At 42.9% G+C, this 72,089-nt stretch overlaps 1 protein-coding gene and 1 pseudogene across 1 annotated transcript; one reads left to right on the top strand and one right to left on the bottom strand.

Annotated features, from left to right (window-relative positions):
* Window positions 1-26,149: 26,149 nt before the first annotated feature.
* On the top strand, window positions 26,150-43,624 carry LOC123043780 (DNA polymerase zeta catalytic subunit-like; annotated as a pseudogene).
* Window positions 43,625-44,796: 1,172 nt separating this feature from the next.
* On the bottom strand, window positions 44,797-49,465 carry LOC123043781 (xylose isomerase). Its single transcript, XM_044466356.1, has 21 exons — window positions 49,260-49,465; window positions 48,742-48,822; window positions 48,525-48,635; window positions 48,356-48,430; window positions 48,126-48,255; window positions 47,937-48,028; window positions 47,340-47,390; window positions 47,162-47,241; window positions 47,030-47,084; window positions 46,854-46,955; window positions 46,678-46,729; window positions 46,508-46,553; window positions 46,377-46,432; window positions 46,134-46,185; window positions 45,968-46,047; window positions 45,807-45,877; window positions 45,640-45,680; window positions 45,451-45,550; window positions 45,305-45,376; window positions 45,146-45,223; window positions 44,797-45,031 (listed from the first exon to the last, which is right to left on the bottom strand). Exons 2-21 carry the CDS (start codon window positions 48,802-48,804, stop codon window positions 44,996-44,998), a joined length of 1,443 nt encoding a protein of 480 aa, XP_044322291.1. The 5' UTR covers window positions 48,805-48,822; window positions 49,260-49,465; the 3' UTR covers window positions 44,797-44,995.
* Between the last annotated feature and the right edge of the window lie 22,624 nt (window positions 49,466-72,089).

Below are 72,089 nucleotides of genomic sequence, written 5' to 3'. Positions count from 1 at the left end.
ATATCTTGGGGTGCCATGGGCATCCCCAAGCTTAGGCTCTTGCCACTCCTTATTCCATAGTCCATAAAAGCTTTAGCCAAAACTTGAAAACTTCACAACACAAAACTCAACATGAAATCTTATAAGCTCCGTTAGTGAAAGAAAACAAAACCACCACATAAGGTACTGTAATGAACTCATTCTTTATTTATTTTGGTGTTAAACCTACTGTATTCCAACTTATCTATGGTTTATAAACTATTTTACTAGCCATAGATGCATCAAAATAATCAAACAACACACGAAAAACAGAATCTGTCAAAAACAGAACAGTCTGTAGCAATCTGTAACTAACGCAAACTTATGGAACTCTAAAAATCCTACCAAAATAAGAAGTCCTGGAAAATTTGTCTATTGATCAGCAGCAAAAAGAATCAACACAAAAGCCTGTTTATGTGATTTTAACAAAACTAAATTCGTGCGCGCAAAGTTTCTATTTTTCAGCAGAATCAAATCAACTATCATCATAGGTTATCCTATAGGTTCTACTTGGCACAAACAGTAATTAAAAGATAAAAACACATCTAAACATAAGGTAGATGCAAGATTTATTACTAAACAGAAACAAAAACAAAAAACACAAAGAAATTTGGTTGCCTCCCAACTAGTGCTATCGTTTAACGCCCTAGCTAGGCATAAAAAGCGAAGACAGATCTAAGTAGTGACATTTTTGACACTAAATTCATAAGTAGCTCGCATGATAGATTCATAAGGTAATTTGACTTTATTTCTTGGAAAGTGCTCCATGCCTTTCTTTAATGGAAATTGGAATCTAATATTCCCTTCCTTCATATCAATAATCACGCCAATCGTTAGGGCAAGAAAGATTGCAATCTATATCAAGAACGATATAATCTACGGGCACCAAATTTCTATTTGCAACAATGAGAACATCATTGATCCTTACCATTGGCTTTTTAATGGTGGAATCCGCAAGGTGCAAATTTAAAGAGCAATCATCAAGATCATGGAAACCTACAATATCACATAAAGTTTTAGGAATCGTGGAAACACTAGCACCTAAATCACACAAAGCAAAACACTCATGATCTTTAATTCTAATCTTTATAGTAGGTTCCCACTCATCATTAAGTTTTCTAGGTATAGAAACTTCCAAATTAAGTTTTTCATCATAAGATTGCATCAAGGCATCAACGATATGTTTGGTAAAAGCTTTATTTTGACTATAAGCATGAGGAGAATTAACAATGGATTGCAACAAGGAAATACAACCTTCTAAAGAATAATTATCATAATCAAATTCCTTGAAATCCAAGATAGTGGGTTCAATATTATTTAAAGTCATGACCTCTCCAATCCCACTTTTACCAAATTTAGCATCAAGATCTAAAAACTCCGAATTCTTGGGACGCCTTCTAGGCAAAGTTGACTTATCATCAGTCCCATAATTATCAAGATTCATATTTAAAAACAAAGATCTAATAGGCGACGCATCAATAACTTTAAGATCTTCATCATTATTTTCATGGAAACTAGAAGAACACGCCTTTATAAAGCTATCTTTCTTAGCACGCAATCTAGCGGTTCTTTCCTTGCACTCATCAATGGAAATTCTCATTGATTTGAGAGACTCATTGATATCATGCTTAGGGGAATAAGATCTAAGTTTAAGAGAATCAACATCAAGTGAAAGTCTATCAACGTTCCTAGCCAAATCATCAACTTTGAGCAATTTTTCTTCAAGCAAAGCATTAAAATTCTTTTGAGAGATCATAAATTCTTTCACACTATTCTCAAAATCAGAGGGCATCTTATTAAAATTACCATAAGAATTATTGTAGGAATTTCCATAATTATTAGAGGAATTACTAGGGAACAGTCTAGCATTAAAGTTTCCTCTATAAGCATTGTTTCCAAAACTATTCCTACCAACAAAATTCACATCCATAGATTCATTATTATTCTCAATCAAGGTAGACAAAGGCATATCATTGGGATCAAGAGGAGTATTCTTAGTAGCAAACAATTTCATAAGTTCATCCATCTTTCCACTCAAAACATTGATTTCTTCTATAGCATGCACTTTTTTACTAGAAGATCTTTCAGTGTGCCATTGAGAATAATTAGCCATAATATTATCAAGAAGTTTTGTAGCATCTCCTAACGTGATTTCCATAAACGTGCCTCCCGCGGCCAAATCTAAGAGATTTCTATAAGCAAAGTTCAAACCGGCATAAAAATTTTGTATGGTCATCCATAAATTCAAACCATGAGTAGGGCAATTGCGAATCATCAATTTCATTATTTCCCAAGATTGGGAAACATGCTCATGATCAAGTTGTTTAAAATTCATAATATCGTTCCTAAGAGTGATAATCTTAGCGGGAGGAAAATACTTAGAGATAAAAGCATCTTTGCACTTGTTCCAAGAATCAATACTATTTTTAGGCAAAGACGAAAACCAAACTTTAGCACGATCTCTAAGTGAAAACGGAAATAACTTCAATTTAACAATATCGTTATCTGTATCTTTCTTCTTTTGCATATCACACAAATCAACAAAGTTGTTTAGATGAGTAGCGACATCTTCACTAGGAAGGCCGGCGAATTGATCTTTCATAACAAGATTCAGCAAAGCGGTATTGATTTCACAAGACTCAACATCATTAAGAGGAGCAATTAGAGTACTAAGGAAATCATTATTATTGGTATTTGAGAAATCACACAATTTGGTATTATCTTGCGCCATGGCAACACGTAATCCAACACACAAGCAAACAGGAAAAGTCAAGCGAAAGAGAGAGGAGGAGATTGGGAAAGAGAGGGCGAATAAAGCGGCAAGGGTGAAGTGGGGGAGAGGAAAATGATGTCTACTACACAACCTTCTTCTTGTAGACGTTGTTGGGCCTGCAAGTGCACAGGTTTGTAGGACAGTAGCAAATTTCCCTCAAGTGGATGACCTAAGGTTTATCAATCCGTGGGAGGCGTAGGATGAAGATAGTCTCTCTCAAGCAACCCTGCAACCAAATAACAAAGAGTCTCTTGTGTCCCCAACACACCCAATACAATGGTAAATTGTATAGGTGCACTAGTTCAGCGAAGAGATGGTGATACAAGTGCAAAATAGATAGTAGATATAGGGTTTTGTAATCTGAAATAATAAAAACAGCAAGGTAACTAATGATAAAAGTGAGTGTAAACGGTATTGCAATGATAGGAAACAAGGCCTAGGGTTCATATTTTCACTAGTGTAAGTTCTCTCACCAATAATAACATAGATAGATCATATAACAAGCCCTCAACATGCAACAAAGAGTCACTCCAAAGCCACTAATAGCGAAGAACAAACATAGAGATTATGGTAGGGTACGAAACCACCTCAAAGTTATTCTTTCGGATCGATCTATTAAAGAGTTCGTACTAGAATAACACCTTAAGACACAAATCAACCAAAACCCTAATGTCACCTAGATACTCCATTGTCACCTCAAGTATCCGTGGGCATGATTATACGATATGCATCACACAATCTTAGATTCATCCAACCAACACAAAGTACTTCAAAGAGTGCCCCAAAGTTTCTACCGAAGAGTCAAGAACGTGTGCCAACCCCTATGCATAGGTTCATGGGCGGAACCCGCAAGTTGGTCACCAAAACATACATCAAGAGGCACGTGATATCCCAATGTCACCACAGATAAACACGGCAAGACATACATCAAGTGTTCTCATCATAAAGACTCAATCTAATAAGATAACTTCAAGAGGGAAACTCAATTCATCACAAGAGAGTAGAGGGGGAGAAACGTCATAAGATCCAACTATAATAGCAAAGCTCGCGATACATCAAGATCGTGCCATAGAGAGAACACGAGAGAGAGAGAGATCAAACACATAGCTACTGGTACATACCCTCAGCCCCGAGGGTGAACTACTCCCTCCTCGTCATGGAGAGCGCCGGGATGATGAAGATGGCCACTGGTGATGGGTTCCCCCTCCGGCAGGGTGCCGGAACGGGCTCCTGAGAGGTTTTTGGTGGCTACAGAGGCTTGCGGCGGTGGAACTCCTGATCTATCTTGATTTCTGATGGTTTTAGGGTACGTAGGTATATATAGGCGAAAGAAGTCGGTCGGGAGGTGCTCGAGGGGTCCACGAGACAGGGGGGCACGCCTTGTAGGGGGGCGCCCCTATCTCTTGGGCTCCTCGAGGGTCTTATGACTTGATCTCCAAGCCTCCAGGATGATATTCTTCCAAAAAATCACGATGCCGAAGGTTTCATTCCGTTTGGACTCCGTTTGATATTCCTTTTCTTTGAAATACTGAAACAGGCAATAAAACAACAATATGGGCTGGGCCTCCGGTTAATAGGTTAGTCCCAAAAATGATATAAATATGTAAAATAAAGCCCATAAAAATCCAAAAAGGGGTAATATAATAGCATGGAACAATCAAAAATTATAGATACGTTGGAGACATATCAAGCATCCCCAAGCTTAATTCCTGCTCGTCCTCGAGTAGGTAAATGATAAAAACAGAATTTTTGATGTGGAATGCTACCTAGCATAATTCTCAATGTAATTTTCTTTATTGTGGCATGAATGTTCAGATCCAAATGATTCAAAATAAAAGTTCATATTGACATAAGAAATTGTAATATTTCAAGCATACTAATCAAAGTAATCATGTCTTCTCAAAATAACATGGCAAAAGAAAGTTCATCCCTACAAAATCATATAGTTAGGCTATGCTTCATTTTCGTCACACAAAGATGTTCCCAACTTCTATACCCCCGATGACAAGCCAAGTAATTGTTTCATACTTAAATAATCTCAAACTTTTTCAATCTTCACGCAATACATGATCGTGAGCCATGGATATAGCACTATGGGTGGAATAGAATATGATGATGAGGATTGTGTGGAGAAGACAAAAAAGGAGAAAGTCTCACATTGACGAGGATAATCAACGGGCTATGGAGATGCCCATCAATTGATGTCAACATGAGGAGTAGGGATTGCCATGCAACGGATGCACTAGAGCTATAAATGAATGCTCAACAAAAGAAAACTAGTGGGTGTGCATCCAACTTGCTTGCTCACGAAGACCTAGGGCATTTGAGGAAGCCCATTGTAGGAATATACAAGCCAAGTTCTATAATGAAAAATTCCCACTAGTATGAAAAAGACAACTTATGAGACTCACTATATGAAAAACATGGTGCTACTTTGAAGCACAATATATGAGACTCACTACATGAAGAACAAGGTGCTACTTTGAAGCACAAGTGTGGAAAAGAGATAGTAGCATTGCCCTTTTCATTTTTTTCATTTTTTTCTTTTTTTTGGCCTTTCTTCTTTTTTTTTCTTTTTTTTTCTTTGGGCAATGCTCTAATAATGATGATCATCACACTTTCATTGATTACTACATATGAATTACAACTCGAAACTAGAACAAGATATGACTCTATATGAATGCCTTCGGCGGTGTACCGGGATGGTGCAATGAATCAAGAGTGACATGTATGAAAAATAATGCATGGTGGCTTTACCACAAATACGATGTCAACTACATGATCATGCAATGGCAATATGACAAAAGTAAAGTATGTCATGATGATGATGAATGGAACGGTGGAAAGTTGCATGGCAATATATCTCGGAATGGCTATGGAAATGCCATAATAGGTAGGTATGGTGGCTGTTTTGAGGAAGATATAAGGAGGTTTATGTGTGATAGAGCGTATCGTATCACGGGGTTTGGATGCACCGGCGAAGTTTGCACCAACTCTCAAGGTGAGAAAGGGCAATGCACGGTACCGAAGAGGCTAGCAATGATGGAAAGGTAAAAGTGCGTATAATCCATGGACTCAACATTAGTCAAAAAAACTCATATACTTATTGCAAAAATTTAGAAGTCATCAAAAATCAAGTACTATGCGCATGCTTCTAGGGGGATAGATTGGTAGGAAAAGACCATCGCTCGTCCCCGACCGCCACTCATAAGGATGCACAAGCCAGGTACACTTCATGTTTCAAATTTGTTACACAACTTTAACAATACGTGCATGCTACGGGACTTGCTAACTTCAACACAAGCATTCTTTAAATTCATAATCACCCAACTAGCATGACTTTAGTATCACTACCTTCATATCTCAAAACGATTATCAAGTATCAAATTGATCATAGCATCCAATTCACTTCCTATGATAGTTTTTATTATACCCAACTTGGATGCCTACCATTCTAGGAACAATTTTATAACCATAGCAAATACCATGCTGTTCTAAAAGACTCTCAAAAAGAAATAAGTGAAGCATGAGAGACTAGCAATTTCTACAAAATATAACCACCGCTGTGCTCTAAAAAGATATAAGTGAAGCACTAGAGCAAATGACAAACTACTCCGAAAGATATAAGTGAAGAACAATGAGTAGCTAAATAATTATGCAACTATGTGAAGACTCTCTAACATTAAATAATTTCAGATCTTGGTATTGTATTCAAACAGCAAGCAAAACAAAATAAAATGACAATGCAAGGATAGCACAACTCATGTGAAGAAGCAAAAACTTAGGCTCAACCGATACTAACCGATAGTTGTTGGAGAAGAAAGGTGGGATGCCTACCGGGGCATCCCCAAGCTTAGATGCTTGAGACTTCTTGAAATATTATCTTGGGGTGCCTTGGGCATCCCCAAGCTTGAACTTTTGTGTCTCCTTAATTCCTCTCATATCATGGTTTCTCTTTTTATCAAAAGCTTCATCCACACCAAACTCAATAAGAACTCGTGAGATAGGTTAGTATAAACCAATGCAAAACCTTATCATTTTCTACTGTAACAAACAACTAAAATTATTATTCAACATTGAATACTAAATGCCTCTGCATATTTAATACTCATATCCTCAAATAGAATCATTAAACAAGCAAACATATGCAAACAATGCAAACATAACAACAATCTGTCAAAACAGTACAGTCTGTAAAGAATGCAAGAGTATCAATACTTCCCTAACTCAAAAAAATTATGAAATAAAATTTACACTGTAGTAAATTTATCAGAGATCATTATGCAAAAGGTTTCAACATTATATCATTCTCTAACTTTTCTAGGGAATTTTTGCAACAACGGTAAACTTTCTGTTTTCAAACAGCAACATGTATACTAGCAAAATAAGCATGGCAAAGGTTATCCTTGACTTTTTTTATTGAAACTAAAGATGCAAAACATTATTCTAAATAACAGCAAGCAAATACTAACAAAAGAAAATGACGCTCCACGCAAAACACATATCATGTGGTGAATAAAAATATAGCCCCAAGTAAAGTTACCAATGAACGAAGACGAAAGGGGGGATGCCTTCCGGGGCATCCCCAAGCTTAGGCTCTTGGTTGTCCTTGAATATTACCTTGGGGTGCCTTGGGCATCCTCAAGCCTAGGCTCTTGCCACTCCTTATTCCATAGTCCATCGAATCTTTACCCAAAACTTGAAAACTCCACAACACAAAACTCAACAGAAAACTCGTAAGCTCCGTTAGTATAAGAAAATAAAACCACCACTTAGGTACTGTAATGAACTCATTCTAAATTCATATTGGTGTAATATCTACTGTATTCCAACTTCTCTATGGTTCATACTGTTGGAAATATGCCCTAGAGGCAATAATAAAAGTATTATTATTATATTTCCTTGTTCATGATAATTGTCTTTTATTCATGCTATAACTGTATTATCCGGAAATCGTAATACACGTGTGAATACATAGACCACAATATGTCCCTAGTGAGCCTCTAGTTGACTAGCTCGTTGTGATCAACAGATAGTCATGGTTTCCTGGCTATGGACATTGGATGTCGTTGATAACGGGATCACATCATTAGGAGAATGATGTGATGGACAAGACCCAATCCTAAGACTAGCACAAAAGATCGTGTAGTTCATTTGCTAGAGCTTTGTCAATGTCAAGCATCTCTTCCTTCGACCATGAGAGCGTGTAACTCCTGGATACCGTAGAAGTGCTTTGGGTGTATCAAACGTCACAAGTAACTGGGTGACTATAAAGGTGCACTACAGGTATCTCCAAAAGTATCTATTGTTTTATGCGGATCGAGACTGGGATTTGTCACTCCGTGTAAACGGAGAGGTATCTCTGGGCCCACTCGGTAGGACATCATCATATGCGCAATGTGACCAAGGAGTTGATCACGGGATGATGTGTTACGGAACGAGTAAAGTGACTTGCCGGTAACGAGATTGAACAAGGTATTGGATACCGACGATCGAATCTCGGGCAAGTAACATACCGATAGACAAAGGGAATTGAATACGGGATTGATTAAGTCCTTGACATCGTGGTTCATCCGATGAGATCATCGTGGAACATGTGGGAGCCATCATGGGTATCCAGATCCCGCTGTTTGTTATTGACCGGAGAACATCTCGGTCATGTCTACATGTCTCCCGAACCCGTAGGGTCTACACACTTAAGGTTCGATGACGCTAGGGTTATAAAGGAAGTTTGTATGTGGTTACCGAATGTTGTTCGGAGTCCCGGATGAGATCCCGGACGTCACGAGGAGTTCCGGAATGGTCCGGAGGTAAAGATTTATATATGGGAAGTCCTATTTTGGCCACCGGAAAATGTTCGGGATTTTTCAGTATTGTACCGGGAAGGTTCTAGAAGGTTCCGGAGTGGGGCCCACCTGCATGGGGGGACCCACATGGACGTGGGTAGTGGGGGCAAGGCCCCACACCCCTGGTCAAGGCGCACCAAGATCCCCCCTTAGAAGGAATAAGATCATATCCCGAAGGGATAAGATCAAGATCCCTAAAAAGGGGGGATAACAATCGGTGGGGAAGGAAATAATGAGATTTCTTTCCTCCCACCTTGGCCAACGCCCCAATGGACTTGGAGGGCAAGAAACCAGCCCCTCCACCCCTATATATAGTGGGGAGGCGCATGGGAGCGATAGACGAAGTTCTGATGTAGCCCTCCCCCTCTCACAAGTACTCCTCCTCTCCCGCGGTGCTTGGCGAAGCCCTGCAGGATTGCCACGCTCCTCCACCACCACCACGCCGTTGTGCTGCTGCTGGATGGAGTCTTCCTCAACCTCTCCCTCTCTCCTTGCTGGATCAAGGCTTGGGAGACGTCACCGGGCTGTATGTGTGTTGAACGCGGAGGTGTCGTGCGTTCGGCACTTGATCATCGGTGATTTGAATCACGACGAGTACGACTCCATCAACCCCGTTCACTTGAACGCTTCCGCTTAGCGATCTACAAGGGTATGTAGATGCACTCTCCTTCCCCTCGTTGCTAGTCTCTCCATAGATAGATCTTGGTGACACGTAGGAAAATTTTGAATTTCTGCTACGTTCCCCAACAGTGGCATCATGAGCTAGGTCTATTGCGTAGATTCTTTGCACGAGTAGAACACAAAATAGTTGTGGGCGTTGATTTTGTTCAATATGCTTACCGTTACTAGTCCAATCTTGTTTCGACGGTATTGTGGGATGAAGCGGCCCGGACCGACCTTACACGTACTCTTACGTGAGACAGGTTTCACCGATTGACATGCACTTGGTGCATAAGGTGGCTAGCGGGTGCCAGTCTCTCCCACTTTAGTCGGAACGGATTCGATGAAAAGGGTCCTTATGAAGGGTAAATAGCAATTGGCATATCACGTTGTGGTTTTGCATAGGTAAGAAACGTTCTTGATAGAAACCCATAGCAGCCACGTAAAACATGCAACAACAATTAGAGGACGTCTAACTTGTTTTTGCAGGGTATGCTATGTGATGTGATATGGCCAAGAAGAATGTGATGAATGATATGTGATGTATGAGATTGATCATGTTCTTGTAATAGGATTCACGACTTGCATGTCGATGAGTATGACAACCGGCAGGAGCCATAGGAGTTGTCTTTATTTATTGTATGACATGCGTGTCATTGAAGAACGCCATGTAAATTACTTTACTTTATTGCTAAACGCGTTAGCCATAGAAGTAGAAGTAGTCGTTGGCGTGACAACTTCATGAAGACACGATGATGGAGATCATGATGATGGAGATCATGGTGTCATGTCGGTGACGATGATGATCATGGAGCCCCGAAGATGAAGATCAAAAGGAGCAAAATGATATTGGCCATATCATGTCACTATTTGATTGCATGTGATGTTTATCATGTTTATGCATCTTGTTTACTTAGGACGATGGTAGTAAATAAGATGATCCCTTACAAAATTTCAAGAAGTGTTCTCCCCTAACTGTGCACCGTTGCTACAGTTCGTCGCTTCTAAGCACCACGTGATGATCGGGTGTGATGGATTCTTACGTTCACATACAACGGGTGTAAGACAGTTTTACACAGCGAAAACACTTAGGGTTAACTTGACGAGCCTAGCATGTACAGACATGGCCTCGGAACACGGAGACCGAAAGGTCGAGCATGAGTCGTATAGTAGATACGATCAACATGAAGATGTTCACCGATGATGACTAGTCCGTCTCACGTGATGATCAGACACGGCCTAGTTGACTCGGATCATGTAATCACTTAGATGACCAGAGGGATGTCTATCTGAGTGGGAGTTCATAAGATGAACTTAATTATCCTGAACATAGTCAAAAGATCTTTGCAAATTATGTCGTAAGCTCGCGCTTTAGTTCCACTGTTTAGTTATGTTCCTAGAGAAAATATAGTTGAAAGTTGACAGTAGCGATTATGAGGACAGTAGAAAGCTTATGTCCTTAATGCACCGCTCAGTGTGCTGAACCCCAAACCTCGTCTGTGGATGTTGTGAACATCGGACATACACGTTTTGATAACTACGTGATAGTTCAGTTAAACGGTTTAGAGTTGAGGCACCAAAGACGTTTTCGAAACGTCGCGGAACATATGAGATGTTTCGAGGGCTGAAATTGGGATTTCAGGCTCGTGCCCACGTCAAGAGGTATAAGACCTCCGACGATTTTCTTAGCCTGCAAACTAAGGGAGAAAAGCTCAATCGTTGAGCTTGTGCTCAGATTGTCTGAGCACAACAATCACTTGAATCGAGTGGGAGTTGATCCTCCAGATGAGATAGTGATGTTTCCCCAAAGTCATTGCCACCAAGCTGCTAGAGCTTCGTGATTAACTATAACATATCAGGGATAGATATGATGATCCTTGAAATATTCATGATGTTTGACACCGCGAAAGTAGAAATCAAGAAGGAGCATCAATTGTTGATGGTTGGTGAAACCACTAGTTTCAAGAAGGGCAAGGGAACAAAGGGATACTTCATGAAACGGCAATTCAGCTGCTGCTCTAGTGAAGAAACCCAAGGTTGAACCCAAACCCGAGACTAAGTGCTTCTGTAATAAGGGGAACAACCACTGGAGCAGCATTACCCTAGATACTTGGTAGATGAGAAGGCTGGCAAGGTCGATAGAAGTATATTGGATATACATTATGTTAATGTGTACTTTACTAGTACTCCTTGTAGCACCAGGGTATTGGATACCGGTTCGGTTGCTAAGTGTTAGTAACTCGAAATAAAAGCTACGGAATAAACGGAGACTAGCTAAAGGTGAGCTGACGATATATGTTGGAAGTGTTTCCAAGGTTGATATGATCAAGCATCGCACGCTCCCTCTACCACCGAGATTGGTGTTTGCGTTGAGCATAGACATGATTGGATTATGTCTATCGCAATACGGTTATTCATTTAAGGAGAATAATGGTTACTCTATTTTTGAATAATACCTTCAATGGTCTTGCACCTAAAGGAATGGTTTATTGAATCTCGGTCGTAGTGATACACATTTTCATGCCAAAAGATATAAGATAGTAATGATAGTACCACTTACTTGTGGCACTGCCATGTAAGTTATAATGGTATAAAACGCATGAAGAAGCTCCATGTTGATGGATCTTTGGACTCACTCGTTTTTGAAAAGTTTGAGACATGCGAACCATGTCTATTGGTGTATATGCATGAAGAAACTCCATGCAAATGGATCGTTCGGACTCACTTGATTTTGAATCACTTGAGATATGCAAATCATACCACATGGGCAAGATGACTGAAAAGCCTCATTTTCAGTAAGATGGAACAAGATAGCAACTTGTTGGAAGTAACACATTTTGATGTGTGCAGTCGAATGAGTGATGAGGCATGCAGTGAATATCATTATGTTCTTACTTCACAGATGATTCGAGTAAATGTTGAGTATATTTACTTGATGAAACACAAGTCTGAATTATTGAATGGTTCAAGTAATTTCAGAGTGAAGTAGCAGATCATTGTGACAAGAGGATAAAATGTCTATGATATGATCATAGAGATGAATATCTGAGTTACGAGTTTTGGCACACAATTAAGACATTGTGAAAATTGTTTCGCAATTAATACCGCCTGGAACACCATAATGTGATGGTGTGTCCGAACATCATAGTTGCACCCTATTGGATATGGTGCGTACCATGATGTCTCTTATCAAATTACCACTATCGTTCATGGGTTAGGCATTAGAGACAACCACATTCACTTTAAAATAGGGCACCACGTAATTCCGATGAGATGACACCGTATGAATTATGGTTTAGAGAAACCTAAGTTGTCGTTTCTTAAAAGTTTGGGGCTGCGACGCTTATATGAAAAAGTTTCAGGTTGATAAGCTTGAACCCAAAGCGGATAAAATGCATCTTCATAGGAAACCCAAAACAGTTGGGTATACCTCCTAATTCAGATCCGAAAGCAATATGGATTGTTTCTAGAATCGGGTCCTTTCTCGAGGAAAAGTTTCTCTCGAAAGAATTGAGTGGGAGGATGGTGGAGACTTGATGAGGTTATTGAACTGTCTCTTCAACTAGTGTGTGACAGGGCACAGGGAGTTGTTCCTGTGGCACCTACACCAATTGAAGTGGAAGCTTATGATATTGATCATGAAACTTCGGATCAAGTCACTCCCAAACCTCGTAGGATGACAAGGATGCGTACTACTTCAGAGTGGTACGTAATCCTGTCTTGAAGGTCATGTTGCTAGACAACAATGAACCTACGAGCTATGGAGAAGCGATGGTGGGCCCGGATTCCGATAAATGGCTTGAGGCCATAAAATCCGAGAGAGGATCCATGTATGAAAACAAAGTGTAGACTTTGGCAGAACGGCTCGATGGTCGTAAGGCTAATGAGTACAGATGGATTTCAAAAGGAATACGGACAATGATGGTAAATGTCACCATTAAGAAAGCTCGACTTGTCGTTAAGATGTTTTCCGACAAGTTCAAGGAGTTGACTACGATGAGATTTTCTCACTCGTAGCGATGCTAAGAGTCTGTTGGAATTATATTAGCGATTACTGCATTATTTATGAAATCTTGCAGATAGGATGTCAAAACATTGTTTCCTCGACGATTTTAATGAGGAAAGGTTGTATGTGATACAACCGGAAGGTTTTGTCAATCCCGAAAGATGCTAATAAGTATGCAAAGCTCCAGCAATCCTTCTAAGGACTGGAGTGAGCATCTCGGAGTTGGAATGTATGCTTTGATGATGATCAAAAATTTTGGTTTGTACAAAGTTTATGAGAAACTTGTATTTCCAAAGAAGTGAGTGGGAGCACTATAGAATTTCTGATGAGTATATGTTGTTGACATATTGTTGATCAGAAATGACGTAGAATTTCTGGAAAGCATATAGGGTTATTTTGAAAGTGTTTTTCAATGGAAAGCCTGGATTAAGCCACTTGAACATTGAGCATCAAGATCTATAAGGATAGATCAAAATGCTTAATAATACTTTCAAATGAGCACATACCTTGACATGATCTTGAAGGTGTTCAAGATGGACCAGTCAAAGAAGGAGTTCTTGCCTGAGTTGTAAGGTACGAAGTTAAGACTTAAAGCTCGACCACGGCAGAATAGAGAGAAAGGACGAAGGTCGTCCCCTATGCTTAAGACGTAGGCTCTTCAGTATGCTATGCTGTGTACCGCACCTGAAGTGTGCCTTGCCATGAGTCTGTCAAGGGGTACAAGAGTGATCCAAGAATGGCTCACAGGACAGCGGTCAAAGTTATCCTTAGTAACTAGTGGACTAAGGAATTTTCTCGATTATGGAGGTGGTAAAAGAGTTCGTCGTAAAGGTTACGACGATGCAAGCTTGACACCTATCCGGATAGCTCTGAGTAGAGAGACCGGATACATATAATGGAGCAATAATTTAGAATAGCTCCAAGTAGAACAGTTGTTTGGAATAGCTCCAAATAGAGCGTGGTAGCTGCATCTAGGAGATGACATAGAGATTTGTAAAGCACACACGGATCTGAAAGGTTCAGACCCGTTGACTAAAACCTCTCTCACAAGCAACATGATCAAACATAAAACTCATTGAGTGTTAATCACATAGTGATGTGAACTAGACTACTGACTCTAGTAAACTCTTGGGTATTAGTCACATGGCGATGTGACCTGTGAGTGTTAATCACATGGCGATGTGAACTAGATTATTGACTCTAGTGCAAGTGGGAGACTGTTGGAAATATGCCCTAGAGGCAATAATAAAAGTATTATTATTATATTTCCTTGTTCATGATAATTGTCTTTTATTCATGCTATAACTTATCCGGAAATCGTAATACACGTGTGAATACATAGACCACAATATGTCCCTAGTGAGCCTCTAGTTGACTAGCTCGTTGTGATCAACAGATAGTCATGGTTTCCTGGCTATGGACATTGGATGTCGTTGATAACGGGATCACATCATTAGGAGAATGATGTGATGGACAAGACCCAATCCTAAGACTAGCACAAAAGATCGTGTAGTTCATTTGCTAGAGCTTTGCCAATGTCAAGTATCTCTTCCTTCGACCATGAGAGCGTGTAACTCCTGGATACCGTAGGAGTGCTTTGGGTGTATCAAACGTCACAACGTAACTGGGTGACTATAAAGGTGCACTACAGGTATCTCCAAAAGTATCTATTGTTTTATGCGGATCGAGACTGGGATTTGTCACTCCGTGTAAACGGAGAGGTATCTCTGGGCCCACTCGGTAGGACATCATCATATGCGCAATGTGACCAAGGAGTTGATCACGGGATGATGTGTTACGGAACGAGTAAAGTGACTTGCCGGTAACGAGATTGAACAAGGTATTGGATACCGACGATCGAATCTCGGGCAAGTAACATACCGATAGACAAAGGGAATTGAATACGGGATTGATTAAGTCCTTGACATCGTGGTTCATCCGATGAGATCATCGTGGAACATGTGGGAGCCATCATGGGTATCCAGATCCCGCTGTTGGTTATTGACCGGAGAACGTCTCGGTCATGTCTACATGTCTCCCGAACCCGTAGGGTCTACACACTTAAGGTTCGATGACGCTAGGGTTATAAAGGAAGTTTGTATGTGGTTACCGAATGTTGTTCGGAGTCCCAGATGAGATCCCGGACGTCACGAGGAGTTCCGGAATGGTCCGGAGATAAAGATTTATATATGGAAAGTCCTATTTTGGCCACCGGAAAATGTTCGGGATTTTTCAGTATTGTACCGGGAAGGTTCTAGAAGGTTCCGGAGTGGGGCCCACCTGCATGGGGGGACCCACATGGACGTGGGTAGTGGGGGCAAGGCCCCACACCCCTGGTCAAGGCGCACCAAGATCCCCCCTTAGAAGGAATAAGATCATATCCCGAAGGGATAAGATCATATCCCGAAGGGATAAGATCAAGATCCCTAAAAAGGGGGATAACAATCGGTGGGGAAGGAAATAATGAGATTTCTTTCCTCCCACCTTGGCCAACGCCCCAATGGACTTGGAGGGCAAGAAACCAGCCCCTCCACCCCTATATATAGTGGGGAGGCGCATGGGAGCGATAGACGAAGTTCTGATGCAGCCCTCCCCCTCTCACAAGTACTCCTCCTCTCCCGCGGTGCTTGGCGAAGCCCTGCAGGATTGCCACGCTCCTCCACCACCACCACGCCGTTGTGCTGCTGCTGGATGGAGTCTTCCTCAACCTCTCCCTCTCTCCTTGCTGGATCAAGGCTTGGGAGACGTCACCGGGCTGTATGTGTGTTGAACGCGGAGGTGCCGTGCGTTCGGCACTTGATCATCGGTGATTTGAATCACGACGAGTACGACTCCATCAACCCCGTTCACTTGAACGCTTCCGCTTAGCGATCTACAAGGGTATGTAGATGCACTCTCCTTCCCCTCGTTGCTAGTCTCTCCATAGATAGATCTTGGTGACACGTAGGAAAATTTTGAATTTCTGCTACGTTCCCCAACACATACCACTTAATACTAGCCATAGATTCATCAAAATAAGCAAACAACACAATGAAAACAGAATCTGTCAAAAACAGAATAGTCTGTAGTAATCTGTATCAAACGTATACTTCTGGAACTCCAAAAATCCTACCAAATTAGGAAGTCCTAAGAAATTCGTGTACCAATTCAGAGCAAAAAGAATCATATCAGAAACATGTTTCTGCGAATTAACAAAACTAAATTACTGGGTGCAAAAGTTTCTGATTTTCAGCAGGATCAACACAACTATCACCGTAAGCTATCCTAAAGGTCTTACTTGGCACTTTATTGAAACAAAAGCTATAAACATGATTACTACAGTAGCATAATCATGTGGACACACAAAAACAGTAAGGATAGATATTAGGTTGTCTCCCAACAAGCGCTTTTCTTTAATGCCTTTCTAGCTAGGCATGATGGTGACAATGATGCTCACATAAAAGATAAGAATTAAAACATAATGGGAGCATCATGAAGCATATGACTAACATATTTAAGTCTAACCCACTTCCTATGCATAGGTATTTTGTGAGCAAACAACTTATGAGAACAATAATCAACAAGCATAGGAAGGTAAAACAAGCATAGCTTCAAAATTTTCAACACATAGAGAGGAAACTTGACATTATTGCAATTGCTACAAGCATATATTCCTCCCTCATAATAATTTTAAGTAGCATCATGAATGAATTCAACAATATAACCAGCACCTAAAGCATTCTTTTCATGATCTACAAGCATAGAAAATTTACTACTCTCCACATAAGCAAATTTCTTCTCATAAATAGTAGTGGGAGCAAACTCAACAAAATAATTATCATGTGAGGCATAATCCAATTGAAAACTAAAATCATGATGACAAGATTCATGGTTATCATTATTCTTAATAGCATACAAGTCATCACAATAATCATCATAGATAGCAACTTTGTTCTCATAATCAATTGGAACCTCTTCCGAAATAGTGGAATCATCACTAAATAAAAAAGTTGACACTCTTCCAAATCCACTTTCATGTCCATCACAATAAGATTCAACATCCTCCAAAATAGTGTGATCACTACTTCCTAAAGTTGACACTCTTCCAAACACACTTTCATCAATATAATCATCATAAATAGGAGGCATGCTTTCATCATAATAAATTTGCTCATCAAAACTTGGGGGACAAAAAATATCATATTCATCAAACATAGCTTCCCCAAGCTTGTGGCTTTGCATATCATTAGCATCATGGATATTCAAGGAATTCATACTAACAACATTGCAATCATGCTCATCATACAAATATCTAGTACCAAACATTCTAATGCATTCTTCTTCTAGCACTTGAGCACAATTTTCCTTTTCATCATACTCACGAAAGATATTAAAAAGATGAAGCGTATGAGACAAACTTAACTCCATTTTTTTGTAATTTTTCTTTTATAAACTAAACTAGTGATAAAACAAGAAACAAAAAGATTCGATCGCAAGATCTAAAGATATACCTTCAAGCACTCACCTCCCCGGCAACGGCGCCAGAAAAGAGCTTGATGTCTATTACACAACCTTCTTCTTGTAGACGTTGTTGGGACTGCAAGTGCACAGGTTTGTAGGACAGTAGCAAATTTCCCTCAAGTGGATGACCTAAGGTTTATCAATCCGTGGGAGGCGTAGGATGAAGATGGTCTCTCTCAAGCAACCCTGCAACCAAATAACAAAGAGTCTCTTGTGTCCCCAACACACCCAATACAATGGTAAATTGTATAGGTGCACTAGTTCAGCGAAGAGATGGCGATACAAGTGCAAAATAGATAATAGATATAGGGTTTTGTAATCTGAAATAATAAAAACAACAAGGTAACTAATGATAAAAGTGAGCGTAAACGGTATTGCAATGATAGAAAACAAGGCCTAGGGTTCATACTTTCACTAGTGTAAGTTCTCTCACCAATAATAACATAGATGGATCATATAACAAGCCCTCAACATGCAACAAAGAGTCACTCCAAAGCCACTAATAGCGGAGAACAAACATAGAGATTATGGTAGGGTACGAAACCACCTCAAAGTCATTCTTTCGAATCGATCTATTAAAGAGTTCGTACTAGAATAACACCTTAAGACACAAATCAACCAAAACCCTAATGTCACCTAGATACTCCATTGTCACCTCAAGTATCCATGGGCATGATTATCCGATATGCATCACACAATCTTAGATTCATCCAACCAACACAAAGTACTTCAAAGAGTGCCCCAAAGTTTCTACCGGAGAGTCAAGAACGCGTGTCAACCCCTATGCATAGGTTCATGGGCGGAACCCACAAGTTGGTCACCAAAACATACATCAAGAGGCACGTGATATCCCAATGTCACCACAGATAAACACGGCAAGACATACATCAAGTGTTCTCATCATAAAGACTCAATCTAATAAGATAACTTCAAGAGGGAAACTCAATTCATCACAAGAGAGTAGAGGAGGAAAAACATCATAAGATCCAACTATAATAGCAAAGCTCGCGATACATCAAGATTGTGCCATAGAGAGAACACGAGAGAGAGAGAGAGATCAAACACATAGCTACTGGTACATACCCTCAGCCCCGAGGGTGAACTACTCCCTCCTTGTCATGGAGAGCGCCGGGATGATGAAGATGGCCATCGGTGATGGGTTCCCCCTCTGGCAGGGTGCCGGAACGGGCTCCCGAGTGGTTTTTGGTGGCTACAGAGGCTTGCGGCGGCGGAACTCCCGATCTATCTTGATTTCTGATGGTTTTAGGGTACGCAGGTATATATAGGCGAAAGAAGTCGGTCGGGAGGTGCTCGAGGGGTCCACGAGACAGGGGGCCGCGCCCTGGAGGGGGGGCGTCCCCCTATCTCCTGGGCTCCTCGAGGGTCTTCTGACTTGATCTCCAAGCCTCAAGGATGATATTCTTCCAAAAAATCACGATGCCGAAGGTTTCATTCCGTTTGGACTCCGTTTGATATTCCTTTTCTTCAAAATACTGAAACAGGCAATAAAACAGCAATATGGGTTGGGCCTCCAGTTAATAGGTTAGTCCCAAAAATGATATAAATATGTAAAATAAAGCCCATAAACATCCAAAAGGGGGTAATATAATAGCATGGAACAATCAAAAATTATAGATACGTTGGAGACGTATCAGAAAACGAGAGGCAAATGACAAATAATGTAAATGCGAGGGAGATGAGTTTGTGATGAGTACTTGATATGTCTTGACTTGAGCGAAGACTTCCCCGGCAACGGCGCCAGAAATCCTTCTTGCTACGTTTTGAGCTTGCATTGGTTTTTCTTGAAGAGGAAAGGGTGATGCAGCAATAGTAGCGCAAGTATTTCCCTCAGTTTTTGAGAATCAAGGTATCAATCCAGTAGGAGGCTCCTCAAAAGTCCCACGCACCTACACAACCAAACAAAGAACTCGCAACCAACGCAATAAAGGGGTTGTCAATCCCTTCACGGCCACTTGTGAAAGTAAGATCTAATAGAGATAGTATGATAAGATAAATATATTTTTGGTATTTTATAATATAGATGCAAAAAGTAAAGATGCAAATAAAAGTAGATTGGAAGCAAATATGATAAGAGATAGACCCGGGGGCCATAGGTTTCACTAGTGGCTTCTCTCAAGATAGCATAAGTATTACGGTGGGTGAACAAATTACTATCGAGCAATTGATAGAAAAGGGAATAATTATGAGATTATCTAGGCATGATCATGTATATAGGCAACAAGTAGACCGACTCCTGCCTACATCTACTACTATTACTCCACACATCGACCGACTCCTGCCTGCATCTAGAGTATTAAGCTCATAAGAACAGAGTAATGCCTTAAGCAAGATGACATGATGTAGAGGGATAAACTCATGCAATATGATATAAACCCCATCTTTTTATCCTCGATGGCAACAATACAATACATGCCTTGCAACTCTTTCTGTCACTGGGTAAGGACACCGCAAGATTGAACCCAAAGCTAAGCACTTCTCCCATGGCAAGAGAGATCAATCTAGTAGGCCAAACCAAACTGATAATTCGAAGAGACTTGCAAAGATAACTCAATCATAAATAAAAGAATTCAGAGAAGATTCAAATAGTTCTCATAGATAAACTTGATCGTAAACCCACAATTCATTGGATCTCGACAAACACACCACAAAATGAGTTTGCATCGAATAGATCTCCACAAGAGAGGGGGAGAATATTGTATTGAGATCCAAAAAGAGAGAAGAAGCAATCTAGCTAATAACTATGGACCCGAAGGTCTGTGGTAAACTACTCACAACTCATCAGAGGGGCTATGGTGTTGATGTAGAAGCCCTCCGTGGTCGATTCCCCCTCCGGTGGAGCACCGACGAAGGCTGCAAGATGGGATCTCACGGATACAGAAGGTTACGTCGGTGGAAATTGTGTTTCGTTGGCTCCCCGGATGTTTTCGGTGTACGTAGGCTTATATAGGAGGAAGAAGTATGTCGGTGGCCGCCCGAGGGGCCCCCGAGAGAGGGGGCGCGCCCTCCTATCTCGTGGAGGCCTCGGCTGCTTCTTGACTTGCACTCCAAGTCCTCTGGATCACGTTCGTTCCAAAAATCACGCTCTCGAGGTTTCATTCCGTTTGGACTCCGTTTGATATTCCTTTTCTTCGGAATACCGAAATAGGCAAAAAAACAGCAATACGGGTTGGGCCTCTGGTTAGTAGGTTAGTCCCCAAAATGATATAAATGTGTAAAATAAAGTTCATAAGCATCCAAAAGGGGTAATATAATAGCATGGAACAATCAAAAATTATAGATACGTTGGAGACGTATCACGCCCTCAATCAAGAGAATGAGAAACCCTGTCTAAACTATGAGCCCCGCTATATGAAGCTCGCCCTTCGAAACTACAACTACAATTGAACTCCGCATCCCTCGGTTTAATTTCGTTGAATATCATGCCATACTGTCTAGAACTGCTGACAGTTATGTCATTGTCCGCTTGCTTACAATTCGGTTTAACCATAAAATTCCTCAACGATATAGATCAGCAGCTAAACACAAGGCCTCATGACAAGTGATTACTTCGAGCGAGACCACACCCAGATCACCGTGCACCACAAAGCACAGATGATCCTAGGTAATTTCTAAAATAATCTCGACAAACTACAGCCGCTGGGCCCCGACCCTGATCTAGCAATGCCGGCATCAACCTGAATTTTTGCAAATCCCATGGGAGGAGTCCTCCCTTTTCCAGTAGTGGCCCTATTAACTTTTGATGAAACATGCCTCTGGGTATTTATTGACCAATGTCTTCTAGTTCAGAGATGAATCTATTGACGAATAAAACTTATAGATAACGGGCCTTGGAAAATATAATCATGGATGGCCTTCCTCCTAGAGGACCATGTTGCCCATAAGGTCATCGATAACTTGACAAAAATATAATGTGGTAGTGCATCTATCATAGTGAATGTATATTGTTTCGCACTTGACTCTGCAGTAGCCATCAAGTGTTCTGCTCGTTCTTCATCAATGAGTGCCCATATACATCTCGACATCGTGCATTCCAAAAGCGAGTGTCTCTAGGAATCCTCGTCACCACACACACCACAAGAGCTAATGGTAGGCATTTTCCAATGGCATTGCACGTCGTCAGTAGGAAGGGAATGTTTAGCTAATCTACACAAGAACATTCTGATTTTCCTGAAATTGTAGTCTTCCATAAAGATTTCCAGGACCCAGCCTCTTGGTTTAAATTTGATGCACCAGCACTCTCCTCTAACCAAGCTTCTCTCCTCATTTTTGTTGAGACTAACATTTTATAGACCCGGCGAGTTAAACGAAACGCACAAATACATACATTTCCAAAATAGGCGACATAGGTCCAAAGGGGGAGCAACTAACCAACGGTTGACCCTTAGGAGTCTCCCGCAAGGGTCACTTTTTTGGCCTCATTGTGCGCCATGTGGTGCGTCCATCAGCCGCCACATGTCGTGTGTTGGGCCCTTATTTTGGATTTTGTTATTTTTTATTGCTGCATGTGTTTTCTGATTTTAGATGGTTCTTTCCCTATTTTTTCAGCCTTTTTGGTTTTCTCTTGGTTTTTTCCATGTTCTGTAGATTTTTTTGTTAAGTATAGTTGTGCTTCAAACAAAAATATGCTTCCACAGGAGGCACATATTTGCTTCCGCGACAAGTTGACAAGCACAATTGTGCTTTCATGAGAAGCACACAGATTTGCTTCTCGAAAAAAAAATCTTTGCTTCCACAAGAAGCACATATTTTCTTCCACCGGAAGAACAGTTGTAATTTTCGAAAAAAGAAAAAATAGTTTGTGATTTCATTTTTTAAACCGTAACCTTGCATCTAGGCTCCCCTTTTTTCTTTTTCTTTTTTTGGCATTCAAATTTTTACGTGAACTGGTTTTTTCGGTTTTCATTTTTCTTTTGGATTTTGTTTTCTGGGTATTTGCTTTTTCTTAAAGAATCTGGTCGAAACCTATTGACATGAGATCTAGTTTTCAAGATCTCGACACAAGAAATCCATCAGCGAAAATGGTTTGGTATTTTGGACGCATGGTTCAAGAGATAAAAACGTTTTGAATAAACGAATGTACGAAAAAAAAGGTCTTAGATTGCAACAAGTGACACACATATAATGCATCACTTTCTTTTAGAAATTACGATGCATCATTTGTCGGCACGTCGGAAGGTGGAGAGTGACCTTTGTTCTTTTTTAAGAATTGGAAGTGACCTTTACAAGAGATTACCCTTACCTAGCATCATTTCGGGGGCACCCCTATTTCTCGCGTTATGCGAGGGGGGACTCTCGCGTAGACCGCTACATATCGGGCCGACCCACTGTAGCGAGAATTTTCGAGAAAAACCAGAGTTTGAAAAATGGAGCTCACAGAGGATCGATTCTAGGATAAAATAGTTCCTTCCGAGGGCTGCTAGCCACTGCGACAGACTTAAATTATTGTACTCTATGGAGAGCACGGCCTACTAGAAGGAAAAATGAGCTGGGTTTTTATCTTTTCCTTCATTTTTACTCGTCCAATTCAACATGTTTTTTCTGTTTTTTTTCTTTTTACTCGGTTTTCACATGCTTTCCCCCAAACAAACATAAAAAAATGTTAATTAGGTATTAAAAATGTTGAATAAGTATTAAAAAATGTTGAACGAGTATTTGCAAAACATTGAACAAGTATTTGAAAGAATTTAAACAAGTATTTGAAAAATGTTGAATAGGTATTAAAAATGTTGAAACGAATATATAAAAAATGTTGAACAATTATTTGAAAAATGTGGACCAAGTATTTGAAAAAATGTGGAATAGGTATTAGAAAATGTTGAAACGAGTATACGAAAAATGTTCAACAAGTATTTGAAAATGTTGAACAAGAATTTGAAAAATGTTGAATGAGTATTTGAAAAATGTTGAACAAGTATTATAAAATGTTGAACGAGTGTATTAAAAAAATTGAACAAGTATTTGAACAAATGTTGAATAAGTATTAAAAATGTTAAACAAGTGTTTGAAAAAAATCTTGAATAACTATTAAAATGCTGAACAAGTATTTGAAAAAGTTGAATATATGTTCGGACAATGTTGAACGTGTATACAATTTTTTTTGACATGTACAAAAATATAGAGTGAAACAAAAACAAACATAAAAAAACACAAAAGAAAAAGAAATAATGGAGAAGAAAAAAGAAAAAAACCCCAAAAAACCAAACAAAAAATGGAGAAGAACAAAGAAAAGAATGAAAAAAATGGAGAGGAAAAAGTACAAAAAACAATGAAAACAAATGGAGAAGAAAAATGAAAAAGAACATAAAATCGAAAAGAGAAAGAAAAACCGATTAACATAGAAGAAAATGAAGAAAGAAAAGAAAAATAGGGAGCACCCAGCTGTTTTATACCTCAAGTAGGACGCGCCCAGCTAGATTAACACGGGGCTTGAGTGTAGCCTAGTGGCTATGAGTGCTGCACTTTCCGTGCGTAAACGGGCCGGTGAGGGGATGGAAAAGCTTCAGCGAGCACTGCCACTTCGATGGAGGTTTTGGAAACCTTCTAAACCGGTTTTATATTTTTTTCTTTTTCTTTTTCTTTTTTACTCTTTCTGTTCTTTTTCTTCCTTTTCAGGTTCTTTTTTGTTTTCTTTTCGTTTATTTTTTCTTTTCATTCTTTTTCCTTTTCAAGTTAATTTCTGTTTTCGACAAATTTTCTGAAATTTAAAAATGTTCATATTTCTTTAAATTTGTTCATTCTGCCGGATTTTGTTCCTCTTTTCAAGTTGTGTTCCCAAATTCCAAAAAAGAAAGTATTTCAAAATTTGTTCACTTGTTTTCAGAAAATGTTAAAAAACTAAAAAGTTTAAAATTTCTGAAAATGTTCTATTTTCTTTTCCTTTTTTCTTTTTTACTCTTTCTGTTCTTTTTCTTCCTTTTCTGGTTCTTTTTTGTTTTCTTTTCGTTTCTTTTTTCTTTTCATTCTTTTTCCTTTTCAAGGTAATTTCTGTTTTTGACAAATTTTCTGAAATTTAAAAATGTTCATATTTTTTTTAAATTTGTTCATTCTGCCGGATTTTGTTCCTCTTTTCAAGTTGTGTTCCCCAATTCCAAAAAGTAAGTATTTCAGAATTTGTTCACTTCTTTTCAGAAAATGTTCGAAAAACTAAAAAGTTTAATTTTTTTTCTGAAAATGTTCTATTTTTTATTTTGTTCATAAATTCCAAAAATGTTCGCGTATTTTTCTTAAATGTTCCTGTTTTCAAAAAACAAATCAAATTCAAAAAGTGTTCATGTGTCCAAAATTTGTTCACAAATTCAAAGAATGTCAGGGAAAGTTCATAAACGTTCGTACTTAGAAAAAATGTTCGCTTTTTATAAAAAATGTTCCTGTTTCCAAAATTTGATCACAGATTCTAGAAAATCATGTTTTCATAATTTGTTCGCAAATTGAAAAAATGTTAGTGGGAATTTCATAAAATATTCGCGTTTTGAAAAAATTTATTCATAACTTCAGAATTTGTTGGAATTTTTCATTTTTTTCTGTTTATAAAAATGTTCGCATTTTGAAAAAGTTAGTTGTAATTTTGAAAAATGTTCTTGTTTTCAATTTTGTTTCTTTTTTTATAAAAAAATTCCAGATTCCCAAAAAATGTTCGAGTCCTTAAAAGTTTGTTAGCAAATTTTGAAAATGTTTGTTTTTCTAATTATATTTAGTTTTTTAAAAAAGAAAACCACATTTTTTTTAAAAAGGCCTTTTCTTTTGCCTCGTATAGTTTATGACTTTATGTTAAGTGAGGTGGCAGTTTAAACGAAACAAGTCTACGAAGACAATGGTTAGCAGCATGATTCACTCGCTTGAGGCCGTATGGTTGAACCCCCACACACATGTTGTAGGAATTTTCCGCTGGCTGTTCTTTCAATTTTTCCATTGCCGTCCAGTTCTTTAACTGTCACATTGTGTTTGACGTGCTGGTCGCAGGTTCGATTCCTACCACGGCGCTGTTTTTTGTTGTTTTTTCACGGCGCCCTACCGTAAATGGGCTTACCCAGGTTAGCTTTTCCCCTTTGCGAAGCATTAACTGTTTGCCGCAACAAGCGGCATATAGGAGGTCCCCACTTTGATCGCTTAATGCGATAAATAGCTCTCGCATCATTTTGGCTCAAAGGGTCCTTTTTTTTTTCTGAAAGGAAAGGGTCCAAGGTCGGATCGATTTCGTGGGCTATGGCCCTTAATAAACTCCCAACTAGGCCGATGGCGACCCGCCGACCCACGGAGTCAAACCCAAGTGGGGAGGAAGCAGCGTGCTCTGGAAGGAGCCGAAGCCCGGGAACCCACACCGCCCCCAAATAAAACCACCGCCCGCCCGCCCGCCCGCCGCGCCCTCCTCGCCGGCGACCATGAATCCCTCCTCGCCGGAGCCCTCGCCGCCGGGGACCCCCTCGCAGGTCCTCAGCGTGCGCATCGTCTCGCTCGACTACTACATGGCGCCGCCCGTCCCCGGCCTCGACATCTCCTACAGCCCCTTCCACTGTACGCTCCCTTCCCCATTTGCCCCCTTTCTGAACTTTTTCTCCTCCCGCGCCGCGCTGAATTCTCTGACTGTCTGGTGGCCGCCGCAGGCGAGGAGGTGGAGGAGGTGCCGGTGATCAGGATCTACGGCTCCACCCCCGCGGGGCAGAAGACTTGCCTCCACATCCACCAGGTGGGTACCAGCTTCTCTCTGCCCTTATTACATTTCAGTATGCTTGTGTGATTGTCGCCACGTAGTTCTGGTTGCCTGGTCTTGAAATTTTGGAGGGAATGGGGAGTGCAACACGCCGAATTTGATGCTTGGAAGCTCAATTCAGCATGCCAGTTATTAGAGATCAGTGTGTTAATTCAGGGATGTGTTGCTCTGGTCTGGTCAGTAGTTCAAGTTCATTCCATTTCCCTCAAGGGAGGTTTGTTTATTATTTGCAGTTGTGCAAACTTGCACCCGTTGCTATGTTTGTCTTGAGAGTCCGCGCTGCCTGTATGCATACAGCTGATGCTGATTGTACTAGTGCTTCCTCTGTTACTTGTGTCAGTAGTCCAACTGGAAATTCAGCAACAGTTTCTGTTATCAATGGGAGTTGGGACACTACTCCCTCCATTTCTAAATATAAGTCCTTTTAGAGGTTTTTACATACATATGTATATAGACATATTTTAGAGTGTAGATTCACTCATTTTGCTCTGTATGTAGTCCGCATTGAAATCTCTAAAAAGACTTATATTTAGAGACAGAGGAAGTAGTTAAGATTTTGATTTTTTATCTCACAACACATGTCTTCTTCCCTTGAAACCTATTATCATCTTTGATGAACTGTTGTACTCCCTCCGATCCATATTACTTGTCGCTGTTTTAGTTCAAATTTTGAACTAAAACCACGACAAGTAATATGGATCGGAGGGAGTATCATATACTCCAGTAGTTGATGATTAAATACTACTCATCTCTATTGTATTCTGGCGACACATTGTTTCATCTACTTTCTAATGTAACAGTTTCAAGTTGTAAATCTCCTTTTGCTATTCAGGCCCTGCCGTACTTGTATGTACCTTGCCCAGAGGAGCTACTTCATAATATTGAAAGAGGTGACTGTGTTTTCTAGATATGCACCCCTTATAAGATTGCTTATGTTTTTACCGTTCCTTTTTCCATTTACTATATGAGCTCTTTCTTGTTCTACATGCTGTTTATCATTTCATATCAGCTGCATTCAACTTCTTACCGGGCAGTTGTTATTGCACGTCTTGTAAATTTTGTAGATATTACTTTCTCATATAGTTGGTAGTTACAGTCTTACGGATTACCATTGCTAACCTTTTGTTTGAGGTACTAACATGATTTGTTGTTAAAAACACCAATTTAAATGTTAAAAGGTTGCTCTACTTTGCTTTTACAACATAGTTACATAACATAAAGGATATGATGAACTCATAGTCTGAACGAGACCTAGTAAAGCACTTGTTTGGTTTTCTTTCTGATCAAAGGGGCGTCCATGTCAAGAAAAGCACCTGACAGTCAGGAGAAATTAATATGTCTTTTTTCTCTTTTCTTTAGGGAATTCATGTATGACTGGTCTATTGAGTGACCTCGAGAAAACTTTACAGGTAGAGTCAACTTAGTTGGTATGTTAACTTTCCCTTTTCGTGAGTATCATCATTTCCCCTGCAGAATCGTGGCCCAGCAAAAAGGAAGCATGTCCATGGATGTAGCCTTGTTCGAGCAAAGAAGTTGTATGGTTATCATTCATCCGAGGAGATTTTTGTGAAGATCTACCTGTATCCACAATTTAACATTTTACAGACATTTCTTGTTGCTAAAAATGTTTGAACCTGTGTAAATCATTTCCCACTTCCTTTTCTGGTTATTGTCTTGGAAAATTACAAATTATGAACATAGTTCATCTGATTGTTTGAAACCCATCTTTTAGCCTTTTGTTGTGTACTTAATTGTGAAACATAATACTCCCTCTGATCCATATTAATTGTTGCTAGTTTAGTACAAAGTTGTACTAATATGGATCGGAGGGAGTACTTTACAAGAACTTTGAGGTAGCTACATAAGACAGGAAAGTGGAAACCATGAAATATTCCTGTCATTGTTTATTGACAATATCACTCGAAAAATATCCCTTTCTTTATGACTGCATATGGCTTAACCCTGATGATAACTTAAGAAGTCATGAGTGTTGAGTGGTTTGCTGACTTACCTTTTGTTTTAACTGAAAACTGAATAGCATCAAATGTTTGAACCTAATGTTGTCATAGAAATCTTGCGCAAACTGATAGATCAAATTATGCAGGATTTCAGGTGCATTAATCAATTGATGTTCTGTTCTTTCATCAGACACTTGTTGTCACATGGGATTGTTTCTTATTTAATGAATGTATGCCTGCATTTTGTTCTCCTCCACAACTTTGTCATGCAACTGATTACCTTGATTTAAGCTAAAGATATTATCCTCATGAGGTTTCTCGGGCTGCAACCCATCTATTGGTATGATGCATTGAAGCTCCCTTCTGCTAAGTTCTGGCTTTAGTATTTCCATATAGATGGGTACATGACTACATTTATGTCTTGATAGGTAGATAAGTCTGAACTGAAGGAATATTGTTATCTCCTCATTTCTGGATCATGTATCTTCTGTTTCACTAATTTCTGCAAAATTACTAAGAGAGTGCAATGTTTTTTTACATCATTGCTCTCTATTGTTCTTTTGATCTGTGTCTATTAGCTATGCATTTAAGATTTACTCGATTTGTACACTAGTGGAAAATTGTACTAACTTTTATGCCTTTCATGGCTTGAAGCTGTGAATTCAGTAGTGTTCACCTTGGTGCTAGCGCTAGTGAGACATTAGATAAGCGCCTGTGTATCATGGCCGATTAGGCAGGGCTAGGCAGTTGTCTAGCCATAATAAATCATCTAGAGAGCTGGCATGGATGATAATCTCTCTTGTAATGAATGTTTATTAATTTAAAGACATCAGTGTATCTTGTGGTATTCCATGCAACTGTAAGTATATTTTTATGGAAATTGGAATCTCTTTTATGTTTTATGATGATATCCTCGCTGGGACTGATTGCGAGCTGTTTGGTTTCAGGGCGGTGCTGTTCTTGATAGAGTATTCCAGCCTTATGAATCACACATTCCATATCTTCTTCACTTTTTGGTGAGAGCGATGCTTTCTTATTCTGTTTCTTTGGATGTCCTGAACTGCAAGACCATTGTCATTTTGTTTCTTTTGCACAAGCATACAACTTAAGTACAATATTCCTGACTTGATGGTGCCAGTCTTGTTGACACATTTGATATATATTTTGAGTGACCTAAGATGATATTTCTGTTCAATGTATGTTTTAGATCGACTATAACTTGTATGGAATGGGCCATGTACATGTCACAGACTTCAAGTTCCGCCCTCCATTGCCAGGTGATTTTCATCCTAAGACTCTGCATAGGAAGGTGGATTCTTCTGATGAATCGGAGCACAAGGCAAGTTCTATGGATTTTGTTATGTCTATATCGAATGATTTCCATTTGAATCTATGTTATTTTTCTGTGGGGTCATACATTATCCATTGCTTCTACTAAAAAACTCTACCTTTCTCTTAAAAATGTAGACACATTCATATAATGCTGCGATGAAAAACCCAATCATCTGGACATCGTCAACAGTGCCACATGCTTTAATCCTGGGCGGTTCTTCAACTTCACATTTCATGGAAGGATCTAGTTCGAACTTCAGAAAACGACATACTTTTATGATGCTTGAAGCTGACTCCAGAGTAGAAGGTCTGTTTGCTACATTCTAACAGCTATTATCTGTTATAAACTTATAATCCAGAAATTGCGCTACAAATTCTGGTTTCGCTTGTAGGAATCATAAACGAGAAGTATAAGATGTACACTTCTCTGTCACAAACAACGGCAGATACCAAAATGGTTCAGTCGCTTTTAGCAATTTGGGAGGTATCTTTCCTGCTCTATGTGCACATATGCTGCAAATTGTTACTTATTGCTAAACCTCTCATACCTGCTTTGCTTAGGAACTTGAGCACTTAAGACTACTGGATGAAACAAAACCTGCTGATATTGGTAGACCACCGCGGGATGCTGTTCTTAAAAGTTTTCTTCATGGTATTAAGTATGAGAGTGCTCTTTCTGCGTTGGATCCAAAAGAGGAGGGGTCCCATCACAAAGATTCTGCCGTTGAAGCATCTGAAAAGCTTGAGAGGTGCTTTAAATCATTGACTGATGTTATTGGGACTATCACATTTTCACAAAATGACTGCTGCGAAAATATTGGTAGTGATGCTCAAAGAACATCTCAGTCATTTGACGAACATGAAAAGGTAGTTCTCAGATCTTAGTTATCTTGTTATGGCTTGATCTAAGTTATGCATATATTATTGGGTCAGTTTGTAGTGTTATCCAAAGCAGTTTATAAATAAGAAACATGCCGAACCAATTTTCCCAACCTATATAATGTACCTAAAATAGTTGCAAGGTGAAGAACTGCATTGTTTGGCTTCTGGCTGTTGGTAGCTGGTGCTCCTGGTGGTCCCAGAATAAATGCCTGGCAAGCACCATAACCACGCCAAACAAAGCCACACTAATGGTCAAATTCGAGAGGGTGGAAGATAATTCTAGGTCTGATATGAAGTTGTTAGAGTTATATATATATAGCCATGTAGCCTTTTGTTTTTACCCCATTGTATGAGGGGTTTTCTGCATATTACCTGCACCTGTACATGTATATATATTGGCCTATGGCCCCATGGTAATACATGTTGCTTTCCTAACATGGTATCAGAGCTAGGTTAATTTTTCTTGCACGTTGCAACTCGTGCTATCGATCCCCAGCCGCCTTCCTCGATCTCCCGATTGAAGTCCCTGTCGATCGGATCGATCTCCTCCCAACCCGACCCTCCCGATCAGCCTTGCTGTCGATCTCCAGCAGGCCCCCTCCCGATCGGATCTCCCAGCCGGCCTCGCTAGACGGTCTCTCGATCTCCAGCCGGCCCCTCCCGAGAGGATCGCTCCCGAGCGGATCGCTCTCCAGCTGGCCTCGCTTGACGCTGCTCCCAGCTGCAGTCTCGTTCCCAGCCGGCTCCAAGCGACGCAGGGCCCTGATCTCCTGCTCCCGCTGATCTCTGCCTAAAAAAAATGTCTTCTGCGTCGGGCTATGTTGCTGTCCCTCGCTGTCCGGTGATCTTCGATGGTACTAACTACACCGAGTTTACTGGCTTCATGCGCATTCACATGCGTGGCATCCGTCTTTGGGGTGTTCTTTCTGGCGAGGTCTGCTGTCCGCCACGTCCGGTTCCTCCGGTTGCCCCTACTCCGCCGACTCCACTGGTTCTTCCTACGGATGCTAATCAAGCCGCCAAGGATGCGGCTAAGCTTGCTGATGAGTCTGCTGATCGTGCTTATGATGAGAGGGTTTTGGCTTATGAGGAGGCTCTTCAGACATATCATGGTGCCCTGTCAATTTACACCCAATGGCTTGATGATGATGCTCGTGCTGCAGCTGTTCTCACTGCTAGTGTTCTGCCTCAGTTTGCTTTGAGTTTCTGGGTCTTCCTACTGCCTTTGAGATGTGGACCCGTCTTCATCAGCGTTATGAGCCCTCTGGTGATGCCTTATACCTTTCTGTGGTCCGTCAGGAACATGCTCTTCAGCAGGGTGACTCTACTGTTGATGACTTCTATGCACAGAGTTCTGCTATCTGGCGCCAGCTTGATTCTCTCCGCAGTGCTGGTTGTCGTACTTGCCCCTGTTGCCAGGCTGTCCAGGCCAATTTGGAGTTTCATCGCGTCTACGAGTTCCTGTCTCGGCTCCATAAGGAGTTTGAGCCCCGGCGTGCTCAGTTGTTTGCTCGTGGCCGTATTTCTCTCATGGAGGCGCTTTCAGAGATTCGTGTTGAGGAGACTCGCTTACGTGGTGCTGGTTTGCTGGAGGTTCCCTCTGTGCTCGCTACTCGGGCTTCTTCCACTCCACCTGCTGCACCGAGTGCTCCGCCGCTCTTGCCCACTCCTTCTGAAGGCTCAGGTCGCCCCCGTCCACATTGTGACTACTGCAACAATGATGGTCATATTGAGTCCCAGTGCTACACGAAGCGGAAACACCTGCGCAAGGCGCGATCATCATCTTCAGGGACTTCGTCATCTACCTTGACAGCTTCAGCTATTGCTTTGACTGAGCAGGATATTTTGAGACTTAAGCGTCCGCTTGCGGCTTCAGGTTCTTCCTCAACGGGTACTACTGGTTCTGTGACTGATGCTTCCCGCACTGAGCAACCGCCCTCTACACAGTCAGGTACATCCCCATGGGTTCTGGACTCTGGAGCTTCTTTTCATATGTCTTCTCATTCTTCCACTTTGTCCTCTCTTCGATCGCTGGATTCTCCTGTTCATGTCTTCACTGCTGATGGTACTCCACTTTTTGTTGCTAGTAGAGGCCATCTTTCCACTCCTTATTCTGTTCCTGATGTTGCTCATGTTCCTCGACTTACCATGAATCTGTTTTCTGCTGGTCAACTTACTGATTCTGGTTGTCGTGTCATCCTTGACGTTGACTCTTGTTCTGTCCAGGACCGTCGCACACACACTCTGGTTGGGGCTGGCCCTCACCGCCGTGATTCTCAGGGTCTTTGGGAGTTGGACTGGCTTCATGTTCCTTCTGCTGCTACCACCATCGCCAGTTCCTCCGCTTCAGTCGCCTCCGTTACTGGTTCCTTCAAGCAGTGGCATCATCGACTTGGTCATCTGTGTGGTTCTCGGTTGTCGTCTTTAGTTCGTCGAGGTCTTCTGGGGTCTGTCTCAGGAGATGTCTCTTTAGAGTGTCAGGGTTGTCGTCTTGGCAAGCAGATTCAGTTACCATATTCACATAGTGAGTCAGTGTCTAAGCGTCCTTTCGATTTAGTTCATTCTGATGTATGGGGTCCGGCTCCTTTCGCTTCGAAAGGTGGTCATAAATACTATATTATTTTCATAGATGATTTCTCTCGTTACACATGGCTTTATTTCATGACTTCTCGTAGTGAGGTGTTGTCTATTTATAAGCGTTTTGCTGCCATGGTTCATACTCAGTTCTCTTCACCCATTCGTGTTTTTCGTGCTGACTCCGCTGGCGAGTATATCTCTAAGATGTTGCGTGGTGTTCTTGCTGAGCAAGGAACTCTCTCTCAATTCTCTTGTCCTGGTGCTCATGCTCAGAATGGTGTGGCTGAGCGAAAGCATCGACATCTTCTTGAAACGGCTCGTGCATTGATGATTGCTGCCTCTCTCCCGCCTCATTTTTGGGCTGAGGCCGTCTCCACCTCCACCTATCTTATCAATATACAGCCTTCTGCTGCTCTACAGGGTGGTGTTCCTTTCAAGCATCTTTTTGATCGTTCTCCTGATTATTCGATGCTTCGCTTGTTTGGTTGTGTTTGCTATGTTCTTCTTGCCCCTCGTGAACGCACCAAACTTACCGCTCAGTCTATTGAGTGTGTCTTCTTAGGCTACAGTGATGAGCATAAGGGCTATCGTTGTTGGGATCCTTTCGGTCGTCGGATGCGTATCTCTCGAGACGTGACTTTTGATGAGTCTCGTCCATTCTACCCACGCCCGTCTTCCTCGACTTTTTCAGTGGAGGATATCTCTTTCCTCACTTTTCCTGATTCACCTATCACGCCTGTCGAGCCTATGCCTATTCGTTCCACTCCCTCTACTTCTCCACCTCTAGTCGATTTGCAGTCACCCTCTTCCCCGGTCTCCTCGCCTAGCATGTCACCGGATTCTACACCTTCATCTCCGGTGACTTCATCGCCACCCCCCGATTCTACCTTGGCGATTCCTCCTTCTATTGTTCCATCTTTTCCTCAGCATTACACTCGTCGGTCACGACCTGTGGATGCCTCTGTGGATGAGTCGTCATCTTCCTCTCAGCCTACTTATGGCTTGCGTTCTCGGCCTCGTCCGCCTGTTGATCGCTTTGGATTTCCCACCGCTGGTGCTGCTGTCCTTGAGCCGACTTCTTATCGTCAGGCTGTTGTTCATCCTGAATGGCAGTTTGCGATGGCAGAGGAGATTGCTGCTCTTGAACGCACTGGTACCTGGGATCTTGTTTCTCTTCCTCCCGGAGTCCGTCCCATCACTTGTAAGTGGGTCTACAAGATTAAGACTCGCTCCGATGGTTCTCTTGAGCGTCACAAAGCTCGTCTTGTGGCTCGTGGTTTTCAACAGGAGCATGGTCGTGATTATGACGAGACTTTTGCTCCTGTGGCCCATATGACCACTGTTCGTACACTTCTTGCCGTTACCTCTGCACGCCACTGGTCTATATCTCAGCTTGATGTTAAGAATGCCTTTCTTAATGGTGAGCTACGTGAGGAGGTGTACATGCAGCCCACCTGGGTATTTGTTCTGATGGCATGGTATGTCGTCTTCGTCGCTCTCTCTATGGCCTTAAGCAAGCCCCCCGCGCCTGGTTCGAGCGTTTTGCCTCTGTGGTCACTGCCGCTGGTTTTTCAGCAAGTGCTCATGATCCAGCATTGTTTATTCACCTTTCTCCTCATGGTCGGACTCTTCTTCTTCTCTATGTTGATGACATGATCATCACTGGGGATGACCCCGAGTATATTGCCTTTGTAAAGGCCCGTCTTAGTGAGCAGTTTCTTATGTCTGATCTTGGACCTCTTCGCTACTTTCTTGGGATTGAAGTCTCTTCTACCTCTGATGGCTTTTTTATATCTCAGGAAAAGTATATCCAGGATCTTCTTGCTCGTGTTGCTCTTACTGACGAGCGCATTGTTGAGACTCCTATGGAGCTCAATGTTCACCTCCGTGCTACTGATGGTGATCCTCTCCCTGACCCGACGCGTTACCGTCATCTCGTTGGCAGTCTTGTCTATCTAGCTGTCACTCGTCCGGACATCTCTTATCCGGTTCATATTCTGAGTCAGTTTGTCTCTGCTCCCACATCGGTTCACTATGGTCATCTCCTTCGTGTTCTTCGATATCTTCGGGGCACGATTTCTCACCGTCTATTCTTTCCTTGCTCCAGTTCTTTGCAGCTTCAGGCCTATTCGGATGCTACGCGGGCTAGTGATCCTTCTGATCGCCGTTCACTTTCTGCTTACTGTGTTTTTCTTGGCGGTTCTCTCATTGCCTGGAAGACGAAGAAACAGATTGCAGTTTCCCGTTCGTGTGCAGAGGCTGAGTTGCGAGCAATGGCTCTTTTGACGGCAGAGGTGACTTGGTTACGGTGGTTACTTCAGGATTTTGGTGTTTCTGTCACTACACCGACTCTGCTATTATTTGACAGTACAGGTGCTATTAGCATTGCGCGCGATCCTGTGAAGCATGAGCTCACCAAGCATATTAGTGTTGATGCTTTCTATGTGCGCGCTGGTGTGCAGGATCAGGTTATTGCTCTTCAGTATGTGCCTTCCGAGTTACAGTTGGCGGATTTCCTGACGAAGGCTCAGACTAGAGCACAACATGGCTTTTATCTCTCCAAACTCAGTGTTGTTCATCCACCATGAGTTTGAGGGGGGGTGTTAAAGTTATATATATATAGCCATGTAGCCTTTTGTTTTTACCCCATTGTATGAGGGGTTTTCTGCATATTACCTGCACCTGTACATGTATATATATTGGCCTATGGCCCCATGGTAATACATGTTGCTTTCCTAACAGAAGTGAGTACTTCAGATGGTAGAGGATGCCAGTCCAGGGTCACTTTTTGATCTTGCCAATCATTTTAGATGTGGGTTCTGATATTTCCCTTCTTGGGATTACGTATGTGTATTTTGTCTGGCTACATTTGCATATTATGCTTTCGATTTGAATGTGTTTTTACTTTCTCCTGATAAATATAGCACCTCTTGTCTCTTTCTTTTGTAGCATGTAGATTCTGAAGCACTTGGGCTTTTAAGCTGGATGGCCTCCTCACAGGCTGGAGAGGAGCCAACAACTGATGATGAATTAGTCAATGAAGTCATTCTGAGCCCTTTGTTCTCCAAGAAGTCCATTGAATTTGCTTTAGAGTCTGCTCACTTGGATTTTGATAGTGCTTCTCAGCAGGAGTGCCAGGATATTCTTGATACACTTGAACCCGTGACTGGGGCAGAAGAATCGAATGCTCAGAAGTCTTACCACAGTTCTCCAATGCTTGATGGCAGCACTTCAGTGACCAATACTATTCCTCAGATTGATGGGTCTTCTGATGAAAAACAGAAAGGCCCCCAAGAATATGATCAGGGTAAAATTACTAGAAGAAAAATAGGAACAGCTAGCTACTCATCTAGTAAAAATAGTTCAAAGTTAGCAAGTAAGCATGGAGGTACTGAACTTCTCTGGGGTTCTTTGCCTCTTTCTACTAAAAAGCGGTCACATGGAAATGCTGATGGCCCTGTTAAAATTTCTTCAGGCAGTGCAATGCCAACTGAGGATCCAAGTTCTTACAAGAGTAAAACTGAGAAGAACTCTTGTGATGCCACAAACGACACTGACAAGGAATCTTCTGGTTCGATAGGTGAACATGGCTCAGCCTGTCTTTCTGTGAGGGATTTAATGAGGAGGAAGCGGAGGGGATCTTTTCAGCCTGAAAAGTTAGATTTTGGTTGTTCTGGAACTGCAGCATGCAACATGGATAAAACCAGCGGAATCATGATTTCTGGAGGATTAGAAGTGCATGATGTCACCAGTGGTCTTCCAAATTCAGAACCGTCTTATTCTGGTGGTGAATATGTACGTATGTCATTTGCACAGAAGCCTCCAACTCGTTCAGAGGTTTCTTCGGCGAGCATTGATCATCCTGAATGTAAGTTTTACAAGGAATATTCATTTTAACATGGTGCATGTAATTTACTTTAACTAGTGGTGCTGGTATGCTGTTCAGATGTAAATTTTAGAAATTGTTGTGTTACCTCACCTGAGGTACCATGCTATTATGGTACAACATTATGTTTACTAATTTGTTAGTACGACTGTTCACCTCATATTATACATATTCTCTGCTGTTTTTCAGCTGCTAAACTGGGATCGGTTGACCCCCTTCCATTTTTCAATCAGACTGCTGAAGAGAATAAGGAGAATGGATCATTTCAGTATATGGGAAGTAGTGAATTCACACCTGATACTTTGGGTGTTCCAACTCATTTCCAAAATGACGGATCAGTTCTATATTTGCTGACGCATGCATTTTCACCGCCATCTGCAGCAGCTGTGGGCCAGTGGCTACCTCAACACACTTATTCCAATGGTGTCTCTGGTATAAGTAGTTTCCTGCATATATTAATTGCAATTTAGTTTACTGGCTTCCTTACGAACTATTATTTTAGGTTACTTCAACTGTGGTGAGAATGTTACAGATGATCAGGAAATAGAACACCATCCTACTTCTACACCACATGCGGAAGCTCTTCCTTTGATGGCCAATTCTCCTGTACCCGGATCTGCTTCTGAGCATACAACAACAACGTTCATTGATACAGTTATGATGAAATCTGATCAGCCGAACAAAGAAAGTAAAAAGTTGGATGATTGGCATGACTTTTCCCAGATCTCAGCTGAAGATGAAAAGCATAAGCTCACACCTCTCAGTCAAATTGGATTTCGTGACCCTGCTAGCACCGGTGGTGGACAACAACTGACGATACTTAGCATAGAGGTTCGACTATATTCTTCGTTCCTCCTAGGAAGCAGGGTGGTAATGAATTGTTCTTAGAGATTCTATGTTGTATGACCAAGACAGTTTTGACTTGCTAATGTTTACTGACAGCAAAGTATGGGAAACCAGGCAAGGTAGAGTGACCTCTTGAAATTTCTTCCCACTATTTGACAGGTATTTGCGGAAAACAGAGCAGAGCTGCGTCCTGATCCACGATTTGATGCCATCAATGTTGTATCTTTGGCTGTTGAGGATGACAGTGACAATACTGTTGAAGTTCGTGTACTTATACGTGGAAACAATGACAAATCACAGGGGAGGAGGTTGTATGACGTCTTTTGATCTTTCAGTCATTTGTTGGTTTCGTTTAGATTTCAATTGTGTCTCTGAATTTTCCTCTTGTATTCATTGACACCCTTTATCTATTTAGTTGTATTTATCAAAGTGAAGTCTGCAGAAGCCCAGTTGCCATTGTCGCCATTCAGTTACAGTCTTAGTAGTTATTATGCCATGTGACCCACTCCCTTGGATATTAGATGAGTGACATCAACATGGCTAGGGTGGTGACAATTGCAACGGATGTCATATTTGGCAGGAGTATGCTAATTTGGGTTGCTAACTTACTAATTTCTTTGGAGAACTACAACACAAACGAAAAACCTAAGCTGCTTCTTCCAGAGGCGTTTGCAACCCTTGGTGGGAGACCTACTGCCATCAATCTGCCTCTGCTATAATGCCATTAGCAACCGAAGTCTGGGACTCATCCTGGAGCACCCTGCTATTCCTTTCCTTCCACACCGTCCACTATTAAGGACTTAATAGAAAAATAGCCGGCTTACTGTGATGGTTAATGGTATTTTCTATTCATTTCCCATGCTTCTGGACCTGAAGAACATCATATACATTTTGATTTCTTTCCTTTATTCATGTTCTGGAACATAAACTGCATACTTGACATTTTGCTGTTCTAGAGTTGCGTCTTCATGTAATTGTTCTTCTTTGGCTTGGTGGTTCTTTTTAAAGTGTGTACGACCTTAGCTTGTTGGGTCGAGATGTATCTAATGCCTCTTTTTGTAACTGCAGAAACCTTGACGGAGTTATTGGTTGCAGTGTCGATGTCTTCCCGGGAGAGAGGGATCTTTTGAATCATCTTATTGATGCATTATGTTCAATTGATCCAGATATCCTAGTCGGATGGGAGATTCAGTTAGGATCTTTAGGATTTCTTGCTGAAAGAGCTGCTTATCTGGGTATAGGCTTACTGAAAAAAATCTCAAGGACACTACCACATGAGTCAAAACATCCACCTAAGAATCTAGCCCATGAGTCTAGTCAGGTGCCTGAAGCATCTCCTGCCAATGATGTTATTGTGGATGTCAGTGAGAATGATTGGAGTCATACTCATGCTAGTGGTGTACATGTTGGTGGGAGAATTGTACTAAACTTATGGCGTCTAATGCGTGGAGAAGTTAAGCTTAACAATTACTCCCTTGAAGCTGTGGCTGATGAAATCCTGAGGCGAAAGGTACCATTAGTACCAAACAAGACATTGAATCGATGGTTTGCAACAGGTCCTGGACGAGGAAGACACCGGTGCATAGAATATGTTAGCAGCAGAGCTATGCTCAACCTTGAAATAATAAATCAACTTGACCTGGTAAATGAATTTCCCTTCATTACATTCTTGCCAGTACATCATCAACATATGGTTACTTGAGAGCTCCCTTGGGTTTTCCATGTGAGAATGAGATGTTTTATCAACTGGGCAACCTGTCCTTTTTGGTTTTACACCTGTTATAATTAGAAGTTAACAAGCTTGGTTAAAATGTTATGCGCAGAACAAGTAATTAGTAACTGATACTTTTTATGTTACCGGAATATTTGTAGCAAAAAGTTTGCTCGAAACTTATACCTGACTATTCCATGCAGGTCAATCGGACGTCTGAACTTGCTCGTGTGTTTGGTATTGACTTCTTCTCTGTTCTTTCACGAGGGTCTCAGTTTCGTGTTGAATCTATGCTCTTGAGATTGGCTCATACACAGAACTACCTTGCAATTTCCCCAGGAAACCAACAGGTGCCATTCTTTGTCTCCTAGCAAATTTAATTTCTCGATTTCTGCGTAGACATGTTCTATACTTAACTTCCGTAGATACTCAGCCGCTTTTGCCTAGTAACACCAGTTCTGAGAAACAAATGCAAGAATGGCAGCTTTTGTTCATTGGCATATCTACCGAGAGCTATAACATTTATATTGGCTCTTTGTCCGAAGAGGCAAAGCCGGCCATTTTGTCTGCGGGATCAATGAACTTGCTTTATGTAAATTGCCAAAGAAAAGGGTGTGGCAGGCTTAAGATTAGACGGGGACTGTTCTTCTAAGCCACCAGGAATTTTCTGGTTTAGAACACTGGTTCTTCACACGAACTAGAAATGTGATATATTTTCTGCTAACCTAACTCTTGACTGATTAGGATTTGGGGAAGTCGCCCGGACCCTAACCCTCAAATGCGCCCTTGCCCCCTGTATGCTCGACTTAGTCACCTGCCTAGTTGTTGTAGTCTGCCTAGGGCCACCTCGCCTAGTGACCGAAGTTGCAACTAGGATCGACTTTGACACGCCTGGGTTTCAGGCTGCCTAGAGGGCGAACTATGGTCAAATTGTAGCGGACCCTGACGCCAATCGCCTAGACAGCCTAGTCAGCCTGCTTTTGAATCACTGCTAAAATGTTTTGGATATTATTGCGCATATATTCCAGTAGTTTGCCTGCATTTTAACAATTCACCAGCGCTACTTTACAGGTTGCTTCTCAGCCAGCCATGGAGTGCATGCCACTTGTAATGGAACCAGAATCAGCTTTCTACTCCGACCCAGTTCTCGTATTGGATTTTCAGTCTCTTTATCCTTCCATGATAATAGCATATAATCTATGTTATTCTACTTGCTTGGGTAAAGTTTTCCCGTCGAAGTCCACTGTACTTGGTGTCAGCTCATATTCAGCCGATCCGCATACGATCGCTGATCTGAAAAATCAGCTGATCCTTACTCCAAATGGGGTTCTGTATGTGCAACCCGAGGTAATGATCTTGTTTACTCTCGGACATTGCAGGTTTTCTTGTGTCGCTCAGTCATATCTAATACTTTTCCTATTGATGCTAGACTAAGTACCACCAGTTGACAGGCAATATTGGAATACCTCCCACATATAGTTGTTATACCATCTACAGATGACTATGTTGATAGTGGCTATATTCTTGAAAACATTGCTTAGTGCTGCATTTTCTATCCATCCCAACACTGTTTTATCTTTTGCACACTCCTTCCCATTGTTAGGTGTGGACAAGGAATGAGCATCTCGCACCAGACTGACCTTTTGAACACATTTTCGATGGCATTCTGCAGGTCAGAAAAGGTGTAGTGCCTCGCCTTCTTGAGGAGATACTGTCAACCAGAATTATGGTTAAGCAAGCAATGAAAAAGCTACCTCCATCTCAGAAGGTTCTGCAGAAGGTATTTGCTTCTATACTTTCTTGAACATTTTACAGAAGCCCTAAATTTCTTGAATTTTGTGATTAAGTATGATACGATATGACTTACTAGAAAATCTGGGTTAATGTATAATGGTAACGGTAATGTATTTATTTTCCAGATACTCAATGCTCGGCAACTTGCTCTGAAGCTGATAGCTAATGTAACGTATGGTTACACAGCTGCTGGATTCAGTGGTCGTATGCCCTGTGCAGAGCTTGCAGACAGCATTGTTCAATGTGGTCGTAGAACGCTTGAAACAGCAATATCATTTGTCAATCAGCATCCCTTGTGGAATGCTAGGGTTGTGTATGGTGATACTGACAGGTATTTCTGTGCATTTCTCATGATATTTTCTTTGAATTATACTTGAATATTGTACGAAGCTCATTATTTCTGCTGTAGTATGTTTGTTCTTCTAAAAGGGCGATCTAGGGAAGAAGCATTCAGAATAGGAAAGGAAATTGCCTCTTTAGTGACTGCAATTAATCCGGATCCAGTCACTTTGAAGTTTGAGAAAGTGTACCATCCCTGTTTCCTTCTTACAAAGAAGAGATATGTTGGCTATAGCTATGAAAACCCCGAACAGAAGGAGCCAATCTTTGACGCAAAGGGGATTGAGACAGTGCGGAGAGATACGTGCCCGGCGGTCGCGAAGATGTTAGAACGATCTCTTAGAATAATGTTTGAAGAACAAGACTTGGTCAAGGTAAGGGGTGTTTCTTAATCTCTTCGACTTTACGAGGAGGGTCTTCCCTGTAGCAGTGTCAGGTATATAGCTTGATGGCCTTTTATTCTTGCAGGTTAAATCATATGCGGAGCGTCAATGGACACGGATATTATCAGGAAAAATTTCTATTCAGGACTACATTTTTGCAAAGGAGGTTCGTCTTGGTACTTACAGTGCAAGGGCATCCTCGCTGCCACCTGCAGCAATTGTTGCAACAAAAGCAATGTTGTCTGATCCACGGGCAGAGCCACGTTATGCAGAGAGAGTGCCCTATGTTGTTATCCATGGGGAACCAGGGGCTCGTCTCGTCGATATGGTCATTAATCCATATGGTCTGCTAGAAGTTGGATCCCCTTATAGGTTAAATGAATTATATTACATAACCAAACAGATTATTCCAGCACTACAACGTGTCTTTGGACTCCTAGGTGTTAACCTAAATAAATGGTTTAACGAGATGCCTCGCCCCACACGGTCAACACTTGCGAAACGCCAGTCTGCTTTGGGTCACGGTTCTCGTGATAGCAGTTCCATCCGATTGGGATGGAACAAGAAACCGTCCGCCAAAGTAGCCAGGATAGATACTTATTATATGTCGAGCCATTGTACTATCTGTGGTGATACAGTTCAAGGATCAGAAACTTTTTGCAGTTACTGTTTAAAAAATGAAGCTGTTGTTGCCACTGTAGTCGCTGGCAGGACATCAAAATTGGAGCGAGAAATCCAACATCTTGCTGCTGTAAGTTCTTATATACTTCTCTTATTTGAATTCCCCACTGGAAAATGAAATCATTGCATGGAATACTAAAATTAAAACTAACACTTACGTTTCTTGACATTTTTGTGTAACATGAACTAAGCATCAGAAATATTGAGATTCTAGTCTTTCTTAATGTACTTGACCACTGTTTGAAGTGCAACAATCCTTATAATTTAATAATAACGTTGACTGTGAAATAGAAATCCCTTTAGATAACTTGTTTCAGCTGACAGCTAACTTTTGAATGTTGTCCAGATATGCGGCCACTGCGGCGGCGCAGACTGGATAGTGGAAAGTGGGGTCAAGTGCGTTTCGCTTGCATGCCCGGTGTTCTATGAGCGTCGGAAGGTTCAGAAGGAGTTGAGGGTCGTCTCGGAATCCGCTGGAGAAGCTGGTTATTATCCATTCTGCTGCGCGGAGCTATTCTGACTTTGTATTCTTGCTGTTAATATCTTGTACATTGAACATCTGTAAAATGTACAATCAGACTGTAATTATGTTGTTGTAACTCATAGCATTGTTGTGTACCAGTGTGTGTAGCAAAGGAATATATAACAACACACATCCTCATTTGAGAGGACAAGAAAAAGTTACTCACCTGTTTGTTTTCGAATGATGTTTTCTGTCTTGATCACCCTCCGTGCTAGAAATTCAAAGGTCGTGATACCTTATGATTGTGTATCCATGCTTAATTTTGAAAGGAGCATAGTTTTGAAGAGAGTACTAGTATGAGCAAACTTTTTGTCAGACTTGATATTTTTCTATTGATGGCCAGGTGAGCAAGGATCAGATTCAGGAGGTTTTTAGATCGATGTGCAGTGCACCAGCAAAAGAAGTATGGCTCTGAGGCACAAGACCGACGACCAGCAAAAGAAGTATTGCTAAATCTCTTCATGCTTGATTTTGACAACTGAGCTATTTTTTGCCAGATCATGTGTTATCTCAGACTTATACTGTTGAATCTATCAAAGATCTGTCAAAAGATGTTTGGTCTTTTCGTCCTATTTTCTCAGGGTTTTTTCAGGGGTCATATTTTCTCAGCTGCCAAGTTTGATAAGACCCAATTTCAAAGCATCCAGGCTACCACCCCACACTAGAAATCCAAATGCACCCCTAAAGCTTGCAGTCAAGATGAGAAACTTTGAAGTCCCAACGGCTGCTGCCTGGAATATCTGGAAACAGAGTTTGACCACATTTCCCCTGGCATATATTCTTCACCCCCCCCCCCCCCCCCCCCCCCCCCCAAGGGTTTAGGAGGGATCTCTTCTTGCTCTCTTACATAAGGATGAAGGGTGAGTGAGCTTGCTACCTATTTAGATTTGACCAGTTTGATGAACCTTTCTGAGCCAGTGCTAAGCCTCTCAAATTCTTGTGTATTCTCACCCACGCTGTTATTGTATACTAATATTCTCTCTTGTACTACCTCTAGTGACCTAAAACATCTTATATTTGCTTACAGACGAAGTACATATTTCCCTTCTAATAAATTTTGCTGATGGGGGATGGGCCCTCCCCTACAGTTTTTTCTCTCAGAAGAGGCACTTGGGGAATGTTTGGATGTTAACCTAAACCAACCATACATTTTTTTTGCCATAGCCAAATTTTAGAGTCTTGTTTGGATGGTTGTCAACCAAAACCTTGACCAAAATATTTGCTAGCCAAATATTACTCCGTAGTGTGAAAAACACTATATTTTGGGACAGAGGGAGTAGTAGGGTTAGCTTGGGCTCAAACCAAACACGCCCTTAAGACCGATGAGCACCAGGGTGAAACACAAGGAGAAAATTGGAACAAAGTTCAGCCCAACTCCATGTTGGCGAACTAGTTTAATTCTGATACAATGTTACATTATTTTCAGCTCCACGCAGTTTGTTTACAGGGTTCATTGCATGGAGGCCTAACTATAGAACATCGCCCGTAGTGGCGAGGGGACTGGGCGTTCGAGGGTGTGCTCTTGCTTTTATTCCTAGAACCGTGGGCCGATCTACAGAGCGGATTGGAACAGCATCTCAGCCAGTTCCTGCATTGGGAAGCGGGCAAAAAAATATCGTGAGGAACAATCATCAGTCAGCGCAGAGATATATTTGCATTGTGCTGTGAAAGACAAGCTGCCTAGGTTTATCATCCCGTTTACCTGTTTGCCGGATGGAACGGTTGGCTCGCCCCACTCCAAGACCTTCTTTTCTAGGGTTTCAAAGTCTCCCTTCCCAGCCTGTTTCAAACCATAGCCAGTGTCACAATCCCAAATTCAATCCTTTTGAGAAAATAAATCCAAACTTGCTAATTTGTGTACCTCGATCATGGCACCAATCTCAGTGTCAAAGCTCTGGTAGCGCTTGCGGACAAGCTCATCCAGGGAGCCATCCTAACATAGAAAACAAAACCCCCATTTAGGTAAATGCGCATGCAAACTTTAACAGGTCATGAGTTTCCAGTTACCTCAATCAGCTTGGCAACATTGCGGAGGCCGCGAGCCATGGTGTCCATCCCGGAGATATGAGCGATAAACAGGTCCTCAACATCAGTACTCTCCCTCCGCCTGTCACCACAAAACCGTTACATGTCAGCCAAATTAACGCTGAACCACGAAGCTCAGCTCACAGAACACCAGTGATATTGGGGACTAACAATTTGGCGTCGAAGTTGAAGCCACCAGGTGCAAGTCCATCCTGCAACCATATCAAGCAGAACAAATTATGAGCACTGTTACCTGAATGAAATGGTAACCAACACATGATACTGTACAAGAGACTTTTGATTCAGAAAAGGTACAAGAAATGATTAATTCCACTCACATTCTTAACCACACTTGACATAATCAAGGTAGCTTCTGAAATATCTGTAAGGAACTCATCCGTGTCCCAACCTGCCAACAGGTAAGAGTTGAAATGTTAAGCTACTAAGCGTGTAACAGGGATTTAAGAAGTCACAGCCATTATATGAACCATACACATACCAACTTGCGGATCACCAGTGTTTGCATCAATGTTTCCAAGAATATCATTAATGCGTGCAGTCTCAAGCTCATGATGGCAGCTGCGGGACACAAGTTTTAGATGCAGTTATAGTACTAGTATAACTTTAAGCTGTCATGACTGGATTTAGGCGAGCAAGAAATTTACCTATGCCCAGAGAGAGTAGCATGGTTGCACTCGACATTTATCTTGAATTCTCCTGTATCACCAAATTATTAAAAAAAGGATCCATTTTATTTTAAACAAAGAATGTTCTAAGATGATTCTCAGGAAAACATAGTTAAATTCCCGTGTTTCATTTGCATAAAATTGTTGCAAATATAAACATAAACATACGAAAAACAGGAATGGTGATACTAAATGATTTTTTTGCCACATTTCAAAGATTACCTGTAAGACCAAACTTCTGTAGGAAAGAGAATGTAGTTGCAACATCCCAGTCATACCTGCAAACGAAAAATAATTATTATTCTATTCAGCCCTGTCAACATTTTCCTGTATTTTCCAGACGACAAACATACTGATGCTTTGTTGGTTCTTGTGGTTTAGGCTCAATCAACAATGTTCCTGAAAAAAAAGATTCAGACACTCAGTATCTTCAATTATCATAAAGCGGAACAACCGAACTATTTACTGTCAAATTTGGGGGACTCGAACCAGAACATCAAATATAGAACTGCAAAGCAATTACCGTTAAAGCCAATCTTCTTCTTGTGGTTAACAGCAGCTTGAAGAAAGTTAGCCTGGACAACAGAAGAACAATTTATCAAATCTAGAATTTTTTTAGAACATTTACAAGTAATTTGTGCTATAAACTACACCAAGTAGAAAGACACACAAAAGATAAGAAGTATGTTTAACCCATACCAAATGTTCAAGTTCTCTCTTCATATCGGTATTGAGAAGAGTTTGGTAACCCTCTCTTCCACCCCAGAATACATAGTTCTCACCGCCTAGGTAGTGAGTAACCTGGAAGGGGATACAAATCAAGTTAAACAACTGACCAGAAGGAAGGCTTCCTATGATATTTAGACACAACCCACCTCCAAAGCTTTCTTCACTTGAGCAGCAGCATAAGCATACACCTTGACCTCTGGGCTGCAGCATCAGTGAAGGCCTTGCTTAATTTCAAGTCATAACTCAAATTCACAAATGCAGTGAAATTTAGTACCCACCTAGTAGCAGCTCCGTGCATGTAACGTGGATGCATGAAAAGCTGTGCAGTCCCCCACAATGGCTTTATATTGGTCTCACTCTACATGATGTTCATAGTATATTTTTGAGCAAAGAGCGGAAAAAAGTTGTACTATAGGAAACCTAAATGTTGAAACATTTTAAGGTTGTAGCAGTAACCTGGAGTTGCTTTGCCAGCTCAACTATCTCATCCAAGTTAGCATTTGTTTCCTGCAATGTGAACAGAAGACCCTTAAGACGGAGAATACCGACCTTTCAGGGCCTAGGAGCCAAGGTAGTCAAATTACAGTGACACTGTCTTGAGATATATTATGGTGACACCACTTTTCAGATATACTATAGTGACACCCTGAGATGATATTTTAGACAGAAGCAATCTTATGGAATAAAGTTCATTTCTATTTATTGTTGCTTGTAAATTATGATGATCAGTTCGGTTCTATTGTGCTCTTGAATAGATTATCCAAAACAAGTCCTCCCTTCGATCCATATTAATTGTCGCTGATTTACTAAATCAGCGACAAATAATATGGATCAGAGGGAGTATTCTTTTTAGTCACAGGGCAAGTATAAAAGTAGCTCTACAACATCAGCAACCATATTCCCTGTATTGAAAATATAATCAAACTTGCACGGAGCTCTAATACCGGTAAATAATCATAATCAAACTATTCTAATACCGGTCACTACCAGTCTCAAATCCCTAACTCAGGGTTGCAACTTGCAACTTCAGGAAACATTCTGATAAAATCATACCGCGAGTGTTTTGCCATCAGGGGCGATGTCCCTGTCATGGAAGCACCACCTCTCAACTCCAAGCTTCTCCATGAACTCGAAGTGAGCTTTCACTGAAATGGAAATCGAAACATAAGTTGTTGTTTCCAGCAAATATGCAATTTCATAACGCCATGGACCTAAAAGAACAAGATCAAGTAATCCTCGTACTTCTTCTCTTAGCCATGGCCAGGGAATTGGTGCCATCCTCCCAAGGCCAGTTCTTTGTGGCTGCACCAAAAGGGTCTCCTCCAGTACCCCGGAAAGTGTGCCAGAATGCCACGCTGAACCGCAACCAATCCTATAGCACAGAACGAATATATAATCCTACCGTAACACATGATGTAAAAATAATCTAAAAAGATTTACTGCCAAAAAAGACATAGTTCTGCAAATCATACTTTCATTTTCTTTCCAAGAATCACTTCCTCCGCGTTATACCACTTGTAAGAAAGCGGCTTCTTGCTGGTTGGACCCTGCCACACAATTGTTCAAGGACAAATGTTATTAAACTGAAAGCAACCCTTTAACAGCAGATAATCTGTTTCAGTTCAGGGTCAGTGGCCTCACCTCATATCTGATCTTGGTAATGCCGGGGAAGAACTCGCCCTCCCAGCCATCGGAAGTGGCATCGCCGCACTTGGCGTCGATGTCGGCCGGGCAGGTTTCCTGCGCGGCAATCTGCAAGGCGCAACCAGATGAGAACCAGGATCAGATTAAGTTCATGGATCAAACAACCATGGGCATGAATCATTCAAAGAAGACCGCAAAGTTCGCAACCGCTCACCGCAGCGGACAGGCAGAGGGACGACGCCACCAGCAGGACCAAGAGCTCGGCGCCCTTCCTCATACCGAAACGTCTCTGCAACTGAAACAAAATAAATGTATGCATCGATCAGTGACGCGAGGATCCAATCCGTCGGCCAGAAATGTGAAATTTTCTATCTATCCGCGGGTCCCGATTCCCAGCTTGCCTCGGTACGAACCACTGGACCTTCCGCGGGGCTCGACTGAATCCCCAATCTTGTTATTGCAAATTAAATAGCCTCTAGAACTAGAACTCTACTAGTACTCCACCGCGCAGCTAAGATGTGAGTGACACCCGCGAAAAACCGGACGTATTGGCGATGAGCAAGAATTCAGATGGGATTTTGCGGCAGCGAAGTGACGGCACTGATACCCCACGGCGTCGAGGAGGCCGGCGGGGGAGCTCATCTCCAGCGGGAGCTGGCCGCGCCGGCTAGCTGGGAGTGGGTTGCAGGAACGGAGGAGGAAACATAGGACGAAGAAGACGGAGGAGCTCACCGCGGCGGCCGCCGGAGAAGAGGGAGGGAGGCAACCGGCCCCGCGCGATCCGCCGGGGTTTGGTTAAGCGGCCGGATAGAGATTAGGGAGAGTGGCTGAAGTATCAGATCAGAGGAGGCTCGTGTGCAGTCCACTGCTCCTCTCCGCTGGTTATATAGCGCGGCGGCGGCTGACGCGATAAATCGGCGTGTCATTATCCGGATCGAGCGAGCGACGTGGGGTTATTATCCGGACGAAACAGTGGCTTAACCACGCTCGCGTATGCCCCGGGCGGGAGGCCTGCTTCTGTTGCGGCCTTCGTTTTACCAAACTTCCTGGGTTATTTTCATTTCGATTTTTTTGGAGACTTATTTTTCGGGGATGGTAAAATCCGAAGGTTGGATATTTTACCATGGTAGTGCAGATTGAACATTTTTTACGGCAGTTTTAGTTTGATCGCGAGGATGACAAATTTAGTTCACGGGGATGGCAATTTCCTGGGAAAAAAACAAATCGAAGGCAGATCTGTCGTGTTTAGAGCATCTACAACCGCAAACACCAAAATCCGCTCTCCGGACGCCGCCAAGTCCGCGTACATTGACCAAAATCCTACTCCCCCTCTTCCGACTCGGGCGAATCCGGAAGAAGGCCCGCAACTAAACAAGCTGCCCGCCTCGCCAGGATCTCCTCCAACACCTACAGGCGGCGCTCCGAAGTGAGCATGGCGTACGTGGTGGTCTGGCGTCGCTTTGGCATGGTGCTGCAGGCGGCGGCGGAAAGGATAAATTGGAAACGGGGTGGATAGGATTCAATTGCCGCCGTCCGGATTAAGTAGATGGCCTCCTCCCCCGAAGGGCACGCCAGAGCGGCACCACGCGGCGTGGAGCGGAGGAAGCACCCGCTGGACCAACGGTCTCTCCGTATCCCCGTATGGGTCCTATCGATCAGTCTAACATGGCGGGCGCGCATCATATATGAGCCGGTATGAAGAGTGCCGGTCAGTCTGGCCATTTAGGTCGGCTATGGGAAGCCCGGTTGGGTGGCTAAAAATCCCCCGGGCATTGAGCAGACAACATGCCCAGGTGTTTGAGGTGGACATAGGCCCGGTTGTAGTTGCTCTTATCAACTAAACTTGTCATGGTCAACAAATAAGGGCATGTACAATGGTTCTATCATAAGTGCGCCACGTAGGATAAATGATGATGTGGAGGAGAGAGAAATCGTAACAAGAGATGACCTCTTAGCACAATTTGTCTTATCATGTTTTTAGGAGCAGCTAATTATTGAAGATATGGCTAAGAAATGATCCATTGTAGATATATTTTTTTGTCATCTCTAATTTACATACAAGACTTAAGATAAGACTATTTTATCAACAATTGTACATGCCCTACAAATTGTCAAAAAGAACACTCAATTTGTCGTGGTCAAATTCCGAATGTTCAGGACCTACCAGCGTCCTTTTTTTTTCGTCTGTTTCGGCGGGCGCGGTGATGGCTTGGTTGGATACGGGCGTGTCGTGTGCTCTTGGATTTGATATTGGGATGAGCATGCGACGCATCGTTGGTTATCACAATGGGCTCGCGGCCTAACGAAGAAAAGATGCTCTGATCCTACTGCATGGCCCCGAGACCGAGAGTGTGATGTTTTAACAAAAACAAAGAAAGAACCTAAGAAAAAAAACAAGAAAGAAAAAGGTATTGTGTGTGTTGCGTTCTCGTCCAAGCTATCGTCGGTGCACGGGATGTGCCGCTCTTGTCGCGCGCATGAACACAACGCGCCACATCTCGTCCCGCCGTTCCACGGGTTGCTCACGATCACGAGAGATCGCCCGCCCTCCGGCACGCATGCCGAGGAGGCAGAATCAAGGATCGAAGTTATACTCCCTCCTTTCCGGTTTATAGGGCTCAATTCAAAAATCTCACCAACCAAAATAGATGGTAAGTGGTGGAATATTTTTTGTAGTTTGCAAAGGCATCTAATTAATGCTCTTATTTTCCTAAAAATTACGTTTATCAATGCATTAATTGTAATGCATGCATGCATAAAGTACATGCATTGGTCAATTTTCTCTTAGTAATTGCATGCAATGATTTAATGCACCTTGGAATCTGAACATGTGATGGGAACCAACCAAATTGAGCCTTATGAAATGAAAAAAAGTAAAATTTTGAGATAAGCCCTATAAACCAGAAAGGAGAGAGTATTAGGCATCTCTCGCGCCAACCGTAAATTCTCTCCGACATCCGTGTCCGTGGAAAGGGATGAGTCTGCCGACACGGATGAAGGAGCCGACCGACCAATACTATCTTGTATATGTCCTTGGTAAATGCCAATTTGAAATTCAAATATAGTCCGATCCACACCGAATCGCATGCCCGATCACAACAAAAAAAAAGCTAAGTATGCCTAGTTTTTACAAGCCCAGCGGGACGGCGGCTCGTGCGGTTGTTTGGCGGGGCGCTCCGTCTGATCCTGGTGGTGGCTCGGGCGGATCTGAAGCTGGAGCTCATGTGGCAGCTTCGGGTGGATCTGGTGGTGGCAGCTCGTGGTGTCAACTTCGTATGGTTGGATCCGGAGCTTCGGTGTGGCAGACCGTGCTCCTCACCTGGTGGTTCTGGTCTGGTGGTGTGCGTCGTGCCGGCTTCGGCTCTTCGTCAGTGGCTTGACTCGGGAGGCTGCCGGATCCGACCGGGCTCGGCCGGTTTTGGCTCGCTGGTTCCTCTGGCCGGCGGCGAGGTCTGTGGTGGCTTTTGCTTGGTCATGGTGCGATGGCTTCGTAGAAGGTGTGTGGGCTAGCGGAGGTGCAGTGCGTGGGGTTGTGGTGTTGGGCGGTGCTCCGGGCGAAAGCTTGCCGGGCTCTTGCCGGCCGACGGCGTCGGCGTCCATGGACGTCGTCTCACCTCCTTGGAGGCGCCGTCGAGGAGTTCTCTCCCTGCACACTCTCCGATCCAGTTCTTCGGGTGAAAGCCTAAGACTCGGTTGGGTCGGGTGATGGCGTCGGCATCGTCACTTCCCTCTTTGGGGCGTCGTCTTGAAGAGCTTTGGACCCCGTTTGCGTGCTCCATGGGCTGGATGCTCGCGACATTGCATTCGGCATGTGCCCGTCCGGCAATGTGGATGATTTGCGCGGCTTCTTGTGTGGCAACGATGGCGGCTTCAAGCGGAGTCGGGTTTGCAGCTGTGTTCTGGTAGTCGGCCTCATCTGGCGTGTTTGAGGGGGCGTCGGGCCTCGCTTGTCTTCTGAAGTCGGAGCTGCTGAGGAGAAGCCTTGCGGTGATGATGACGCAAGACGGGTGGTCGGTTCTAGCGCTGGCTCGGTGTAGGCCCAATTCTTTTTCTCCTGCAATGCTCGTCGACGGAGTTGGAGCCTCCTGGTCGCCGGCGCGTGCGGTGGACTATTTGGCATTGGCCGGCGCAGGCCTCTGCGCTTGTTTGCGGTGGGGGCTACATCGGTGGTCGTTGATGGTGGAGTCGGAGTCGCCCTCATGGAGGTGTGGTGACGATGACGCTAGATTGCAACATCGACGACGCTTTTCTCCTCGGCGGCGTATGTGAGTTCTTGTGTGGGTTGCTAGGCCGTCCTGTGTGCCTTATTTTTACGGGCGTGTTGTGACGGTTTTTGCCCGGTTTTTCGTTAATTAATCGGGCAACTCTCTTCGAACTTTTTTAATGAATCGGGCCCTAAGGGACCGTGTTTCGAAAAAAGAACATCAGTCCGTCCGAATTTCTGCCTTTCCGGACTGGCAATCCTAGTCATCTGCTTACCAATCAAGGTGTCGTTACCGCCGTGTAGGCCGCCTCCGCGTCCACCTCCGCCTCCGCCTCATTATCCGCCGCTATCAACTCATTGCAACATCTAGTAGCGGATGGATTGCACGATCATTCTTGCGTCGACATCCAAAGCATCCAAATTCAAGGTCAACATCTTGGCGTCCTCCGCATTGGCGGCGATCTTCAACTTCTTTTCCTCGAGCGCGGCCTTCCTCTCTTCGATCATGGTCCTCCTCTCTTCACAATTTGAACCTCTCCGCCTTTTCTCCTCCTTAAGGTCCGAGCGCTTCACACATGCCTCCTCCTTGTTCGACAAGATGTACTCGAACCTCTCCGCCAACTTGGCTGCCGCACCTTCTCACTTCGCCCTCTTCTCCTTGCACCGCGCCTGCCATCGCGATGTTCGCCATGACTGACGCCACCCGCATGCCTACCGGCGGCCATCTGTTTCTTGAGATTCTCCTCCTTTGCTGCCTCTGCTTTCACGCGGCAAGTTTGCCGCGTAGTCGAGTTGATCTTCTGGGCGAGCATGATGCTCGGATACTCTAGCACCGCCACCACCTCCATCTCCGACAAGTTCTCCTCTGATTCCATGCGTCAGCGACGGAAGGAAGGAGAGGGTGGAAGAAAAGGACGGGAATTGGGTGGAGAGTGGTGGGGGATGAAAGAAGAGAGTGGGGGATTTTAGCACGGAAACAATGCGAGTTCCTACAAAATGCGGGCTCCATCTTCCTTTTGGGTGGCCAGAAAGGTCGGAGTGAGACCTTTAGCGTGTCCAAACTTCCGAAAAAAACCCTACATTTGGTTCCGGTTTGCGGGGAAATCATGGTCTGAACTACGTCGCACATCGATACAAGCCCGCGTTGGATGGTATCCGGGTCCGGACCACATGGTACAAACGTATGCGGGCGATATGAGGGCCGGTGTTGGAGATCCCTTAGTACTGGCAAGCGCCAACCGACCCGATCGACGCAGCCTATATCGGTCGGTCGCCGGGGCAGTGGAGGTTCATTACTCGCCGGATTCTTTTTCAGGAAATTCCTGGCATGGTCTTTATTATTTTATATACTCAATTTATGGTGTGCTTTTGCTTCTTGCTAAGAGGGAGGAGCGACAAGTCACAACGGCAAAGCTACGTCGAAAGCTCGTCTTAGAGCAACTTCTACGCGTCAACCCAAACTATTCGCCTGTGTTCGTTTGAATTGAAACGGATATAATACGCAGCCCAACGCGTCGACGCAAACGGATGAGAGTACATTTTTTTGTCGATGCGTGATCCATTTCAGGCTTAAATTTGGGCGGGTTTGCAATGACGCGGACGCACGCGACGCCCTCCCTTGTCTTTCTCCTAGCTCGCCAGTCGGTGGCGCATCCACCTTCATACCCCTTCCTTTCCCAAAAACCTCTCGGCCGCTCGCCATGGACGAAGTGTCGAACCTTGACGTCGCCGCCGGCCTCGCCTCCACCGTCGACAAGCCCCACACACGCAAAAAGGCGGCGGTGCCCAAGCCCAAGAAGGTGATGATGGATGCACAACGGGCCGTTCAGTCGGCCAAGAGAGCTGGCCAGAGGTAGGTGCAGGCCGACGAGCTAGAAGTAGCGGCCGCCGCCACCCAACAGGATGCCACCATCACGGAGAACAAGGTCCTCATCGCTACGGCCATGCAGCATGCCCTCCTCTACCAAGGGTTCAACGATGGCCCGACCAGCACGGGCTCGTCACTGCCACCATGGTCGCGGCTAACACGGGCTCGTCAGCAGTCCCGTCGGCTACAACCAAAGTCGCCGCGCACGTCCACCATGTCACAGACGCATGACTTCCATACTCAACCGTAGGCCTCCCATTTCTCTACCTCTCCCGTGGACTACTCCCCGGAGTCAAGCATGATCACATCGAACACGCCCGCGGCCATGGCCATCGACTTCAATGCCACACCGGTGGCCGGAGGTCGTCCACCTAGGGCCAAAGGAAGCGGTCGCGTGAGATCCCTGCCGACATGCGTCCCAACGCCCACAATCTGTTCGACACAACGTCGACAACGACGGAGGATGATAGGGCCAATCGTTTCATCATGGTGAACATCATTTTTAGGGCGGCACGGGTGGTGCGGCCTTCGATCCCGACGATACCCAAAGCCAAGACGGTTGCGACACTTTCACGGCAGGGCACGTTAGCACGACCGACCTCTTCACGCAAGCCCATGGTGGCATGAACAACATGTTCCCGCCAGGCCACGAGTTCCTGGACGACTCCGTCCTAGAGGAAGAAGATAAAGTGGACATCGAGGGGGAGCCTTTGTTTCCCGACGAGCTCGCCACCCAAGCCAATGCAAACAAGAAGCACCGAAGCATTCAGACGAAGGCATACACAAAGGATGAGGACAAACTCCTTTGTGAATGTCGGAGAGATATTGGACAAGATCCCAAGATCGGCACCGAGCAAAAGGGATCAAGCTTTTGGTTGGGAGTTCAATCGCCAATTCCATGAACGCAAGAAGTTCACCCGTACAAGATGAAGAGCACGCGTGGTTGGGTGTCCCTCTCAAAGCGTTGGAAGGTCATACAAGAAGAGTGCAACAAGTTTTGTGTGACCCTCTGAGAGCATCAAGGGCCGCCCTGTGAGTGCACTACAAAAAAAATGCACTTCTGTGATGATACGTGTTTGTCACAGTAGGTCACGTTTTCTATCATGCATGTACAACCATGACGATTTTATGACAGAATCAAGATAGTCATACCTGTGCTGTCGTAGAAGTGTTCCATGACATTACCCAAATTATCATCATAGAAGTGTCCACTTCCATGACGATAAATCGCGCGTCATAGAAGTGCTTTCCTCAAGGGTAACCGACATGTGGCATCCACCGTAATGGGTCGTCGTTAAGCTACCGGGTTCCGGTTTGGATCTGATAACCCGTTAACAACCCAGATCAATGGCGATTTTCTACATGTAAAATTCTCGTTCACCGATGATCCACGTGTCGGCTTAGTGTTAGGACAGATGTCAACCGTCCATTTGACAAGAATCGCTAATTAAACGTTGACACATGGGACGGCCCAATAGAGGCCCATATAGGTTTAAAAGTCGGCCCAGGAATAGGCCCACAAGATTTCGTGAGATCTAATGGGCCGGCCTGTTAACAGCCTAACATTTTCTGGACCAAATTATAGCCCACATCAGATACGGGCCATTAAATGACTACAATATTCTGGGCCAGTTTACGGCTCATATCAGATCAGACCCGTTAACAGCCTGCAATAGTTTGGGCCCCATTACGGCCCATACCTGATCCGGCCCGTTAACTGACTTTCATTTCTTGGGCCAAATTATGACCCATAACAGATACGACCCTTTAATAGCTACTGTGCCATTGGGCCCATTGGGGGCTTGATTTGCTCTTCGGCCTCTTAATGCATCGGTACGTGTTGGTGCTATACAAACGGTTTGAAACCCCTTTTCGCGACGGTATTTGGAACCGTTGACTAGTGAGTGTGGGCGATTAGGGGTCCTTCCCACACAACCCAGAAACCGTCGGGGATATGCCCTCCTGGCACACACGCTCGGCAAAATAAGGTCGTGTGCGACCGGCGAGCGACCAAATATGGTTATACATACAGTAGTGCTAAAAAACACTATACATGCGAAATCATTTCCGGTCGTAAGTACATCCCACACAGTTAGTCCCCGCGAAATGTTTCCGTTCCTATATACATCCCACACAGTCGCTGCAAGGAAAACGTTTTCGTTCGTAGGTACATCACACATAATTTTCTACGTTAAATCATTTGTGATGGCATTCCCATCGCACACAATATTAAAAATTTTATCATTTGCGTTATTGAATGCATCACACACGGTGCGTAGAAGAAACTGTGTGGCAAAGGCTATCCATCACACACAGTTTTTATGCGGTAAACGTTTGCGCAAGGTGGCCTAACGCAAACAGTTTTGAAGAGAATATCGTGTGTGATTGTTCATCGATCCAACATGGTTTATTCCTAGAAACTGTGTGCGTTGCCTTAGGTCATCGTCCACGGTATTTTCTCAATAACCGTTTGCAATAGCAAAAATCAATTAGCAGGCTAATTTCCCTATTATTAATAATCCATTTATTAATCTAATTGACATTCATATTAAAAACATAATATATTTCATTCCCATATTAAGGAAGCAGGATTTTATAATTGAAATACATCAGAGTACAACATGATATAGCTTCAGCACTCAACTCCCCATTACACAATTGCACCAGCACCAAGTTTCACATGCAACATCTAGAACCTTTCGAAATTAGCATCATAGATGGTATATAGACAGATGCATCTCATCGAGAAAACTGCTGAAGTGGAAGGCGAATATTGAGCCTTCATTGATATTGAAGGTCTTTGCAACTTTAGGCCAGTGCCCGTGGATGATTGACCGTCCATTCTTCGTCCTATTCAGGAACACTTCAATATTGAACCGTGGATGTTGTATGAATACCTTCCTGGCCTCCTGTCCATACAGGTGGTTTGAGAGGTAATCATCAGTGAACTGTTTTGGAAAGGCCTAAAAACAAGGATGTGCATAAATATCTTCTCTATATTGTAAATGGGGCAAAGGAATAAAAAAAGACAAGGTATGATAGTTAGTACCATCATGTAGTGAACTGATGTCTTCTTCATTGTGCAGACAAAGATCTTGTTGTTTTTTGTCGCCAATTTCTTTATCCTAAGAATCTTTCTGAGTTTCTTGACTTGATTGATATTTATGGACAACTCATTTCCCCATATGCAAAAGGGGTCGAACAGTGGGTCAAAACCTCTGACAGCAGGACCTACATGTGCAAGACCAAATTGTTAAAAACCTAAGTATTAGAATGGTTCCTGCAATTGCACAATAATGTGCTATTAGACAACGGACCATGCACGTGCTAACCTCGACTGTAAACCTCAGTGCCTCCCATTATATTGTTTCCCTGCAACACATATAAGGTAGTTAGTCATCAGGTTAAGTAAGGGTTCACATGCTATCAGTAAAATATGTCCATGAAAAATAAGCACATTGCAGATTCATCAGATTAATTCAAGCCACATCACTACAAAAAAAGACACATCCGTGACATTTTGGGCCGAGCGAATTTTTTTCCTGTCATACTTATGACACTTCTATGATGATAATTGTGACAAAAACCGGTATCATCATAGATGTGGTGGGTGATAACCCACAAGTATAGGGGATCGCAACAACTTTCGAGGATAGAGTATTCAACCCAAATTTATTGATTCGACACAAGGGGAGCCAAAGAATATTCTTGAGTATTAGCAGTTGAGTTGTCAATTCAACCACACCTAGATAACTTAGTATCTGCAGCAAAGTGTTTAGTAGCAAAAGTGGTATGATAATAATAGTAGCGGTAGCAAACGTAAAGATAAATGTTTTTGGGTTTTTGTAGTAGTTGTAACAGTAGCAACGGAAAAGTAAATAAGCGAAGAACAATATGTGAAAAGCTCGTAGGCAATGGATCAATAATGGATAATTATGTCGGATGCGATTCCTCATGCAATAGTTATAACATAGGGTGATATAGAACTAGCTCCAATTCATCAATGTAATGTAGGCATGTATTCCGTAAATAGTCATACGTGTTTATGGAAAAGAACTTGCAAGACATCTTTTGTCCTACCCTCCCGTTGCAGCGGGGTCCTTGCGGAAACTAAAGGATATTAAGGCCTCCTTTTAATAGAGAACAGGAACAAAGCATTAGAACATAGTGAATACATGAACTCCTCAAACTACGGTCATCATCGAGAAGTATCCCGATTATTATCACTTCGGGGTTGTCGGATCATAACACATAATAGGTGAATATAGACTTGCAAGATAGGATCAAGAACACACATATATTCATGAAAACATAATAGGTTCAGATCTGAAATCATGGCACTCGGGCCCTAGTGACAAGCATTAAGCATAGCAAAGTCATAGCAACATCAATCTCAGAACATAGTGGATACTAGGGATCAAACCCTAACAAAACTAACTTGATTACATGGTAAATCTCATCCAACCCATCACCGTCCAGCAAGCCTACGACGAATTACTCACGCACGGCAGCGAGCATCATGAAATTGGTGATGGAGGATGGTTGATGATGACGACGGCGACGAATCCCCCTCTCCGGAGCCCCGAACGGACTCCAGATCAGCCCTCCCGAGAGAGATTAGGGCTTGGCGGTGGCTCCGTGTCGTGAAATGTGATGAAACTTTCTCTCTGATTTTTTCTCCCCGAGACAGTATATATGGAGTTGGAGTTGAGGTCGGGAGGTGTCCAGGGGGCCCACGAGATAGGAGAGCGCGCCCTAGGGGGGGGGCCCTGTCTCGTGGACAGCCCGTGGGCCCCCTGGCCTTGATTCTTTCGCCAAAAATTCTTATTAATTCTGAAAAGTGCCTCCGTGGATTTCCTGGACATTCCGAGAACTTTTCTTTTATACACATAAAACAACATCATGGCAGTTCTGCTGAAAACAACGTCAGTCCGGGTTAGTTTCATTCAAATCATGCAAGTTAGAGTCCAAAACAAGGGCAAAAGTGTTTGGAAAAGTAGATACGTTGGAGACGTATCAACTCCCCCAAGCTTAAACCTTTGCTTGTCCTCAAGCAATTCAGTTGATAAACTGAAAGTGATAAAGAAAAACTTTTACAAACTCTGTTTGCTCTTGTTGTTGTAACATGAAAAGCCAGCATTCAAGTTTCAGCAAATATGATGAACTAACCATACTAACAATAACACATAGGTCTCACAATTACTCATATCAATAACATAATCAGCTAGCGAGCTATAATAATAAAACTCGGATGCCAACACTTTCTCAAAATAATCATAACATGATATAACAAAATTGTATCTCGCTAGCCCTTTCTGAGACCGTAAAACATAAATGCAGAGCACCTTTAAAGATCAAGGACTGACTAAACATTGTAATTCATGGTAAAAGAGATCCATTCAAGTCATACCCAATATAAACCAATAATAATGAATGCAAATGACAATGTGCTCTCCAGCGGGTGCTTTTAATAAGAAGGATGATGACTCAACATAAATGTAAATAGATAGGCCCTTCGCAGAAGTAAGCAGGGATTTGTAGAGGTGCCAGAGCTCAATTTTAAAATAGAGATTGAATAACATTTTGAGCGGCATACTTTCGCTGTCAACGCAACAACTATGAGATGGCTGTATCTTCCATACTACATGCATTATAGGCAGTTCCCAAACAGAATGGTAAAGGTTTATACTCCCCCAACCACCAACAAGCATCAATCCATGGCTTGCTCGAAACAACGAGGGCCTCCAACATACAACAGCCCTAGGTGAGTTTTGTTTAATTATTTTGATTTGCTTTGATCTTTTTGGATCATGGGATTGGGCATCCCGATTACCGACCCTTTCTCGTGAATGAGGAGCGGAGTCCACTCCTCTTGAGAATAACCCACCTAGCATGGAAGATATAGGCAGCCCTAGTGGAAACATGAGCTGCTCGAGCATACAAAACAGAATTTCATTTGAAGGTTTAGAGTTTGGCACATACAAATTTACTTGGAACGGCAGGTAAATACCGCATATAGGAAGGTATAGTGGACTCATATGGAACAACTTTGGGGTTTAAGGAGTTTGGATGCACAAGCAGTATTCCCGCTTAGTACAAGTGAAGGCTAGCAAAAGACTGGGGAGCGACCAACTGAGAGAGCGACAACAGTCGTAAATATGCATTAAAATTAATTTACACCGAGTACAAGCATGAGTAGGATATAATCTACCATGAACATAAAGGCTATGTTGATTTGATTCAACTACATGCGTGAACATGTGCCAAGTCGAGTCACTTAATACATTCAAAGGAGGATACCATCCCATCATACCACATCATAATCATTCTAATAGCATGTTGGCATGCAAGGTAAACCATTATAACTCATAGCTAATCAAGCATGACACAAGCAACTATAATCTCTAAATGTCATTGCAAATATGTTTACTTCATAATAGCTGACTCAAGAACGATGAATCATCATATTTACAAAAACAAGAGAGGTTGAGTTCATACCAGCTTTTCTCATCCCAATAAGTCCATCATATATCATCATTATTGCCTTTCACTTGCACGACCGAACGATGTGTATAATAATAAGAGTGCACGTGCATTGGACTAAGCTGGAATCTGCAAGCATTCAACTCAAGAGAGAAGACAAGTAATATGGGCTCTAAGTTAAATAAACAATCATGCATATAAGAGCCACTAAGCATTTTCAATATAGTCTTCTCGACTCCCAAAAGAAAGAAAAGAAAATAAAACTATTTACACGGGAAAGCTCCCAACAAGTAAAAGAAGAACGAGAAATATTTTTGGGTTTTTCATTTTAATTTCTACTACAAGAAAGGAAATTAAACTAACTAATTTTTGGTTTTTCTTAAGGTTTAACAAACACACAAGAAGAAAACTAGAAAAAGAAATTTAAACTAACATGGATAATACAATGGAAGAGTGTGAGTACCGACGACTAGTGTGTGAACATGAATGTAAAGTCGGTGAGAAATACGTACTCCCTCAAGCTTAGGATTATGGCCTAAGTTGGTCTAATACCAAGGACCGCCACTACTCTCCCCGGTGTAGTGGGAGGTGTAATCAGGATACCACTGGCTGGTCATCTCCGGATCCCACTGGACAGATGATGCACGATAAGGGTCCAATTCAGGTTCCGGAGTAAAAGCTTGGGCTAGATGGTTGTTCACCGCTTTCGGCGTAACAAGGCGATTTTCTGCAAGCAAGTCAAATAACAAAGGTGCAGGCAGAATAATAAACTCAAAGTGTTTCTTATTGAATCTAAGTCTATACAAGAGCATCTTCTCTTCGTTGTCAACAATAAACTTGTGTGCTACCATGCTCTTGTAATCTAAAATATGAGGAGGTAATTTTGTCTCCTCCTCAAGGTGCCTAATGGGTATCTGAAAATGTTCAGCAAGACGTGCAGCATAGATACCTCCAAATATGGGGCCTTTTGTACGATTCAGGGCTAGCCGTTTAGCAACGACGACACCCATACTAAAAGCATTGTCTCCCAGCAAAGCATGTTGAAGAATAATAATATCTGGAATGCTCAAGTTTCCACTATTCCCATGACCAATCAAGCATCTACTAGCAAATATGGCAAAGTAGCGTAAAACAGGAAAGTGTGTGCTAGAGACTTTTGCCTTAGATCCCTTCTTTGGCTCTTCTACAACAATAGTTTTAACAAAACCATCCACATCTTCACGATGGGGCTCCTCTAATTCTCCCTCATAAGGTATCCTACACACCGCGCAAAAATCACGTAAAGACATTTCTCTGAATTCATCATATAAATGAAATGATACTGCAGGCGGTGACTTCTTAGGATAATAATAAAAGTTTTGCACGAAAGTATTGGTAAGTAAGAGATACTGATCGATTCGGTCGTTCATGAAACCGGTGAGGCCTGCAGTCCTGATTAAAGCATAAAAGTCTTCATGAATTCCGGCTTCTTTCAAGAAATCGTCACACGGCCATTCACATGACCGTACTTCCGCTAAGCGAGGAAGATTATACTTGGGTTTTTTCTTCTCTTTGTCTTGTTTTTCCTTAGAGCTTTGGCTAGAAGAGCCTTTAAAGAACCTCCTTAACATTTTCTGAAAATTTCTTAAATTTTAGTAACTTCAAAATAAAAGTGAATAAAACTAAACAAGATTGATAGCAACTACTCCTACAAGTGCCTAGAGCCTATATCATGCATTGGAATTGCTTGGGACCTCAAAAATTTAACATGCAAGCTCAAGAACATGGTCACCTATGTAGCAAAAATTTGCAATGAATAAAGCACTAGAACAAAAACTAATTGGACCAATGGAGGAGTCACATACCAAGCAACAATCTCCCAAAGCAGTTTTGCGAATGGAGCTTTGAGCTAAGAGATCGAAAATCGCAGCAAAACGAGCTAGAACTCGTGCTTGAGCTGGATGGGGATTTTTTTGGGTAGAAGATGAAGTGTGTGGGTGCTGGCATAAGTGGAGGGGACTCACCAGGGGCCCATGAGACAGGGGGCACGCCCTACAGGGGGGCCCTCTCTCGTGGCCTGATGCTTGCCCCTTTTGTAGTGTTTTCAGCGCCTAAAATCCTTAAATATTCCAGAAAAAATCATACTAAATTTGCAGGGCATTTGGAGCACTTTTATTTTCAGACTATTTTTTAATGCACGGATAATTCAGAAAACAGACGGATAATACTATTTTTGCTTTATTTAATCTAAATAATAGAAAGTAAAAGGAGGGTACAGAAGGTTGTGCCTTCTAGTTTCATCCATCACATGATCATCAAAATGAACCCACTAACAAGGTTGATCAAGTCTTGTTAACAAACTCATTCTAAATAACACGGAACCGGAGAAATTTCGAATAACACTAAGTTAACTCAACGGGGATATGAAAATCCCCAACAATAAGAATATCATACTTTTTCTTGATAGTAGGGAGAGGAAATTCAAAACCTCCAAAAATGATAGTTGGAAACTTTTCAATAGAATTGACGCTATGAACTTGAGATTGTTTCCTCGGAAAGTGTACAGTATGATCATTACCATTAACATGAAAAGTGACATTGACTTTGTTGCAATCAATAACAGCCCCTGCAGTATTAAGAAAAGGTCTACCAAGAATAATAGACATGCTATCGTCCTCGGGAATATCAAGAGTAACAAAGTCCGTTAATATAATGACATTTGCAACCACAACAGGCACATCCTCACAAATACCGACAGGTATAGCAGTTGATTTATCAGCCATTTACAAAGATATTTCACTAGGTGTCAACTTATTCAATTCAAGTCTATGATATAAAGAGAGAGGCATAACACTAACACCGGCTCCAAGATCACATAAAGCGGTTCTAACATAATTTCTTTTAATGGAGCATGGTATAGTTGGAACACCCGGATCTCCAAGTTTCTTTGGTATTCCACCCTTAAAAGTGTAATTAGCAAGCATGGTGGAAATTTCAGCTTCCGGTATCTTTCTTTTATTTGTAATGATATCCTTCATATATTTAGCATAAGGATTTACCTTAAGCATATCAGTTAAGCGCATACGTAAGAAAATAGGTCTAATCATTTCAGCAAAGCGCTCAAAATCCTCATCATCCTTTGACTTGGATGGTTTAGGAGGAAAGGGCATGGGTTTCTGAACCCATGGTTCTCTTTCTTTACCGTGCTTCCTAGCAACAAAATCTCTCTTATCATAACGTTGATTCTTTGATTGTGGGTTATCAAGATCAACATCAGGTTCAATCTCTACATCATTGCCTTTGCTAGGTTGAGCATCAACATGAACATTATCATTAACATTATCACTAGGTTCATGTTCATCACCTGATTGTGTTTCAGCATCAGAAATAGAAATATCGTTGGGATTCTCAGGTGTGTCTACAGTAGGTTCACTAGAAGCATGCAAAGTTCTATCGTTTTTCTTCTTCTTCTTTTTAGAAGAACTAGGTGCCTCTAAATTGTTTCTCTGAGAATCTTGCTCGATTCTCTTAGGGTGGCCTTCATGATACAAAGGTTCCCGAGTCATTCTACCAGTTCTAGTAGCCACTCTAACAGCAAGGTCATTTTTATTATTCAATTCCTCAAGCAAATCATTTTGAGCTTTAAGTACTTGCTCAGCTTGGGTAGCAACCATAGAAGCATATTTGCTAACGCGGTGAAGTTCATCTTTAACTCTAGCCAGATTATCACCTACGCGTCCTATCTCAAAAGCATTATTCTTGAACTCTATACCAACATAAGCATTAAAACTTTCTTGTCTAGCCATAAAGTCATCAAATTCATCTAAGCATGGGCTATGAAATTTAGTAGAAGGTACTTCAACTTTATCATATCTATAGAGAGAATTTACCTTTACTACCTGTGTCGGGTTATCAAGACAATGTGGTTCTTCAGGCGGTAAATTAAGACCATGTATTTCTTCAATAGGAGGTAAATTCTTAACATCTTCAGCTTTAATACCTTTTTCTTTCATTGATTTCTTTGCCTCTTGCATATCTTCAGGACTGAGAAATAAAACACCTCTCTTCTTCAGAGTGGGTTTAGGAATAGGCTCAGGAGTTGGCTCAATTGGTTCAGGAATTACTTCAGGAACTGGCTCGGCAAGAGTCCAATTATTTTCATTAGTCAACATATTATTCAATAGTATTTCAGCTTCGTCGACTGTTCTTTCCCTGAAAACACAACCAACACAACTATCCAAGTAGTCCTTGGAAGCATCGGTTAGTCCATTATAAAAGATATCAAGTATTTCATTTTCTTAAGAGGATGATCAGGCGAAGCATTAAGTAACCGGAGAAGCCTCCCCCAAGCTTGTCGGAGACTCTCTTCTTTGATTTGCACAAAATTATATATTTCTCGCAAGGCAACTTGTTTCTTATGAGCAGGGAAATATTTAGCAGAGAAGTAATAAATCATATCCTAGGGACTACGCACACAACCAGGAGCAAGAGAATTATACCAAGTCTTAGCATCACCCTTTAATGAGAACGGAAATATCTTAAGAATATATAAATAACGAGACTTCTCATTATTAGTAAACAGGGTGGCTATATCATTCAACTTGGTAAGATGTGCCACAACAGTTTCAGATTCAAGGCCATAAAAAGGATCAGATTCAACTAAAGTAATAATATCAGGATCAACAGAGAATTCATAATCCTTATCAGTAACACAGATAGGTGAAGTAGCAAAAGCAGGATCGGGTTTCATTCTAGCATTAAGAGACTGTTGCTTCCATTTAGCTAATAATTTCTTAAGATCATTTCTATCATTACAAGCAAGAATTTCCATAGCAGCTGTTTCATGCATAACATAACCCTTAGGAACAACAGGTAAAACATAATCATTGGGGGGACCTTCATCATCACTATCATCAATAATAGGTTCTTCATTATTTTCATTCCCCCTAAATCTAGCAAGTTGTTCATCTAGAAATTCACCTAATGGCAAAGTAGTATCATGCACAGAAGTAGTTTCATCATGCATAGCAGAAGTGGCATCATCAATAACATGCGACATATCAGAATTCATTGCAGTAGCAGGTTTAGGTGTTGCAAGCTTACTTATAACGGAAGGAGAATCTCGTGCAGAGCTAGATGGCAGTTCCTTACCTCCCCTCGTAGTTGAGGGAAAAATACTAGTTCGATCGTCTTTCAAGTTCTTCATAGTGATCAACAGATATAAATCCCAAGTGACTCAGAGAATAGAGCTATGCTCCTCGGCAACAGCGCCAGAAATTAGTCTCGATAACCCACAAGTATAGGGGATCGCAACAACTTTCGAGGGTAGAGTATTCAACCCAAATTTATTGATTCGACACAAGGGGAGCCAAAGAATATTCTTGAGTATTAGCAGTTGAGTTGTCAATTCAACCACACCTTGATAACTTAGTATCTGCAGCAAAGTGTTTAGTATTAAAAGGGGTATGATAATAATAGTAGCGGTAGCAAACGTAAAGATAAATGTTTTTGGGTTTTTGTAGTAGTTGTAACAGTAGCAATGGAAAAGTAAATAAGCGAAGAACAATATGTGAAAAGCTCGTAGGCAATGGATCAATAATGGATAATTATGTCGGATGCGATTCCTCGTGCAATAGTTATAACATAGGGTGATATAGAACTAGCTCCAATTCATCAATGTAATGTAGGCATGTATTCCGTAAATAGTAATACGTGCTTATGGAAAAGAACTTGCACGACATCTTTTGTCCTACCCTCCCGTTGCAGCGGGGTCCTTACGGAAACTAAGGGATATTAAGGCCTCCTTTTAATAGAGAACTGGAACAAAGCATTAGCACATAGTGAATACATGAACTCCTCAAACTATGGTCATCACCGAGAAGTATCCCGATTATTGTCACTTCGGGGTTGTCGGATCATAACACATAATAGGTGACTATAGACTTGCAAGATAGGATCAAGAACACACATATATTCATGAAAACATAACAGGTTTAGATCTGAAATCCTGGCACTCGGGCCCTAGTGACAAGCATTAAGCATAGCAAAGTCATAGCAACATCAATCTCAGAACATAGTGGATACTAGGGATCAAATCCTAACAAAACTAACTTGATTACATGGTAAATCTCATCCAACCCATCACCGTCCAGCAAGCCTATGATGGAATTACTCACGCACGGTGGTGAGCATCACGAAATTGGTGATGGAGGATGGTTGATGATGACGACGACGGTGAATCCCCCTCTCCGGAGCCCCGAACAGACTCCAGATCAGCCCTCCCGAGAGAGATTAGGGCTTGGTGGCGGCTCCGTGTCGTGAAACGCGATGAAACTTTCTCTCTGATTTTTTCCCTCCCCGAGACGGTATATATGGAGTTGGAGTTGAGGTCGGGAGGTGTCCAGGGGGCCCATGAGATAGGAGGGCGCGCCCTAGGGGGGGCGCCCCCCTGTCTCATGGACAGCCCGTGGGCCCCCTGGCCTTGATTCTTTCGCCAAAAATTCTTATTAATTCTGAAAAGTGCCTCCGTGGATTTCCAGGACATTCCGAGAACTTTTCTTTTCTACACATAAAACAACATCATGGCAGTTCTGCCGAAAACAGCGTCAGTCTGGGTTAGTTTCATTCAAATCATGCAAGTTAGAGTCCAAAACAAGGGCAAAAGTGTTTGGAAAAGTAGATACGTTGGAGACGTATCAGTGGGCTCCTACTTCTATGACAAAAAATCATGACAAAAATTGGGCTTTTCGTCCTGGGCGGGCTGGAGACGCAGCTGCGTGACATTCTTTGGGCCGTCCATGACGAAAAAACCCGTGGTAGAAGCGAAGGCGAGGAAAATATCGGGGAGTTCCCGGTTATTGTGGGTGGTTGGGGGATGAGCGATGCGCGTTTATCTCGTACCGTATGTGCATGGGTGCAAGGTGTTGGGCTCTAACTGAAACCGAGCGATTGCACTGCAGGCTACGTGTTACTGAACCCAAGCGATTGAGCGATTCCTTCCCTACTGCTGCTAATTGAAGCCGATCGAACCCTGCTGCCTCCTTCCCTTGATGAACAACGAGCGTTGTTGGGGGGGGGGTTGGATGATCAGTTCCCGATGGGAGTGGATGAGCAGGACCCCGTGGTGTTGCCTCTTGATGAACAGGACCCCGATCGATCGAGCCGGTTGGGGCTGGATGAACAGGACCCTGTGGAGGGCTGGATGAACAGGACAACCTCGTGGAGGGCTGGTTGAACAGTAGAAAGTGGAGGGCTGGATGAACAGTAGCCCGTTGAGGGGTAGTTGAACAAGAGCCCATGGAGAGGGCTGGTTGAACAGTAGCCGGTGGAGTAGCGCCCGGTGGAGGCTGGATGAACAGGAGTCCGTGGATGAACAGTCGTAGGTTGAGGCTGGTGGAGGTCAACGGTGGATGAACAGTAGCTCGTGGAGCTGGAGGAGGTCGACGGTGGAGATGAACAATATCCCGTGGAGTCCCGTTTTGCGGTACGCCACACCCCTCCCGATGAACAAGACCCCCGTTTCGACCGTAGCACTCAAACACAGGTATGTTTCCTCCGTTTTGCGGTACGCCACACCCCTACCGATCAACAGGACCCCGTTTCGACCATAAGAGGTCCAACAGAAGTCCGTTCCCTCCGTTTTGCGGTACGCCAGACCCCTCCCGATGAACAGTATCCCGTTTCGACCGTGGTCGGTCGAACACAAGGCCGTTTCCTCCGTTTGTGTGGTACGCCAGGCCTTGTTTTCGTCGGCTGTTCCGTCCAATCCCTCCCGATGAACATGACGACGCATTCCGTTCCAACCCAGCCGGTTGGCTCCCCATGAACATGAGGACGACGCAGTTTCTCCGTTCCGACCCAGCCATGTACACGAGCTTTGGCTATACGTATGCGCGAGTAAGCGTTCGAGACCCCGCCCGTATGTATGTACGTGGCCGTATTTACTTTCTTGCACCCTGGCCGCTGTACGTATGTGTACATGCTAGGTGCGCGCCTCTACTATGACATGTGCGCGTCTACATCGACCAGTATGTACGTACACGTTCGCGACCAGAATGACAACGCTACGTACGCTTCAACCAAGTGGGTCCCGACTGTCAGGCACTTCCTTGTGTGTGAAGATGTAGCTGGTGGGTCCCAGCAGTCAGGGGGGAAACGTTTTTTTTTTCACGAAATACGGTGGCCCGTCCGGTGGGTCCCTGCTGTCAGGTGGAGGAATAATTATTTTGCGCGTAATAAGGAGGCACTTCCTTGCGGCCACCGTGAACCCAGCTGTCAGCCTCTCCACGTACAGTACTCTTCCTATGGAAGTCGTTCCTTGACCACGTTGACCACGCCGCACCGAGAGCACCAGGGTGGTGGACGACGATGAGGCCTAGAAAGGGGACGACGCGGAGCTGGGGAAGACCCTATAGTGGAAGCCCGCACGGAGAGGAGTATGAGGGTTCACTGGTTCGGATACGGTGTGAGGCTGCCGTTGCTGCAGGGCCTGGCCAGCATTGGGAATAGTAGGGGCGGTGAGGCATCAGCGGCAGCACAGCCGACCACGGGAGGCAGGAGCATGCGGCACGACCGGTGCTGCTTTGGGCGGCTGGAGCAAGACGACCAGAGGTTGAAGAAGCACTACGGCCGTTGGATGGACATCATACGGTCACTGGAGCTAGAATCATTCATATTGACTAAGTTGACAAAGCCCTCCGTCCCCGTCAACTTAGTAGGCCCACAAGTCAGCCTCCCACCAAGGAGGGTCCCAGCTAGCAGGGGGCATTCATGTTTTGTGTAATAAGGAGGCACTTCCGGCGGGTCCGAGCTGACAGAGGGGGGGACTTTTTTTCACGAAATATAGTGGCCCATCTGGTGGGTCCCAGCAGTTAGGGGGAAACGTTTTTTTCACGAAATACGGTGGCCCGTCCGATGGGTCCCTGCTGTCAGGTGGAGAAATAATTATTTTGCGCATAATAAGGAGGCACTTCCTTGCGGCTGCCGTGGACCCAGCTGTCAGCCTCTCCACGTACAGTACCCTTCCAATGGAAGTCGGTCATTGACCACATTGACCACGCCGCGCCGAGAGCACCACGGCGGTGGACGACGACGAGGCCTAGGAAGGGGATGACGCGGAGCCGGGGAAGACGCGGTAGTGGACGCCCACACGGAGAGGAGTATGAGGGTTCACTGGTTCGGTTGCGGTGTGAGGCTGCCGTTGCCGCAGAATAACAAGGGGTGTGGGTGAGTGGAGGGATGGCCTGGCCAGCGGTGGGAGTAGTAGGGGGCGGTGAGGCCTCCGCGACAGCACAGTCGACCACGGGAGGCAGGAGCAGGCGGCACGAACGGCGCTGCTTTGGGCGGCTGGAGCAAGAAGACCAGAGGTTGAATAAGCACTACAGCCGTTGGATGGACATCATACGATCCCTGTAGCCAGAATCATTTATATTGACTAAGTTGACAAAGCCCTTGGTACGCTCAACTTAGTAGGCCCACAGGTCAGCCTCTGAAATGGTGCGCCCCAGATGTTAGGGGGAGGAATCATTTTTTGGGCGGCCGAAGCTAGAATATCCGAGATTGAAGAAGAAGCACGACATCCCTTGGATAGACATCCAACGGCCACTGCTGCTAGAACCGTGTGTTGACTATAATAAGTTGACAAAGCCTTGCATACGTGTCAACTTCTTTTTTTAGGGGACACGTCAACTTAGTAGGCCCACAAGTGTGTGGCAGAGAACTTATAGCCCATTTGTGATTTGTAAGAATGTACATCCCATTTTTGAATTCTAATGGAATTTACTACAGCCCATTTACAGTTTGTTAAAAGTACAACCCATTTTCTAGCTAGGACAATGATTAATAATTTCAACCAACCGTTCATGATAGAATTCAATAAAATTTCCCACATTTTGATGGGATCCGGAATATTTTTATCCCGAAATTTCTAGTCAGATTAAATATAAATTTGTATTAGTAAAAATCCAACAAACATTCCACGTGCAACAATTAAAATTAAGATTTTCAAAATCCATAAATAATATTTTATAAACTAATTTCATGTTTGGTGCATTTTTTTATAGTTACTGCCTAGTTTTTATAATTACATCCCATTAATTATTTTTTAAAGCTCATTTCCTGTTAAGCCTAATGCATCCCTCCTAGGAAAGATTTGCAGCCCAGCGGGGCGGAGAATAACAAGTTGACCTTACCTAGATATTCCTCAAAAAAAAGTATAGCTGGGCTAGCCATTTTCATCTTGAAAAAAAATTAAAATCTGGGCTAGATATCTGGCCTGGGCTAGATGGGCCACAGCCCACCCAGTTAATACCCTGCTCTCCTCTGAACAACAACGAAAACATCGCCAAGAAAAACTCTGCAGTGCTCATACCTTAAAAACACAAATACTGCTCGAGCTACTTGGTCCCAGTTGTCGGCCGTACCTTGTGCAATTCTCTCGTTTATATTGACTACATAGGTTTGACAATGGTGTGGGACCGTGATGTCAGGAAACCAGGAGGAAGCAAAAAATATATAGTTGTACATAATAAGAGGCACTTGCGTACGTATGGCTATGGCCCTAGTGGGTCCCTACTGTCATCCAGTCAAAATAAAGTCGTCTTCTGAATCCTCATGTTCGTTGACCATGTTAACAATGCTCGGTGCCACGGCGAGCGCAACAACTCGAAGGACGACGGAGAGGGCCTCGCGGGCCCTATGGATGGTCAAATACAGCGCCCGCTGCTCATTCGGGAAGCCAAGATCATCGGACACCTATGAGCACCTTCGAGAGACTGAGACGGCATGAAACAGTAAGGCCGCGCTTGGGAGCTCTGGTTTATTTCACACCTGTATTAAGATACAAGTGTAATTTACTCGTCATCGAAAACAACGCATAAAATACAGGCGTAATGGAACCGAGGGCCCGAGGTCTGTAAGTAAAACCGGCGGGTTATGCGTGTAATTTGAGAGACCAGTGTATATTTTACTAGTCGAAATCGACCAACCAAGCGCTTCGCCCGAGACCATCTGCTTTTATTTACAAGCGCCA

The sequence above is a fragment of the Triticum aestivum genome, chromosome 2B (assembly GCF_018294505.1).
Source record: "Triticum aestivum cultivar Chinese Spring chromosome 2B, IWGSC CS RefSeq v2.1, whole genome shotgun sequence".
NCBI classification, from domain to species: Eukaryota; Viridiplantae; Streptophyta; class Magnoliopsida; order Poales; family Poaceae; genus Triticum; species Triticum aestivum.
The sequence above is the reverse complement of the archived record's forward strand: the minus strand, read 5'-3'. Positions and strand labels throughout refer to the sequence as shown.

Coding starts and splice junctions, on each gene's coding strand:
- LOC123043781 (XM_044466356.1), bottom strand. CDS start 48,804: ATGAGGAAGGGCGCCGAGCTCTTGGTCCTGCTGGTGGCGTCGTCCCTC. Junction 46,730..46,853: donor AGAGAGAACTTGAACATTTG/GTATGGGTTAAA, acceptor TCTGTTGTCCAG/GCTAACTTTCTTCAAGCTGC. Junction 45,377..45,450: donor ATGTTGCCAAGCTGATTGAG/GTAACTGGAAAC, acceptor TTTCTATGTTAG/GATGGCTCCCTGGATGAGCT.